The sequence below is a fragment of the Pelodiscus sinensis genome, unplaced genomic scaffold, assembly GCF_049634645.1.
Source record: "Pelodiscus sinensis isolate JC-2024 unplaced genomic scaffold, ASM4963464v1 ctg39, whole genome shotgun sequence".
NCBI classification, from domain to species: domain Eukaryota; kingdom Metazoa; phylum Chordata; order Testudines; family Trionychidae; genus Pelodiscus; species Pelodiscus sinensis.
The window spans coordinates 1,647,907-1,717,535 of record NW_027466048.1 but is presented as its reverse complement, the minus strand read 5'-3'; the positions used below and the strand labels follow the sequence as shown (position 1 = coordinate 1,717,535).

At 55.5% G+C, this 69,629-nt stretch overlaps 2 protein-coding genes across 3 annotated transcripts; both read left to right on the top strand.

Annotated features, from left to right (window-relative positions):
* The first annotated feature begins 26,768 nt into the window (after positions 1-26,768).
* On the top strand, positions 26,769-47,407 carry LOC142826429 (maestro heat-like repeat family member 5). 2 transcript variants are annotated; one of them, XM_075918681.1, is made up of 8 exons: positions 26,769-26,992; positions 27,376-27,498; positions 27,920-28,022; positions 29,326-29,400; positions 30,019-30,169; positions 34,426-34,578; positions 36,456-36,552; positions 47,302-47,407. In XM_075918681.1, the coding sequence occupies exons 1-5, from the start codon at positions 26,882-26,884 to the stop codon at positions 30,123-30,125; spliced, it is 519 nt and encodes a 172-aa protein (XP_075774796.1). In that variant the 5' UTR covers positions 26,769-26,881; the 3' UTR covers positions 30,126-30,169; positions 34,426-34,578; positions 36,456-36,552; positions 47,302-47,407. The 2 variants fall into 2 exon arrangements, with proteins under 2 accessions (XP_075774796.1, XP_075774795.1); XM_075918680.1 differs by lacking the exons at positions 30,019-30,169; positions 34,426-34,578; positions 36,456-36,552; positions 47,302-47,407 and having other exon boundaries at positions 29,326-29,907.
* On the top strand, positions 47,256-52,223 carry LOC102453603 (killer cell lectin-like receptor subfamily B member 1B allele B; the record flags this gene model as incomplete). The annotated part of the gene is made up of 4 exons (XM_075918675.1): positions 47,256-47,436; positions 49,024-49,178; positions 51,109-51,221; positions 51,732-52,223. Coding segments are annotated over 4 exons (573 nt in total), but the record flags the coding sequence as incomplete, so codon positions are not given.
* Positions 52,224-69,629: the final 17,406 nt, after the last annotated feature.

Sequence of the window (69,629 nt, the reverse complement as noted above, 5' to 3'; positions counted from 1 at the left end):
TCTATTCCACCGGCTGGTGCAGTCTGTTTGTGCCATTTCGGGGTGCAGGAGACGGGGGACCCCCAACGCGCCGTCACACATTGTCCTACATTCTGTCACTATAAAGTCCCCATTTCCTGCAAATTTGTCATGAGCTTTGCTTCATTATGTCTCTGCAATGATTTATTTGTAACCCTTGTTCTGGTTTGCAATGAACTCCTTCTGTGGTCTTTCGGCTGATGATTTCACTTGACTACTGCCCCAAATTGTTCTGTATTTGTTAGCTCGCTTGCTAATGATTTCAGTGCCAAATTCATCCCTGAATTGATGTGTGGAAAGTGAGGCAAAGCTGCCCGTTCATTTAGTCCATTCTCTGGAAACCTCTTATGCAGAGGCTTACACAGCAGGGAGATGAAACATAGAACAGGTTCACTGCTGAATGTTCATCGGTTGTGCTTGATTTGGTTCGATTTTTCACACTGTTGCTCCAAGAGACTGTTTTACCGAGATCCTGCCCTCTCATCCTGTGGATCTGAGCCCTTGCTAATTTTACAGCTTCACTTGTTGTTAAAGCTTCACTTCTGCCAGCGTCTGGTCAGTTCTGCTAATTTGCGTGAGACATCATTTAATACAGCTGCAGTGACGTGGCAATTAGTGTCAGAGAGCTTATTCAGGCAGCACTTTGTTAATGGGTCATTATTTTCTCAGATTTCTTGTTCCAAATATTTAAGAAGGGGCTCATAATTACACAGCAAAATGTCTAGCTAGCCACCGTACTTCAGTTAGAGGTTTCAACGATACAGTCTCATTTTCTGTGACATTTGCTCTTTCCTCAAATTGTCCTCCTTGGACTGAGGAGCTGCAAAAGACCCTATAAACGGTCTTAAAAAGGGTCTCTCCTTTCTTCAGCATTGGCACTTGGTTCCACGCATCCGCTAAACCCAGGTCTTCTCGATGTGCCACGCAGGGTTGTGCTGTTAAATATGGGATGCCCTGCTTGAGTTGTGTGGCAACACCATTGTTTTTCCCTAGTATGACTGAAGTGAACATCACTGTTTCATCACATCCCGCTTATTCAGGCTGTCAGAGGCTTAGACAGCAGCTGTAACAGCTTGTGCATTACAAGCAGATCATTGACTAATTCCACCAAACAGTCTTCTGCCCTGCCCATCCTACACCTCTGAACTTGAAGCAAATGATAAGCAAGTTGGTGACAGGAATCGCTGCGCTTTCATCAGTAATAAGCGTATGGTAGGAAGACAGGTGAATAGCTGTCACGATTCTGAATGGACAATGATGTCAATTGACTCCAAAACCTCAAAAGCAGAGTTTTTTCTGTGCCAGCTTGTACATGTTGGTGCGTTCCCATGTGGAGCTGTTCATTTGTATTGGAAGCAGAAAATTATCCATGAGAATTTTTATTTCTTCTGGCTTTAAATGTTTTCTTTCCTTCAGTTCCAGTCTCTTCTGTTTCTCATTCGAGGTTTCTAAGAGCATAATTCACAGGTCAAATCCCAGGGGATGAGAATTTCTGCTCCTAATAATATGTACAGCAGATTCACGACTTTGGCTTGCAAAATTCTCCTCTTGTAGTTCAACGGCCTCTCCATTCCCATTTGTGGCCTGGGGAGAAGAAGCTGGATATTGTAGCCTTAGCACAAGTTTAGAAGGTCAAGTCCACATCAGCACTGTACGGGAACATGTCTCTCCTCTGTACACAGATCTTGCCTTTAGATCATTGAGATTCTGCTTCATCTCTTTCATTCAGCCATTTTCCTTTGAGCGTGGGGCAGCATTTCTTAGGGTTTCCCGCTGTGTTGGTTGATGCTCTTTGCCTTCATTTACAAATGACTGTTATATGCTCCATTATATTTCCTGGCATAGAAGTTAAGCCGAGTGGTCTCCACTTTCTTGGGTTGTTCCTATTTTCCCTTTTATAGATAGACACTGTATTTGCCCATTTCCAGTCTTCTGGTATCTCTCCCAACCTTAATGACCTTTCAAAGACGATAGCTAAAGGCTCAGATACCTCCTCTATCAACTCCTTGAGCATTCTAGGATGCGTTTCATCCATCCCTGGTGACCTGAAGACATTTAATTTTTCTTACTAATTTTTCATTTCTTTTGTTTTTTAGTTTAACTTCTAAACCTTCCCCATTCCCACTAGCATCCACTACCTTAGGCATCTCGTGGTCATCAAACTTGTTGGTGAAAACTGAAACAAAGTGTCAGTAAGCACCTCTGTCATTTCCAGGTTTCCTGTTATTGTTTCTCCTTCCTCACTGAGCAATGGGCCTACCCTGTCCTTTGTCTTCCTCTTGCTTCTCACATATTTGTAAAATCTCTTTTTGTTACCCTTTCTGTCTCTAGCTAGACTGAATTAGTTTTGTGCATTCGCCTTTCTCATGTGGCCCTGCCTAGCTGTGTTGTTTTCTTGTATTCATCCTTTGTTATTTGACCTAGTTTCTTTTACACAACCTTTTACACCTTTTACACAACTCCTTTTTAATTTTTGGATCGTGTAAGAGCTCCTGGTGAAGCCAAGGTGGTCTCTTCCTGTACTTTCCATCTTTCCTGCTCAGTGGAATAGTTTGCTTTTGGGCCCTAATAATGTCCCTTGGACAAACTGCCAGTTGTCTTCCTCTCTTTTTCCTCTTCATCTTGCTTCCCATGCGAAATTTACATACCACCTCTCCGAGATTACTAAAATCTGCCTTCCTAAAATCCACTGTCTCTATTTTGCTTTTCTCTCTTCTACCTTAGAATCGGGACCTCTATGATTTCATGATCTCTATCACCCAAGCTGCCTTCCACTTTCAAATTTCAACCAGTTCCTCTCTATTTGTTGAAATCAAATCTAGAGCAGCTTTCTCAGCCTTCTGAAATAAAAAATTGTCTCCAATGCAGTCCAGGAATGTATTGGCTAATCTGTGCCTTGCTGTGTTAGTCTCCCAACATGTGTATGGATCGTTGAAGTCCCCCATCACCACCAAATCCTGTGCTTTGGGATGTTTTTGTGAATTCTTTTAAAACAGCCTCATCCACTTAGAATCATCGAATCCTAGGGCTGGAAGAGACTTTAGGAGGTTATTGAGTCCAGCCCCCTGCCCAATACAGGAGCAACCCCAACTCAATCATCCCAGCCAGGGCTTTGTCAAACCAGGGCTTACAAAGCTCTAGGGATGGAGATTCCACCCCCTCCCGAGGTAACGGATTCCAGTGCTTCACAACTCACCTAGTAAAATAGTTTTTCCTAATAGCCAACGTAGTCCTGCCCCACTGTAACTTGAGACCATTGCTCCTGTTCAGTCTTCCATCACTACCGAGAACAGCCTCTCTCCATCCACTTTGGAATCTCTCTACAGGAAGTTGCAGGCTGCTACCAAATCCCCCCTCACTCTTCTCTTCTGTAGACTAAATAATCCCAAATCCCTCAGTCTCTCCTCATAGGCCATGTGCTCCAGCCCCCTCATCATTTTGGTTGCCCTTGGCTGGATCCTCTCCAATGTGTCCACATCCTTTCTGTAGTGGGTAGCACAGAACTGGATGCAATACTCCAGATGTGGCCTCACCAGGGTCGAATAAAGAGGAATACAGGCAGTCCCCAAGTTACGCGGATCTGACTTACGTCGGATCCGCACTTACGAATGGGGCTTTCTCGCCCCGGAGCTCGCAGGCGGCGGGACCGCCCAGAGCTCAGCGGTCCCGCCACCTCGACCTCCGGGGCGAGAAAAGCTGCTCCCGGTGCCCCTGGTCTGCTGGGGACCGTCTCCAGCAGACCAGGGGCACTGGGAGCGAAGCCGCAGCCACGGCGGGGTACCGCGCTTCTGAGGCTTGTGGACCCTGGGGCAGAGCAGCTGGGGCGCTGCCGGTTAATCCCGCAGCGCCGCTCTGGGCACTACTGGACCAACCCGGCAGCACCCCAGCTGCTCTGCCTAGGGATTCCTGATTCAGCTGCTGATCAGTTTCAGCAGCAGCTGACTTGGGGACGCTTGGGGTTCTTTAGTTGAATCTGTATGTAAGTCAGAACTGGCGGCTGAATCTGGACGCAAGTTCCGACTTACATACAGATTCAACTTAAGAACAAACCTACAGTCCCTATCTTGTACGTAACCCGGGGACTGCCTGTAATCGCTTCTCTAGATCTGCTGGCAATGCTCCTCCTCATGCTCCCTAAGAGGCCATTAGCCTCTTGGCTCCAAGAGCAAATTGTTAACTCATACGCAGCTTCTCATCCACTGTAATGCCCAGGTCCTTTTCTGCCAAACTGCTACTTAGCCAGTCGGTCCCCAGCCTGTAACAGTGCTCTGGATTCTTCCATCCCAAGTGAAGGACTCTACAGTCGTCCTTGTTGAACCTCATTAGATTTGTTTTGGCCCAATCTTCCAATTTGTGTAGGTCAATCTGGACCCTATCCCTGTCCTCTAGTGTATCTACCTCTCCTCCTAGCTTAGTGTCATCTGCAAACTTGCAATCCATCCCCACATCCAAGTCATTAATAAAGATGTTGAAAAAATCCGGCCCTAGAACCAATGCTTGGGGCTTTCCTCTTGAAATTGATCGCCATCCAGACATCAAGCAATTTATCACTAGCTATTGGGCCCGACAATCTAGCTCACTTTATATCCACATTACAGTCCAGATGTTCAATCCATACTTCCTTAACTGCTGGCAAGAATATTGTGGGAGATCAAATGAAAAGTTTTGGTAAGTCAAGGTATATCACATCCACTGACTTCCCCATATCCACGGAGCCAGTTACCACATCATAGAAGCTAATCAGATTGGTGACGCCACGACTTGCCCTTTGGGAATCCATGTTGACTATTCCTGATCACTTTCCTCTTTTTTAAGTACTTCAAAATGGATTCCTTGAGGATGCCCGCCATGCTTTTTCTGGGGACTGAGATAAGGCAGACTGGTCTGTAGTTCACTGGATTGTCCTTTTCCCCTTTTAAAAGATAGACACTGCATTTGCTTTTTTCCAGTCATCCAGGATCGCTCCAAATCTCTATGGGTATGTCTACACTACCCCGCTAGTTCGAACTAGCGGGGTAATGTATGCATACCGCACTTGCTAATGAAGCCCGGGATTTGAATTTCCCAGGCTTCATTAGCATAAGCGGGGAGCCGCCATTTTTAAATCCCCGCTGCTTCGAACCCCGTGTAGCGCGGCTACACGGGGCTCGAACTAGGTAGTTCGGACTAGGGTCCTATTCCGAACTACCGTTACTCCTCGTGAAACGAGGTGTACCGGTAGTTCGGAATAGGCACCCTAGTCCGAACTACCTAGTTCGAGCCCCGTGTAGCCGCGCTACACGGGGTTCGAAGCAGCGGGGATTTAAAAATGGCGGCTCCCCGCTTATGCTAATGAAGCCCGGGAAATTCAAATCCCGGGCTTCATTAGCAAGTGAGGTATGCATACATTACCCTCCTAGTTCGAACTAGGAGGGTAGTGTAGACATACCCTATGAGTTTTCAAAAATAATGGCCAGTTCTGCAATGACATTTGCCAACTCCCTCAGAATCCTCGGATGTGTTAAATCCAGATCCATCGATTTGTGTATTTTTAGCTTTTCTAAATATTTCTTAACCTGTTCATTTTCCACGGAGGGCTGCCCATCTCCTTCCCATACTGTCTTGCCTAGTGCAATAATCTATGAGCTGACTTTCTTTGGGAAGACAGAGGCAAAGAAAGCATTGAGTACTTCAGCTTTTCCCACATCACCTGTCATTAGGTTACCTCCCTCATGCAGTAAGTGCCCCACGCCATCTCTGAGCACCTTCTAATTGCTAACATGCTGTGACGGACTGGGCCATGTCTGGGCACAGCTGAAGGCATCTGCTCAGGGTGAATTGCTCAAATTCGGTGCTCCTTACAGCCCCCAGACTGGAGACCTTCCCAAACAGTCCACAAACCAGTCCCACAGAGCACTTCAGCAGCCTGCCTGAAGCCTCACGAGCAAAACTCCTCCGACACCCCAGCGATATCCGTGCCCCACATGGCCCCGGGCCTCATACACAGGTGAGGGGTCTTAGAACCCAATCCCACCTACCCTGAACAAGTTCTGTCCAGTTCCAATAAACCAGCCACAGATCCCTGGTCAATTTACCCTCTGGACCTTACCCACAAATCACGCTGGGCCAATCCTTTAGCATCTAACTTCTAAAGGTTTATTGCTACCAGAAAGAAAAGCATGAGAGTGAGGTTGCTAAAGTATCATACGTTCCATGCATCGAATCTCCCAGTTTTCGATGCAGGCTCTAGCAGAGATTAGAAGTCCTTGGTGCACATCCTAGGATCAGGACGGGTCCACAGTTCTTTCTGGCTCTTCAATCCCTGCACTGCTGCCTCTGGGATGAAGTGCTGAGCTGAGTACCAAGATGGAGTGGACCACATGGCATATTTATATACCTCCTTCCTGGGCTCTTCTTGGCTGCAGCAGCTCACCTGGCACAGTATCCCTATGTTCCCTGTTGGCAGCCCTTAGGTGTCAGGCCTCATTCTTGAGGTGTGTCCTTGGCCTATTGAGTGCCATTGTTCCACACAGCCTCACTAATTAGCATGTCCATAGGCCAGGCTCTGCCCAATGCTCAAGCACATTCAGAGAAATAGTCAGTATCCATACAAAGTACAGTAAAACTCCATTGGTCCGGCATCTGATGGTCCAGCACTCCTGATGGTCCGGCACCATCAGGAACCCGGAAGTGCTCCGGGCAACCGGACCATTGGAACTGGTCTGTCCCTGGCTTCCCTGATTCAGACACTGCTGAAACTGACCAGCGGCTGAATCGGGGAAGCTGGGGGCAGAGCAGTTGGAGTGCTGCCCGGTAGGTCCCATAGCGCTGCCCCTTTGGGCTGCGGGGCCAACCGGCAGCACCCCAGCTGCTCTGCCCCAGGCATCCCCCAGAGCAGCTGGGGTGCTGCCGGGTTGGTCTCGCAGCGCCAAGGGGCGGCGCTACCGGACCAACCCGGCAGCACCCCGGCTGCTCTGCTGCAGGCGTCCCAATTCAGCTGCTGCTGAAACTGACCAGCAGCGGCTGAATCGGGGATGCCTGGAGCAGAGCCGGACCATGGGGGGGGGGGGGCTAAGACGGGTGTGGGGTGACATCTCCCCCCATCCGATCCGTCATAGCCCCCCCTTCCAATAGTCCGGTAAGCTGATAATCCGGCATCCCCTGGGTCCTAAAGGTACCAGATTATCAGAAGTTTACTGTACATGCTTATAATTTCACACACAGACATTGTACAATCACATGAATAGCGTACATAGGATTAGCAGACAGTAAACTTCTATTCAACACCTCACATGGCCCCCTTTATACCACTTTTGGGGCAAACACACCCCCATGGGTGCAGCAGTGATCTGGCTGCTCCCCTCAAAATCCAGGAACGTGACACATGCCTGTAGAAACCTTTCTTGTTACCCATCACATCCCTTGCTAGCTACAAATCCAATTGTGCTTTTTCCTTCAGGACGACTCCCTTGCATTCTCAAGTATATTTAGACTCCTCCCAAGTCATCTCTCCAAGTTTCCACTTCTTATGAACTTCCTGTTTCTACTTAAGATCACGAAGGATTTCCCTGCTAAGCCCATCTGGTTGTCCACCATATTTGCTTTTCTTACTGTGCATCGGGATGCTTTGGTCTTGTGCCTTCATTAAGGCTTCTTTAAAATCCTGCCAGCTCTCCTGGATTCCTTTCCCCTTCATGTTAGCACCTCAGGGAATCCTGCCCATCACTTCCCTGAGGGAGCCAAGTCTGCTTTTCTGAAGTCCAGTCCCCTCTTCTGCCTGGGTTGGTGGGCTGGAGTGGACCCCTAGCATGACATCACCCTTCTTTTTACCTAACCCAGACACTCTTAACAAGTCTGTCTTCTACGCTTAGCTTCTCCTCAGCCCCGTGTACATTCTTAATAGATACGGCAACACCTCCTCCCTTTTATCCCTGCCTGTCAGTCCTGGGCAAGCTGTACCCTTCGGTATCAATATTCCAATTGTGTGTATTATCCCACCAAGTCTCTGGGATACCAACTGGGTCATCCTTGTGTTTCTTTATTAGCACTTCAAATGCTTCCTGCCTATTCCCCGTCCTCCTTGCCTTTGTACACCGGCATCTAAGATACCGATTGGATTTTGCCCCCCTCACTTCTGCCTTGTCCCTCCTTTCTCTCTGCTGTTATAGCCCATGCTCCCTCCCATTTCCAACCCATCTCCCAGGTCTCCATGTTTTTCATTTGCCTGTGGGCTTTGGCCACCTGTCCCCATCAAAACTAGTTTAAAGCCCTTCTCACTAGGGGTATGTGTACACTACAATGTTAGTTCGAACTAACGGACGTTAGTTCGAACTAACATTCATAGCCGCTACACTAGCGCCTCCGCTAGTTCGAATTTAAATCGAACTAGCGGAGCGCTTAGTTCGAACTAGGAAAACCTCATTTTACGCGGATTAAGCCTAGTTCGAACTTACTAGTTCGAATTAAGGGCTGTGTAGCCCCTTAATTCAAACTAGTGGGAGGCTAGCCCTCCCCAGGTTTCTCTGGTGGCCACTCTGGCCAACACCAGGGAAACTCGTCTGCCCCCCTCCCGGCCCCGGACCCCTTAAAGGGGCACGGGCTGGCTACGGTGCCCGTGCCAGGTGCAAGCCTGCCAGCACCCAGCCAGCAGACCCTGCACCTGGCACGGATCGAGCCACCCACCCGATAACCCCCAGCCCTCCCCCTCTTCCCGGGACCAGGCTGGCGGCTCCCAGGAGCTTGCCCTGGACCGCAAGAGGCGGGCACCTTCCTGGGCTAGTGCGGACATCGTGGACCTCGTCCACGATCTCCGCACTAGGCACAGGAAAGTGGCCGTCTAGGGCAGGAGAGCTGCCAGCCTGGCCACCCAGGAGCAGATGTGCATGAAAATCAAGGGGGTCCACTGAGACCCCCGACCCTGAGCCCTGAGCTTACAATGGCCGTACTGGGTCAGACCAAAGGTCCATCTAGCCCAGTAGCCTGTCTGCTGACAGCGGCCAACCGTAGGGACCCTGGAGGGGATGGACCGAAGACAGTGACCAAGCCATTTGTCTCGTGCCATCCCTCTCCAGCCTTCTATCCTGTCCCCGCTCCATCTCCTCTTTTGTAAGCTGAACAGTCCCAGTCTCTGTAGCCTGTCTTCATCTGGGACCTGTTCCCAACCCCTGATCATGTTAGTTGCCCTCCCCTCTCCCAGCCTTTCTCTTCCCCTCTCCCACCTCCTTTTCCCAGTCTCCCCCAGTTTTGTTCAATAAAGAGAGATTCTATTTTTGACCACACGTTTTCTTTATTTTGTACATCAGGAAAGGGGGCTAGGGAAGGGTAAGTGGAAGGAGGTGAGGGAGGAATGGGGTACGAGCCCCTGATGGGGAGGACTGGGCTGGCTCTGCGGGCTTCTGGGGATGGAAGCTCTCCTGCAGCCCCCCAATTGCCCCCTCTCCCCAGATGGCAGCCTGCGGCAAGTGCAGCTGGGCTGATGGCCGAGTGGTGTGATGTGCCCAGTGTGGGTACTCCGGGCACTCCAAGCCAGGACTGCTTTGCAAGCGGGGCACCCCTGAGAACTGTCTGTCCGGGGTGGGGGTCGGGACCCTTTAAGCGCAGCCCTCGGCTAGCCTGAGACAGCATCTCCACGCTCTAAGTCCTCCTCTGATGCCCTGCCGGCACTGCTTCCGGCCATCCTTAAGCCCTGTTCAGGGTCCACTCAATGTGGACTTGCTAGTTCGAATTAGCAAAACGCTAATTCGAAGTAGTTTTTAGTTCTAGACGCGTTAGTTCGAATTAGCTTAGTTCGAATTAACTAATTCGAACTAAGTTAGTTCGAATTAACGTTGTAGTGTAGACGTACCCTAGGTTAGCCACTCTGTGACCAAATACTCTCTTCCCCTTCCTCGAAAGGTGAACCCCATCTCTGCTCAGCAGTCCTTCTTCTCGGAGCAGCGTCCCGTGGTCAAGGAGGCCAAAGCCCTCTTGGTGGCACCATCTTTACTGCCAGGCACTCACCTCCAGGATGTACCTGTCTCTGCCTGGGCCCCGAAAATTGACAGGAAGGACTAAGGAGAACACCACCTGTGCGCCAAACTCCTTCCCCTGTGCTCCCACAGCCCCGTAATCACCCTAGCTCCTCTCAAGGTCACACCTTGCAGTATCATTAGGGCCCACATGGATGAGAAGCAGGGGGTAGTAGTCAGGAGGTTGGATATTCCTCAGCAATGCCTCCGTAATATCTGGGATATGGGCCCTGGCAGGCGGCATACCTCCCCAGATGACATGTCAGGGCGACAGATGGGTGCCTCAGGGGTGATTCCTTCTCTCCCTTATTCAAAACAACATAACAGTTCTCTGGAGCGATAGTGGAAGGGTTAGTAGCACAGGATGGAAAACACCAGACTGAAGAGAAGGAAATAGCTCATTGAGTTTTGCCACCAAAGGCAAATCAAGTATAAAACACTCAGGAGGATTTCACAAAAGCATGTTGCAAGTCTGTACAAAGCAAAACTGACTCCAAAGGGATCAGTTTCTGAGGCCCAGTGAGATTCAGAACTGCTTAAGAACAATCTATAATACATCTGATTTCACTGAACAATTACTATTTGCTGTGGTAGCTTCTAAAAGATAGTAACTATCTGGATTCCATCTGCTGAAGCCCAGAAAGGCACTACCCAGTGAATCACAGCTAGAATCCTAAATAATTCCAGTTAGATAGGCCAGTTTCTTCTGCCTCTTTGTCGACTTCCCAAAATAACAAATCCAAATCCTGTACAGTTTAGAGTAGGAATAATGTTAATTTAGTTAACCCACATGGCCCCTCCCTGGGAGCAGCTCAGAAGCCACCATGCCACCCGGGCCCCACAACCAGCACTGGGGACAGCAGAGAGATGCCAGGCTCAGCCTCCTACCCCCACTGAACCCACAACTAGCAACAGCTTCCCTTCCACCAGTAGGACGGCGACTGCAGGCCCAAAGCCGTTAAGAGCAAATGGAGGATGAACTTCAGCCACTTCTATAACTTGAGGGTCATCAGCCCCTAGAGTCCCAGGCTGTAAGACCAGAAGGCACAGCCCTGCTCCCCGAGTCTGAGCTCCTGCACCACACAGGCCCTAGAAATTCCCCATAAGAATTCCTGTCACCCACAGCCCCATGTGTCTTCACCTTTGACTGGGTTCTATGGACCAGCTCTGGCTCTTAGAGAAGCGGATGGTTTCAATAGAGCGCTCTTGTATCTGAATCCTGGCAGATTAATGTCTTGCCTTTCCAGGGCAGAAAAACCCATTGGCTCCTTCTTTTTCTTCCAGGCTGTGTTCCTTCTTTGAAAGACTCACCTCAAGGGAGCACAGACACAGCCTAGTGCTCCGGGTGGTGGTCCGACCTGCAGCAGCCGAGGCATGCGCCGGCCTCAGCCAGCAGGAGCAGGCCTTGCCAGAGGAGCCCAAGAGAACCAGAGGCTCCTGGAAGATCCTGTCGGGCATAAGAAGACTCTGTGCCTGCAACCAGTGTGGCAGCTCCCGGGGGGTATGTCTACACTACCCCGCTAGTTCGAACTAGCGGGGTAATGTATGCATACCGCACTTGCTAATGAAGCCCGGGATTTGAATTTCCCGGGCTTCATTAGCATAAGCGGGGAGCCGCCATTTTTAAATCCCCGCTGCTTCGAACCCCGTGTAGCGCGGCTACACGGGGCTCGAACTAGGTAGTTCGGACTAGGGTGCCTATTCCGAACTACCGGTACACCTCGTTTCACGAGGAGTACCGGTAGTTCGGAATAGGACCCTAGTCCGAACTACCTAGTTCGAGCCCCGTGTAGCCGCGCTACACGGGGTTCGAAGCAGCGGGGATTTAAAAATGGCGGCTCCCCGCTTATGCTAATGAAGCCCGGGAAATTCAAATCCCGGGCTTCATTAGCAAGTGCGGTATGCATACATTACCCCGCTAGTTCGAACTAGCGGGGTAGTGTAGACATACCCTGGCAGAGGCTGAGGAGGAGAGAAGAGCTTCCTCTCCCAGGCGGTGGACACGCTTCTCCCTGAAGAAGAGGAAGAAGAACTCAGCGGAGAAGCAGGAGGAGCAAGAGGAGGAGAAGCCACCGGAGAGCCCAGACAAAGACCAGCTGGATCCCACAGGTGAGGATACAACCCACCCGGTGAGAGGGGAGCATGTGAGGGACACTGACCCCAGTCACTGTACAAGGCTTGAGCATTAGGGCCGTCTCATGGGACAGCGATGGGCTCCTCAGAGGCTGGAATCCATCGAGTGCCAGACGCTCTGGTACAGGGGGGCAGGTTCCTCCCTGAAGTGGGAAGAACAGACAATGGCAGGGCACAGGTCTCTGGGGGTCTGGCATCCCCAACCTAATCCGGCACCTCCCTCCCTTCCAGATACCCTACCCCAGCCGGCTCCTGCACCTTCCCTCCTGTTCAGACCTCACCGCCTCCAGCACCCAAAGTCCCAGGCCACTCCAGCACCCTACCCCCCACCCACACTCCCACCCTTACTCCCTCCTGCGCCACTATCCTTATCCCATGCCCTGGCAGCCACCTCCCGCACACCGAACCCCTCATCTTGGACTCACCCCAAAAGCTAGGGCAGGTCATACAAATCTACTATCACGGGTATGGAAAAGAGGTAATCTGGCCCATAGGAATCCTTGAACTCTGGTCCTTTCTTGTCTCCCTCCGCTCTCCATGGGGCTGGAGCAGCGGAGGGGTGAATCCTAACACCAAATCCCCCCCCCCCCCCCCGGCCCCTTTGCTTAATTATTTTGATTTTGATTAATAATGTTTCCTTTCTTACCAGTTATACACCTCCCAGCCCCGTGTTATAGATCCAGTCATCTTTCTCTGCCTGGATCCTCTATTTTGGGGGCTGGGCCCAGAAGGCTCAAGCAAATCCCCACCCCCCCCCCCTTCGATCTCCCCAGCAGGCCACCCAGCCTCTCCTGGAAATGGCTTGGGGAGCCACAATACAAATTTTGACTCAAGCAAGGGAGGGGGCTGCTCAGCTCCAAAAGTTTGAAACAGGAGCTCGGGCAGGGAGGGGGTAGCTCAGGGTGTAGAAAGAGGAGCAGCGAGGGGCTGTGTGTGAACAGGGGGTAACTACGTGCTGTGCCAGGAGGGCTCCCCTACAGCCCCTGTTCCCAGAGGGCTCTGGTGGCCACGGAGCCAGGTCCCCTCTCACCGGCTGTCAGACAAGGGGGTAGGAGCAGTGTTCCCGCTAAGATTTTCCAACCTTGGGCCGACTGAATTTTCTCATGTGCAACACCAATATCGCGGTGGTGTGTGGTGTGTGGACCCAAACCCGTGGGTATAAATATGTATTTTCAATAGGCCGTGGGTGTGGAAGAAAATATATTGGGTGTGAATTGGGGAGAGCAGGGGCAAAGGAGCAGGCAGAGAATAAACAGAACTAAATGAGCATCAGGGGAGTGTAACGGGAGAAAACAGGATCCCTGCTGGGCCAATTCCCCAGCGGGAGGCAGGGGAGGAGGAGGGTGCGAGGGAGGCTGCTGCCCTGTTCGCAGTTCACCGCGCAGGGAAGACTTGGAGCAAAGTAGAGAAGTTGGCCTGATCTGAAGGTGCCTGTAACCTCCCCAGCTTTCCCATGTGGGCGGTGGCAGCCAATGCAGCACAATTGATCCCTCCTCCCCTTCAGCATGGTCTGGGTCACATGATCCCCCAAGTACGTCCTGGCTCCCTGATTTGCTCCCCCAGCCAGTACAGACCCTGCAGGGGGCTGGGAGGGGTGGGGGGACCGGGTGGAGGCTGGAGGCAGGACACCCTCCTCCACCACAGGAGAGCTAATGCCCCATGTCCTTCCCCAGCCAATCAGGAAAGGGATTCGCACGCAGCTTCCAGGGATCCTTGGATGGGAGCCGAGGGGCAGCTCCAACCCCCTGCGCCAGCAGCAGCTGCTGGAGAGGAGGGAACAGAACCGTTAAAAAGGGACCAGGGGTCACCCCGTCCAAAGGTCACAGCAGCTCTCAACTGGGAACTGGGCTGGGCTGGGCCATCACTTCCTGGGGTGTCACACGGGAAACGAGGCCTGTTCCCATCACTGCAGGAAGGGGGCGAGGGCCGGGGAGAGGAGAACGCACCGTGGGAGAGACTCTGCCCCTAGGGGAGAGAAGCCCAGTGGGGAGAGCCCCCAGCTGAGAGTCATGGGAGCGGCGCTCTCTGCTCGGCCCTGCAAGCACCTTGCTGTGTGACCCTGGGCAAGTCACGTCAGGGCTCTGGGCCCCGTGTCCTGCTGTCGCCCAGGGTAACACATTCAAACCAGCGCGTCTCCTCTGCTCCAGGGGTGGAGAACGAGCTCTCCCAGAAGACACCCAACGGGGCGGAAGGGAGCGAAGAGGAGGAGGAACCAGACCGCCGGCCCACCCCATTAGCACAGAGCAGCGCCCACATGACTATGGTAATGAGGCTTGTGACTGAGCCAATGGGAAGCATCCCCTGCGGGGCACGTGACTATGTGCCGGAGCCGGTGTCTCAGAGGAGAACGCCCCCCCCCCCCCCCCCCCGGCTCAGGGACCAAAGGAAACACTCCTACGTGTGACCAGCTCCCTGGAGCAAAGCCGTGTAATATGGGGGCTTTCTGGGAGCACCACGCCGAGGGTGGAAGCAGGGCACCTTGCTTTGAGACAGGGCTACTCAGAGCCCAGAACGGGGGGGTCCTCCACTGCTAGGATCGGAACCCGTCCCACACAGCACTTCTGTTCCCCACACTGGCTAGTAAGAAGCCCTGCGAGCAACCCCCTTAGACACTCCTGTCCTCTGGGCCACCACCAGCACCACCCTCATACAGGTGAGAGGCTCTGAGTCCCAGTCCCACCAATTCCAAACAGGTTCCTCCCACCCCAGCGAACCAGCCACATGCCCAGGTCAATTTAAGACAGGACCATGCAGAACTTTCAAGACTAATAAGACGGTGGCTCTGGGGCCACTTCAGGCTTCAGTCCATAGCCGAGCTCCTTCATAGATGATTATCAGGGGGGAGGACAGGAGTGACGACAAAACTGGGGGAACCCTCAGGGCCCCTTTATCCCCTTGCCCATGGGGCAGGAATCCCATTGTTCTCCTGTGAAAGTCTGTCCCAAGATGGAGTAGGTCACATGAGCACGTCACTGGCGCAGGCCTGACTCAGTCCTTCTCAGGCAGCAGCCTCCGCTTTTGCGCTGATCTGAACGATCACAGCAAATCTCATCATGTGTGATTGGCACCCCCCGAGGTCAGTGAAGTGCTGCCATTCACTTGCCTAGCGACCCTGTCGAGGCTGTTCCCCACTCCGGCACAACGAATACAGAAGTTGGGGGTCTGCAAGAGCACTCCAGACCCTTGCCTGCACAGGCTCTGGTCCCGAAACACCCCCCCAAATCCTAATACCCATATTTTGGGGATGCTGCTGCCACCATCAAGTGCTTTGAACCCACAAACAGGGCTGGATACTTGAAACCAGCCCCAGGGGTACCCCAAGCTCTTTTTCCCAAAAGATTTTGGAAAAGAAAAGAGAAAAACAAGCTGCAGTCTCTGGTGGCTGACCCCTCAGTCAGAGGCATACAGGTCCACACAGACAGACCATCCTGGAGAGAACAGTCAACCAACACCAGTTAATCAGAGAAAAAGAAACAACTTTTAGCATGAAAATAAAGCTAGTTGCAAGCATAGTTGTCAGGGGTTCACACCCCAGTGTGCCTCAGTGCCCCCTGACTGTCCTCATATAGCCCCTCGCCGGGCAAGTTACAGTCTGTATGGGATGCTCATCATGGCACTGGGGTTGTCTCAACTGCCCTGCTTACCTAGGCTGCCTCAAGGTTCGCCTCCAATCCAGGGCTTTGCCTCCAGCCCCTAGCCAGGGGAGCCTTGCTGGCCCTCCTCCAGCTATCGCTGGCTGTCCCCAGCTTGTCTCCCTTCAAGAAGCTCCTGCCTTTTCTGCAGTCAGCTCTCTACTGCCCCCCCCTTGAGCAACCTGGGCTTCTCTATATATACGTGCCAGCTGGGCTCTCCCACGCCCTAATGGGTTCAGCTGGCTTCTACCAGCCAGTCGTGCTGTCCTAGTTGTTTGCCAGCCGGACTCTCTCTAGTCCCAACTAGCTCCAGCTGGTCTCCTTTCTTCTAGCCCCGGCTCCGGGCCTGAGTCCTGGTGTTAAAGGGCCAGTGCAGGGCAGGCGCCCTGTCGCAATAGTACATCCGAGGGTACTGAGGGAGTTGGCAAATGTCATTGAGGAGCCTTTGGCCATTATCTTTGAAAAGTCGTGGAGGTCGGGAGAAATCCCGGATGATTGGAAAAAGGCAAATGTAGCGCCTATCTTCAAAAAAGGGAAGAAGGACGATCCAGGGAACTATAGGCCAGTCAGTCTTACCTCGGTTCCTGGAAAAATCATGGAAGGGATCCTTAAGGAATCCATTTTGAGGCACTTGGATGAGAGGAAAGAGATTAGGAATAGTCAGAATGGATTCACAAAGGGCAAGTCGTGCCTGACCAATCTGATTATCTTCTATGATGAGGTAACTGGCTCTGTGGACGTGGGAAAGTCAGTGGATGTGATATACCTTGACTTTAGTAAGCCTTTTGATATGGTCTCCCACAATATTCTTGCCAGCAAGTTAAGGGAATGTGGATTGGATAAATGGACAGGAAGATGGATAGAAAGATGGCTAGAAGGCCACGCCCAGCAGGTAGTGATCAATTGCTCGATGTCAGGATGGCGGTCGGTTTCTAGCGGAGTGCCCCAAGGTTCGGTTCTAGGACCGGTTTTGTTCAATATCTTTATTAATGACCTGGATGAGGGGACGGATTGCACCCTCAGCAAGTTTGCGGATGACACTAAGCTAGGGGGAGAGGTAGATACGCTTGAGGGCAGAGATAGGGTCCAGAGTGACTTAGACAAATTGGAGGATTGGGCCACAAGAAATCTGATGAGGTTCAACAAGTAGAAGTGCAGAGTCCTGCACTTGGGACGGAAGAATCCCAAGCATAGTTACAGGCTGGGGACCAATCAGCTAAGTAGTAGTTCTGCAGAAAAGGACCTGGGGGTTACAGTGGATGAGAAGCTGGATATGAGTCAACAGTGTGCCCTTGTAGCCAAGAAGGCTAATGGCATATTAGGTTGCATGAAGAGGAGCATTGCCAGCAGATCCAGAGATGTCCTTATTCCCCTTTATTCAGCTCTGGTGAGGCCACATCTAGAGTATTGTGTCCAGTTCTGGGCCCCCCACTACAAAAAGGATGTAGACGCATTGGAGAGGGTCCAGCAGAGGGCGACCAAAATGATTAGGGAGCTGGAGCATATGACTTATGAGGAGAGGCTGAGGGACTTGGGTCTGTTTAGTCTGCAGGAGCGAAGAGTGAGGGGGGAATTGATAGCAACCTGCAACTTCCTGAAGGGAGGTTCCAAAGAGGCTGGAGAGAGGATGTTCTCAGTAGTGACAGATGACAGAACAAGGAGCAATGGTCTCAAGTTGTGGTGGGAGAGGTCCAGGTTGGATATTAGGAAAACTATTTCACTAGGAGGGCAGTAAAGCACTGGAATGGGTTACCTAAGGAAGTAGTGGAGTCTCCATCCCTAGAGGAGTTTAAGTCTCAGCTTGACAAAGCCCTGGCCGGGTTGATTTAGTTGGGATTGGTCCTGCCTAGAGCAGAGGTCTGGACTTGATGACCTTCTATGGTTCTATGATTCTACATTGGATAGATGGAAAGAGCCACCTTTTGAGACTGGTACCAAGGCAAAGTCCCTGGTCTGAAGACTTAGTTGGAAAAGGAAGGAAGAAAGAAAAAAACCATCTCAAACCCTAAGAAGCTCAGACATTAGTTTGACATCCCTAAAGAAGGAAAACAATAAATCCTGAGAGACGAGCTAAACTTTTCCCTCCTTACATGTTATAAGAAGTCTGTTTTTTGAGGAAGAACGGCTCTTGCACAAGAGGGGATTTTGCAAAACAAGGGCTGCTCGTTAATTATGCAAATGGAGCGCAGCGATATTGCACGCCAAGCTTCATTTGCATAAGCTTTTTCTCAAGAAGGCTACATTGTAGATGTAGCCTCAGTCTCAGCTACTTCCTGTCCTGCCCGTGATTCCTGCCGGTTGGGAGGCAGCGCCACACGCTGCCGGGTGGGGAAGGCAGAGGGCGTTTCCATGAGGGCCCCGCACTGCGTCCTTTCCGCGCGGACACTGTGGGCTACTAGAGCCGCTGGGCCCATCTGCTCAGGCCCAGGATGGAGGATGGAACATGGGGCATGTTCTCCAGTCACCCCTCTGCTGCCCTCCACACGGGATCTGCAGGGCTCTGCCGGTTTATCAGCCAAAGGCAGGTCTCCTGAGTGCAGGGGCCGTGAGTTACAGGGGCCTGTGGTGCCCAGGGGATGGGGGAACCCTTGGCACCGGGCGAGGCTGCTCAATCAAAGGTCTCAGCAGGCTCCTCCATGCTCACTAGGCCCTGCCAGCCCCCAGGGAGCGAGTGTCCCAGGGCAGCTGCCCAGTGGAAATGCTCAGTCCCTACAGGCTCTGCCCCTGTTCATTGCAGACCCTCGGGGAGCCCCCTGCCTCAGCCCAGCCCACAGCCCTGCTGCTGGCAGCCGTGAAGGCTCTGCCGGCCCCCGCCCTGGAGAGCTTTCGGGCGGCGGAGGAGGCGCTGAGAGCCACCGTGTCCCAGCACAGCGCCCGCATGGAGCGAGTAAGAGACGCCCGGCGAGGGGCAGGGGCGTGTGGGGAGAGGGGCTGGGAGAACTGGCTCTGAGGAAACCGGCCCTGGGGCACAGGGTCCCGGTCTGGCAGGTCGGCTCAGCCCCTTTCCATTCGGTGCTGGGGTGGGCAGGTGTTTCCAGAGCTCTGCGCGCTGGAGCTTGGACACGTCCCTGGGGCCAGCCCAGCCCCACGGCAGGTGGGTCACAGCCCCGCCCTGGAGCGCGGCACTGACAGAGTCTGCCGAGGGGCCGCCACGCTGGGCTCCCGGAGCGGACGGGGTTTCCTCACGTGCCCTGCAGGGCCCTCGTGTGACCCACGGGTGCAGCAGGAACCATTTGGCTTTGCACTTTGCCCCGGTGCCTGTGATGTGTGATCCTGCTGCCCAGCCCCACCGGCTCCGGTGCCCCCACCGGGAATTAGACTGGTGCAGGGAGGGCTCTGCCCGAGTCCATTTCTACAGCCCCTTCCTAGGAGGTGTGAGCATCAGTCACTGCCCTGATCAGTTGAGCTCCATCGCCCTCTGGGGAGGCAGGAATTCTACCCGCGTGACACGGGGACCTGGGACCAAGAGCGGCTCAGTGACTTGGTGACGTTCCTGCCCTTCTCCGAGCGCCGTCTGCCAGGAGGGGTGACCTGGCAGGAGGCCGCTCTTGGGCAATCCCCCCCCCTCAGCTTTCTGGCTGCCTCCAGGTGGGAGACGTCGTGGGAGAGATTTTCACCTGGCTGGACGACGTCGAGGACCCCAGAGCCAGAAGAGCCGCGCTGGAAACCATCGCCCTGCTGGCTCGCGCCCACCCCCGGGACGTGGTTCCAGCCTGTGTGGCCCACGCGCCGCCATGGGAGAGGTAGGGAGAGGCTGTTATCACCTCAGCCCCTGATTGCCCCTCCCTCCTCCTCCAGGGCAGAGCGCGGGAAAGGCCTGGCAGGCCACAGCGATGGAGCAAGCTCCCTGCTGGGCACGGGGCTGTCCCTGCCTCCTGAGGGGAGATGCCCAGGCCCAGCCCCTTGGAAACCAGCCCCTCCCTCTTCCCTGCCCAGAGTGCAGACGTGACAGGTCCCTGGAGAGTTCCAGCAGGCTCCTGATTTCTGTGGGTCACCCCCCTTTCCGCCAGCTCCACCAGAGGGGCAGGACCAGGCTATGGGGAGCATCCCTGGGCCGTGACTCCAGCGTAAATGTCACCGAGCAGCCTTTGGTGCAGGCTGGGCTGGGTGGTGTCACGCTGTGCGCAGCCCCAGGGCAGTTACTGGAAGCAGCGGCACAGGCTGCAGGAGCAATGAGGCCTCTGGGGAAGGGAATAAATGAAGAGCTCGCGGAAGGGACTCACCTGCCTCAGCCTTCCAGCCCCCGGGCGTCTCCTCTAAGGCCCCCTTTCCCGCCGGCCTTCCCAGCCTCTCCCTGGGGAGACAAGGGGGGGCAAGCAGGGACCCTCTGATTTCGGTTTCTGACCTTGCAGAGGTGCCAGGGAGCTGTGGAAGGCCTTGGGGGAAGAAGCACAGCTCTCCCGGCACGTGCTGCACCAGCTGCTGGACAAGCTCCGGAAGAGCCACCGGGAGGAGAGGAGCCGCAGCGTGTCTCTGGCCGTAAGTGAGACTGGAGCTGTCACGTAGCGAACTCGCCACCGAACACGGAGGCCCCTCACTTGGAGCTCAACCCCGTGTGCGTCCCAATGCTCCAAATCAACCCTGCAGCTCCCTGCACACAGGGCTTAACTCCCTGTGCTCCACATCAACAGGGCAGCTCCCTTCACACAGGCCTAGCAGCCAGAGGTGTGTTAGAACTCCTGGTGGGATTGGTGTGGAGGGGCAGGGGGACCCAGGCCACCCTCTCCACCGAGTCCCAGTGCACCCTGTCAGCGTTGGAGTGGGGCACCACTAGCTGGGTGGGGAATCCAGCCGAAAGACGCCAAGCACCCGGGGTTCAACTACCCGCCCTGGGCTGCTTCCTGCCAGCTTCTCTCCCATCCTGAGCGCCGTCTCTTTCCTCCAAACCGGGGCTTCTGCTGCGGTTCCCTGCTGACTGGTGACGGCGTCCGGGTGCACATGTGCTTCTCCTCGGGAGCCCCAGCGGCACCTCTGCCCCCGTAGGCCTCTGCCCTGTCTGAGCTGCTCCACCGGCCTTTCTAGCTACCTCCAGCTGGAGCCCGCCCAGCACGCCTGTGGGGGTGCGACCTTCTCTGCTAGGCAGCCAGGCTTCACCTCTGCAGCCCCAGTGCAGGGTCGGGACACCACGTGCCAGGGCTGATCTCCACTCTGAGCACAGAACGTGGGGACCTGCAAGAAAACTTAAAAAAAAAGATTCACACAGAGCAATTCAAACCAGCCAAAAGTAAAGAAAAATACCCACCTGACGACTAGATTCCCTTTCCCCCTTTATTTACTCATGATCTTTTCTTACTTCATTTCATTTCCATACCCAAAGTGCAAAGGGTAACGTCTGAGCGAGTAATTTTCCATAGAAGGTGGGGAGAGTGTTCCACATTCCCATCCACAGTGATTTTTATGAACCCCAGAGAAGTGAGCTGCCCCTGTGTCTGTGCCAGGCATAGAACTCCCCAGAGAGAGAGCCAGAGACCCCAGGGAAAAGACCTGCCCTTGCTGGGAGTTTTAACCCAATAAGAACAGTTGGAGGGTGTGTTTGTAAGAGGCTCGAGTGTGTGTTAAAACTACGGATGCGTTTCTTCTTATTTGACATTTGTAATTCACTTTGCTCTGCCCTTTCTCACTTGCAAACACATAAATCCCACAGCTAGTGCTTAATAAAATCACTTTTGTTCACTATCAAGCGTTGTGTAAACAGTTGTGACCTCAGACCACAATAGACTCAATGTCTGTATAGCTCTGGGGGCGGGGGAGGGTCTCTGCTCTGTGCCTCGGCTGGGGGAGACCAGGAGACCTGGCCCAGCAGGACAGTGTAGCGAGAAGCTCTTGAGTGCCAAGAAGCGAGTGTCAGCGGCTTTGCCAGCGCTCTGGGAAACGCCCCCAAGGAGTCTTCTGTGATCGCGCCCGTGACACGGATCCTGCCGGGGGCAGGCAGGAATGGGCGCAGCGACACCGCCCGGTGCCCTCGCTGAAACTGTCTCCCTGCTTGAGGACTACGTGGCCTCAGAGGAGCCAGGGAAGCCAGACCCCAAGCCGGGGCATCGGGGGGTATGTCTACACTACCCTCCTAGTTCGAACTAGGAGGGTAATGTATGCATACTGCACTTGCTAATGAAGCCCGGGATTTGAATTTCCCGGGCTTCATTAGCATAAGCGGGGAGCCGCCATTTTTAAATCCCCGCTGCTTCGAACCCCGTGTAGCGCGGCTACACGGGGCTCGAACTAGGTAGTTCGGACTAGGGTGCCTATTCCGAACTACCGGTACACCTCGGGATTTAAAAATGGCGGCTCCCCGCTTATGCTAATGAAGCCCGGGAAATTCAAATCCCGGGCTTCATTAGCAAGTGCGGTATGCATACATTACCCCGCTAGTTCGAACTAGCGGGGTAGTGTAGACATACCCTGGGAGAGTCAAAGAAGCAGCACGGTCGGGGTCCCTCTAACTGGGGCAGGAGGATTGGAACCCGACCCGGCAGAAGTTCCCATTGACCCTGGTGAAGTAGTTTGGGATCTTGGGGGGATGTTCTCCAAGAGCAAAGGAGTGACCCAACCCTCCAAGGCCTGGCAGCAAGGGGCAGACACAAGCCAGGGAGATGGTCAACCTCAGTGCTGGCCCCAGGGGTCCTGGTTTGAGATCAGCAAGGAACTTAGATCTGGTGGCACCCTTCTAGAAGAGCAGCACAAGCCATTAGTCTACCCTCCTGCTAGTGGGCTACGCTGTTATGCTTAAACGAAGCACACGAGATCTTTTATGGGGCAAAGGCAGTACGCCGCATTGATTGAGAATACAACAGTTGCTTATGCTTTTCAAACACACACCTACACACAAAACATCATGCATACACAGCTCTGCCAGATGATATAGTTACCAGTCCAGAGTCTGTGTCCATCTAGTGGCCAGGTAGATTGAACACAGGGGGGAGCAGGGCCTTGTCGGTCGATCGATCTGATACTCCTCTCCAGATAGTGTGGCAGACGAACGCAAAGTTCCATAGCAAAGCGCCCTGCTTTATATATTCCTCCTTCTTGTTAAAATCCATGGATCTCGCTCTGTCAGCTTGTGACCGGAATGTTATCTGAATGTTTTGATGTGAGTGTTCCCAGAACATCTCTCGAAGGTTCATCCTGTTGTCAGTCGTCCTTTCGGGGGGCTTGCTCCGCTCTAAGGCTCGTCAATCTGCCAATTATCCCATCTTCTCATGAGTAGGGGTACTCATTGATAGTTATGGATGACTCCTCTGCAGTCAGGTTGTCTCATCCTCTGTATCGAGCTTAAGCAATGGAGGGGAAGAAGCACACTTAGTTTTTACTACAGGCCCAGAACACACAAGCAGCCACGATGGGGGAGTGAAAACGAGGACCTGCAAACCATGAGCTGCTGGAAAGTCAGTCGCCGGGAGCAACGTGGGGTCTGGACTGAAACTGCATCGACCTCCCGGCATCGCCCCGGCTCCCTGCTGCTTGTGGCACTGGAGTTACTCAGGCAACAGAGGGATCGTGGGATGCCCTGTACATGCGCCTAGAAGTTTGGGTCTCCTCATGATGGTGTCACCCCCTCCGGTCAGGCCTGGGAAGGCGAAGGGCGAGGGCTAGGCCATGGAGAGAGATAATGGGGAATAATGTCAGCTGGACTCTTCTGATCTTTCCAAGAGGTTCCCTTCTGCGCCCATTCTAGCAATGGAAGACGGGTCAGGGGCCATCACATCTCCCCTCCCCCTGAGGAACTAACCCTCCTTCCTCATAAGCCACAAGGATGTGAGAAACGGCACCAGCATGACAGCAAAATGCCATGGGAGCGGATGGGAGGTGGGGTCAGCTCAGTGACTTTTCTGTCTCGTTCTGACTCCAGGCTATGGACACGCTCTATGAGATCTTTTTCCTGTGGGGATACCGAGAAGCCATCTTGCAAATGTTTCCCCACTTGCTCCTCCTCTGCGTCAGGCAGGTGCAGCATGTGCTGGACCTGCGCCTGCCAGGGACCTGGACGGCCAGCCAGAAATCCAGCCCTGAGGGATCCAGCCGCCTCAGCCCCTTGAGGTAACGGCAGAAAGGAAGGGGAAGAACAGATTTGATCTGCTGCACCCGCAGGTCACACACGGCCCCTGCGGAGCCCAGGCGCAGTTCTGGGCAGGTCTGTCTGGGGGGAGCGGTGCTGGGCACCCGTGTGCTTGTGAGTCACGCTTACTCCTCTGACCCTGCCTACAGGCCGGCTCCTTCCCAGCACAGGCAGGGACCACGTTGGTACCTCCCCATGCGCCACCTGCCGAAGTGTTAGGGCCTCGGCCCCACAAGGCCCCAGCCCAGGGCAGGGTCGCCAGAGCACATGCAGAGAGAGCAAGGCCGGCAGCACAGGGGCCCGGCCCGGCAGGGGGGCCGTGTCACAGGCAGGCAGGAGCAAGAGGGACCATGAAGCTGATTCCGTGTGGACTCCCCTGGGGGGAGCCGGGGAGCCCGAAGGCACCTCAGCTGCTGCAAACGGGCAGAGTTTTGCTCCCTCGCACCAACTAAGGATCTGGCCCATGTGCCCAGTGACCTGGTGCCGGCCCCAGCAAAGAGTCGGGTGTTGGACCATTGGGAGCGAGGGCACCGAGCATCTGCAGAAGCTGCAGTGTCACTACCTGCCAAAACCTCAGTGAGCCCCGACAGGGTGCTGGGTCCATCCCGGGGGAAACCGGCTACTGCTGACCATGCCTTGTTCCCCAGGCCTTGAGCGGGTTGGGCTGCAGTAGATTTCTGACACCAGGATTTTTTTTTCTTTTTGAGTTTAGCATGTCCCTGGAGGCCGTGAAGACCCTCTTTTCCATGCCCAGATACTGGAAGGAATTTGTCAGTATCCAGTTACAGCAGGGCTGGGAAATGATCGCCTCCCGCCATCACTTCCCCCGAGGGGTGGGCTTGATCGCAAGGTAGGAGTCTCAAGTTTCCTCTTCCTGCGGCCTGTCTGGGCAATGGGAGTTGGGTGGGAGATCCTCCTCTGCCCCAGCTGGCCCTCTCAGCCCCGCAATGGGGGAGGGACTGTCTCTCCCTTTGGTAATCCCGGGGACTTTCCCTTTGCTCTTCCAGAACCATGGTCGAGCACCGGAACCCACAGGTCCCTGTGGTTCTCAGAGAGGCCATCGCCATCGTGCAGAGTCGGGAGGAGGAGGAGGCGCTGAGAGAAATCGCCCTGACTTTCTGCACTGAGGTGAGAGTCCGGAGCGGCCTGGCACACGTGGGCTTGTGCAGAGCAGCTCAGACCCCTCCTGGGCCAATAGGGGCTGGGGCCCATGGCCAGCGGTTCAGCAATCTCACAGCCAGCCAGCTCCTCTGCCCACGCAGATACTAGCGGGACTGGGCAGAGTGGAGGGGGGCAGGGTGAGATTGCTCCTGGCTGCATGCACCTCCCTGGGACCATGTGACAAGAGGAGATGTTTCTCCAGCACCCCAAGCCCGGGCCTCTCTCCTCGCCTTCCCCTGGGGTTTCTTTTTCCTCTGCCACAGCGCTCTGCCCAGGACGCTTAGCGGTGCCCAGAGAGTCCTCTGTCCCTGGAGTTCATTAGGCGCTTGTGGATTAGTTGCCCTTCTAGGAATGGACCATTTCAAACACCAGACACTGGCTCCTTCTCTCCAGAGATTTTGTGCAGCAGAAAGTGGCCAGTTGGCAAAGATGATGGGGCAGGCACAGAGCAAAGGCAGATTTCTGCTCCTTAGCCTGACGCTGATTTTCTCTTTCCAGTTTCTCCAGAGTCCTTCCATCCTCAGCACTGTCACCAAATCAGACCTCCAGGAACACCTGATGGAATGGACCCGAGACAACAACCCTGCGATACGGAGGCTCTGTCTGCGAGGCCTGGCCAGTGTTCTCTTCTGGCCGGGGAAGGTGAGGGCACATCTCAGGGCTTGCTGGGTGACTGCTGGCCAGCCAGTGTGGGGAACAGCAGTGCTCTGTGTGGCTGGTTTGGTGCCTCAGAGGGAGGGCCCCAGTCGTGGGCTGGAAGTCGCCCTGTCTCTGAGGAGTTTGCCTTTGACTTGCCTCTCAGCGGTGCCCTGGGGAGCCCCGATCTGACACCAGGGGACCGAGGATGCCTGTGGTGCTCCCAGCGCCCAGTTCCTGGGGGTGCGTTACTGAGCAAACCAGGCACGAGGGGGTGTCCCTGCTCCCGCGCGTTGGCAGAGCATGGTCAGTGGAGGCAGTGGGGAGGGGAAGGAGACTCAGGTCGTCACTCAGGGCAGTGGGGGGAGGGGAGTCGGGCAACAAAGCCCAGACTTGGCAACGGCAGAGGAGTCGGGGGGCGGGGTCAGAGCTCGGTGGGCGGGGCCTGGAGCGGCTCTCGGCAGGCGACAGGGCAGGCTCTGCTCAAGGGCCAGGGGTGCAAAGCACCTGGCGGAGCGGCAGGAGAAAGACTTTCTCCCCTGCTGGGGGCTGGGGGCTGGGCCGTCTCTGGGGACTGGCCGATGGGGAGGGAGGGTCCAGCCCCTGCCCCAGGCTGCGTCCCAGGACAGTGGGGAGCTGCCTTCTGCATTCCCACAGGGGCAGTTGATATGGGCCCAGCTGCCCGGGACCATCGCCATGTTCTGCGCCACGGACGCAAGGACCGTCCTGGAGGCCATGACGGAGGCGGCAGACGCCATCTACCTGCTCGCCGGGGAGGGGCTTGGCTCCATCTCCCAGGACATGGCAGCCAGCCTGCGCCTGCTCATTGACCACGTAAGGCTGGGAACCCCGGAGAAGCACATTCCCCCTCCCTCCTCTCCCTGCCACCCTGCTATGTCCCTGCCCAGCCCCTTCCCCCCTCAGGCCGGCCACGCAGCACCCAAGGGGGCCCCTGCCAAGGGTGGGGCGTCTCCGACGCAGCCCCCTCCCTGGCAGAGCCCTTCTGGGCCAACCTGAGCACCAAGCTCCCAGCCCTGCTGCAGCCTCCCCCCCGAACCTCCTGTCCCCAGATCCTCCCCCGCCTGCTGCTGCTCCCCAAGGGGGCAGGCATGAGCGCCAGGCCCCAGGGCCCCGGGAGGGGAGCCCAGAGCAGCCTCTGTGGCCAGGGACACGGCCCGGCTCTCACCGGCTTCCCCGCCCCCGCGTGTCCTTGCCAGGAGAGGGGCAGTGTCCGCTCAGCCGCCATTTCCCTGCTGGGCACCATGCTGAGCGGGGTGAAGGACCCAGACAAACTGGCCGTGCAGCAGGAACTCACCAGCTGCCTGCTCCCGCTGCTGCTCCACCTGGCAGACGAGGAGCAGAGCGTGATCCTGGTAAGTGCCGCGCTCGGTATTTCCAGAGAGCAAAGCGCCAGAGTCCCCTGGGCCCCACCCGTCTCCAGAGCCCCTGCCCAGCCAGGGCCACTGGGGACGTGCAGGGGCCACAGGGGAGGGCCCCTGGGCTCAGACCCCTTGGGGTCCCAGAGCGGCCTGGCGCTGCCGTTGCCGTCTCTGCGCAGAAGGGCTGAGCTGTGGAGATCCCGTCCGGCTCTCGCCAGCCAGTTCTCAGCCCCTCCCCTGAGCAGCCTCCCTTTGGGAACAAGGGGCAGGAACCTCCCCTGGCAGCGAGAGCAGGAGCCCAAGGAGCAGGGAGGAGGGGACGTGCCCCAGACGCTCCCTCTCTCAGCGAGGCCCCTCGCTCTCCCCTTGTGCTGCAGAGCTGCAAAGTGACCCTCTTCCGCTGCGCCGTGTTCCTCGGCTGGGCCAATCGGAAGAGTCTCTTCTGCAGCCTGGCCTGGGACGGCTCCTCGCAGCTCTTGCCGTGCGTCGGGAAGTGCCTGGTAGGTGTGTTCTTTGGGCCCGCAGAGCAGTGAGTGGGGAGCTCAGGGAGACCTTTCTAGCCCCACCCCCCGAGCACCCAGGGGGTTCTCCACCCCGCTCGTCACGCAGGGACATCAGAGGCAGCCCCTCCTAGAAGGGCTCCCGTGGGGTCCTGCCCCTTTTGCTTGTGGGGTGGGCACAGCGGCTGTGCACCCTGCTCCTGCCCTCCACTCCCCTGCTGCCCTGCAGGCCCTGTGGGGTTAGGACACTGGGACTGCTGGGCACCCTCTGCATCCGGCCCTTCCGAGAGGGGCAGCTCCATCGTCTGGGCTCCTACTGGCTCTTGCCCTGCCCTCCCTCTGAGCTTCAGCAGCCCTGGCCTGCCCGCTGTGGGCAGATCACGTTGTCTGCACTGAGCATTTCTCCCTGCTCTGTTCCTAGATGGAGAATAACGAGAGGAACATCCCCAGGCTCCTGTTCCAGGCTTTAAAGTATCTGGAAAGCTCCCAGCCGTCCATCCGACATTCTGCAGCCCTGTTCATCGGTAAGCAGAGCAAACCCACGTGAGCTTTTCCCGGGCTTCCTTCAAAGCTCTTTTTCCACTTCCCACTCCGTTCTCTGGGACCAGGGGGAATTTTCACTAGTTTCATTGAACAATCAGTTCAATAGGTTACGATGTTATCACAAACATGCGCTGCCCATCCCGACAGTCTCATCCAATCGCATTAATGGCTCTAGTCTCTCCAGCCTAACCAGCATCTCTTCCTCCTTGTCAGTTCTGGGCTTTCATTGTCTGTCATCCCGCTGAGACACATGGGCACAGACAGACATAGCCCGGATCCGATATGTTTTGTTCTCTGCTTGTGTGGTGGTGAGCCTGGGCCAGGCAGAACTCAGCTTTCCCAAAGGTCCCCCCCGCTATACGTCTTTCAGTGGGCTTACAGCCAAATTAAGTGTCTCCCAAGCACAACTTAGCTTTTTGGGTCACTTGGCTTAAGAGCTGCATCACAATGCCAGTGGGAGGGGGGAAGAGGAGAGCTCCCTGCAGAAGTCGTAAGGACACTGCACATTTAGCATTCTGGGGACACGTCTGTTTGAATTAATAAAAAATGAACATGAACCGAAAGGGGTTTCAGGACAAGCATCAGCCAGCAACTCAGGAGCCTCCTGCAACTGCAAATGTGAAACATGGATATAACATGGAAGTTAGTTGAATAAAATATCAGCCCTATTGTGTTTTTGTGTATGATTTAGTCCTTCCCATCCCTAACATGCTGCTTCAAGGTCTGCAGCTTAACACTGGTGATCATGTGCTATTTCCTAAATTAACAGAAGTCAGGTTATCTACCAGAATGACACACAGGGTGCTCTCTTAGCTGGTGTAAAATGCTACTCCCAGCTATAAATTACGATGTGTCACTGAGGAGATTTGCACTAGTGTTTGAAGAAATTTGAAAAGTAATACCAGTGGGAAACTTGATTTAAATCAACGCACCCTGCCTGACAAGCACCAGAATCCGACAGTGGGGATCTGCGTGTGCCAGAATTCACATTTACTGCAAGCTGGAGGGAGCCACTTTGCCATTTGGTCCCTTCCAACTTCTCCTGCCCACAACTTTTTGGCCACATCTCCAGGAAACCAGCAAGATGTAATTTCAGTCTCCTTTGCAATCGGCCTTTCAGTGACTTCTGGGGTCGGATGCTTTCTCCCATGTGCTTCGTGCCACATCGAAGGGCCGGGTATTGAATTTCCCAAGGGCTGTCTTGTGGGAATGGCTGAATCTTTAGCAATTTTCAGGGATGATGTTGAAAAGTCCTGAGCTCCGGGGTATTCCTTGTCTGTTTAGGAGAGACCATCCACCATTTCGTCTACCTGTTGGCGGAGACAGTGAGTGCAGATGGCATCTTCCGCCTGTGTGAAGGTAAGGAAACAGCTCTGGGCGTTCGGGCATCTGTGGGCAGTATGAGGCCTGAACACAGCTGCCCCAGTGTCTGTCTCTGTCTGGGGACAGTGCTTAAGGGGGAAGAATGGTCTTGCTGGTCAATGTAAGAATGGGAGTCAGGAGATTTGAGCCACCAGGAGCAACTCTGTGCCTCACCTTCCCCACCTGTAAAATGGGGATAAGAACACAAAGGCTCTCAAGGGAGGCCGCCCAGAACTGAAGATGACTAGTCAGTAGGAGGAGGAGAAGGATTCTTACCCTCTGTCACAAAAAGTTCCACCACCTGCTCCCCTCCACTAGAGAGGTTGTAGGCCAGGGACCTTCACCCAGAGTTGGGTTCTTGGCTCCTAGGCCATCCCGTGCGGGCCCCCAGGAAACACCTTTCCCTGCCACCTCTGGAGCACTGAAGGTGGCACAATTGCACAAAGGATTCGGTAGAAGTTAGGAGCCAACGCCCCTTTGCGGCTCTGCACCTAAATGCCAGAGTTACGGTTGCTGTCGTGTTCCCGTGGCAAAGGCCATTCGGAAGCAAAGATTTCCCAGCCACCTGTGACAGCAGCTCTGTGAGTTTTCCAAGCCATTTCCTCTTTCTTTCAGCTTTCCAGGAAGTGCCTTTAAGATCAGACAGGACCACAGCGATCGTCCTGAATGAACATTTTAAATGGCTGCAGAAGCTTGCGAACCTCGTGTGGGGTGCGTTTTGATTAGGGAGCGGCACCGACACAGAAGGACTCTTCATCCTGCCACGGTACGTACAACACACGGGAGCAGCTCTTTGGAGCCGGGGCTGGGCCGTGGGGTGGGTATTCACAAGGGACATCAGCTTCCGTAGCAGAGTCCAGCCCAGAGACACCTGGGAAGACGTTCCGAGACTCTCGCAAAGCCAGGGCCCTGGGCAGCCAATGGGGGTACGTCTACACTACAGCGCTAATTCGAACTAACGCATCCAGACTAAAAAACTAGTTCAAATTCGCGTTTTGCTAATTCGAACTAGCATGTCCACATTAAGTGGACCCTGAACCGCGGTTAAGGCTGGCTGGAAGCAGTGCCGGCAGGGCATCATATGAGGACGTAGAGCATGGAGCTGCTGTCACAGGCTAGCCAAGGGCTGTGCTTAAAGCGACCCGACCCCCACCCCAGACAGACAGTTCTCAGGGGTGCCCCGCTTGCGAAGCAGTCCTGGCTTGGAGTGCCCTGAGTGCCCACACTGGGCACATTACAGCACTCGGCCATCAGACCGGCTGCACTTGCCGCAGGCTGCCATCTGGGGAGAGGGGGCAATTGGGGGGCTGCAGGAGAGCTTCCACCCCCAGAAGCCTGCAGAGCCAGCCCAGTCCTCACCATCGGGGGCTCGTACCCCATTCCTCCCTCACCTCCTTCCACTTACCCTTCCCTAGCCCCCTTTCCTGATGTACAAAATAAAGAAAACGTGTGGTCAAAAATAGAATCTCTCTTTATTGAACAAAACTGGGGGAGACTGGGAAAAGGAGGTGGGAGAGGGAAAGAGAGAGGGTGGGAGAGGGGAGGGCAACTAAAATGATGAGGGGTTTGGAACAGGTCCCATATGAAGAGAGGCTAAAGAGACTGGGACTTCTCAGCTTAGAAAAGAGGAGACTGAGGGGGGATATGATAGAGGTCTATAAAAGCATGAGTGGTGTAGAGAGGGTGCATAAAGAAAAGTTCTGCATTAGTTCCCATAATAGAAGGACTAGAGGACACCAAAGGAAAGGAATGGGTAGCAGGCTTCAAACTAGTAACAGAAAGCTGTTCTTCACAAAGCAAAGAGTCAACCTGTGGAACTCCCTGCTGCAGGAGGCTGTGAAGGCTAGAACTAGAACAGAGTTTAAAGAGAAGTGAGATATAGTGATGGAGGTTGGGTCCATGGAGTGGTGGTATTAGCCAGGGGGTAGGAATGGTGTCCCTGCCCAAAGTTTGTGGAAGGCTGGAGAGGGATGGCATGAGACAAATGGCTTGGTCATTGTCTTCGGTCCATCCCCTCTGGGGTACCTAGTGTTGGCCACTGTCGGCAGACAGGCTACTGGGCTAGATGGACCTTTGGTCTGACCTAGTACGGCCATTGTGAGCTCAGGGCTCAGGGTCGGGAGTCTCAGTGGACCACCTTGATTTTCATGCAAACCTGCTCCTGGGTGGCCAGGCTGGCAGCTCTCCTGACCTAGACGGCCACTTTCCTGTGCCTAGTGCGGAGATCGTGGACAAGGTCCACGATGTCTGCACTAGCCCAGGCGGGTGCCCACCTCTTGCGGTCCAGGGCAAGTTCCCGGGAGCCGCCAGCCTGGTCCCGGGAAGAGGGGGAAGGCTGGGGGCATCGGGTGGGTGGCTCGATCCGTGCCACGTGCTGGGTCTGCTGGCTGGGTGCTGGCAGGCTTGCACCTGGCACGGGCACCGTAGCCAGCCCGTGCCCCTTTAAGGGGTCCGGGGCCGGGATGGGGGCAATAGAGTTTCCCTGGTGTTGTCCAGAGTGGCCACCAAGGAAACCTGGGGAGGGCTAGCCTCCCACTAGTTTGAATTAAGGGTCTACACAGCCCTTAATTCGAACTAGTAAATTCGAACTAGGCTTAATCCTCGTGGAATGAGGATTACCTAGTTCGAACTAAGCGCTCCGTTAGTTCGAATTAAATTCGAACTAACGGAGCGCTAGTGTAGCGCCTATGAAAGTTAGTTCGAACTAACGTTAGTTCGAACTAACTTTGTAGTGTAGACATACCCATAGATAGTTGGGTTTGTGATGACCGGGAGACCCGTATGGTCACTTGCCTGCCTGGTGCGAAGGTTGCAGATCTCTCGAGGCATCTACACAGACTTATGTGTAGTGCTGGGGAGGAGCCGGTGGTTGTGGTACATGTAGGTACCAATGACATAGGAAAGGGTAGGAGAGATGTCCTGGATGCCAAATTTAGGCTGCTAGGAAAGAGACTGAAATCCAGGACCTCTATGGTGGGATTCTCGGAAATGCTTCCAGTTCCACGCGCAGGGCCAGGTAGGCAGGCAGAGCTTCAGAGTCTCAATGCGTGGATGAGACGATGGTGTAGGGAAGAGGGGTTTGGATTTATTAGGAACTGGGGACACTTTTGGGAGAGGGGGAGCCTATACAGGAAGGATGGGCTCCACCTAAACCAGGGTGGAACCAGACTGCTGGCACTAAACCTTAAAAAGGCCGTAGAGCAGTTTTTAAACTAAGAGATGGGGGAAAGCCGATTGGTGCGGAGATGCACGTAAATCGGATGGAGACTTCTCTTAGAGGAGAATCCATCGATAGAGATTCTTTAAGCTATAGTCAGAAAGAGAGGAGGGGAGACGACAAACCATAGGCCAGAGCAGACAAACAACCGCATACAGAGGAATCCAATGCATCAGGGAAGGGCAGACAAATAAGCAGTGGCAAATTTTTAAAGTGCTTCTACACAAATGCTAGGAGTCTGACTAATAAGATGGGTGAACTAGAGTACCTCGTATTAAAGGAGGAGATTGACATAATAGGCATCACTGAAACCTGGTGGAATGAGGAAAATCTGTGGGACACAATCATACCGAGATATAAAATATATCGAAAGGATAGAGCAGGCCGGGTGGGTGGTGGAGTGGCACTGTATGTGAAAGATAATGTAGAATCAAATGAAATAAAAATATTAAATGAATCAACATGTTCCATAGAATCGCTATGGATAGTAATTCCATGCTCCAATAATAAGAAATTAGCAGTTGGGATATATTACCGACCACCTGACCAGGACAGCGATATTGACATTGAAATGCTGAGGGAGATTAGCGAGGCTACCAAAATAGAGAACTCTATAATAATGGGGGATTTTAATTATCCCCATGTTGACTGGATACATGTTACCTTAGGAAGAGAAGCAGAGAGAAAATTTCTCAATGGCTTAAATGACTGCTTCTTGGAGCAGCTGGTGCAGGAACCCACCAGGGGAGAGGCAATACTCGATTTAGATCTGAGTAGAGTGCAGGATCAGGTCCAGGAGATAACTGTTACAGGACCGACTGGGAATAATGACCATAATATAATAACATTTAACATGCCTGTGGTGGGAAGAACACCCCAGCAGTCCAACACCCTGGCACTTAATTTCAAAAAGGGGAATTACACAAAAATGAGGAGGTTAGTTAAACAGAAATTAAAAGGCACAATGACTAGAGCCAAATCCCTGCAAGCTGCATGGAAACTTTTTAAAGACACTATAATAGAGGCCCAACTTAAATGTATACCCCAAATTAAAAAACATAGCAAGAGACCGGTAAGTCTAACTTCAGTACCGGGCAAATTAGTCGAAACAATAGTAAAGAATAAATTTGTGAGGCATGTAGAAGAACATAATTTGTTGGACAAAAGTCAACATGGGTTCTGTAAAGGGAAATCATGTATTACTAATCTATTAGGGTAGATCGACGGAGGCATGTAGATTAGTTTATTCGAAAAAGGGAAATGAAGCCTCGATTAAAATAATCGCGGCTTCATTTAAATTTAAATGGCTGCCGCGCTGAGCCGACAAACAGCTGATCAGCAGCTTGTCGGCAGATCGGGGCAGTCTGGACGCGCCGTGGTCGACAAGGAAGCCTTTGTCGATCAGCGCAGGTAAACCTGGTTTCACAAGGCATACCTGCGCCGATCGACAAAGGCTTCCTTGTCGACCGCGGCACATCCAGACTGCCCCGATCTGCCGACAAACAGCTGATCAGCAGAGCGGGGCAGCCATTTAAATTTAAATGAAGCCGCGATTATTTTAATCGCGGCTTCATTTTCCTATGCCGATCTGTCTAATCTACATGCTTCCGTCGACGGCCATCCCTAGAGAGGGATGGCAAGAGACAAATTGCTTGATCATTGCCTTCGGTCCAGCCTCTTTGGGGCACCTGGTGCTGGTCACTATCGGCAGACAGGCCACTGGGCTAGATGGACCTTTGGTCTGACCTAGTACAGCCATTCTTATGTTCTTACGGCAAACAACCTTTTCACACTCTTTCCCCCAGGTTATCTGGGTAGACACCATCACAAGGCAAACATGGATCCCGTTCAGCAGTAAAGAGCGATGGTCATCACTGCAAACAATTCACAACTTATGTCCAGGGCCTAGCCAGGAGCCGCTAGAGCAAGAAGAACGTGTGGAGGCCATGAACACAGAGGTGAGTGAAACACCTGAGTGGAGATGCTAGCAGCAATCGATTCTTCTGACAGAGAGAAATGCCAGTTCTGGACCCAGGCGACAAGCAGAGACTGGCAGGACTGCAGCTATGGGACAACGACCAGTGGCTGCAAAACTTGTGCATGCATAAGGCGACTTTCATGGAGGTTTCCTTCCCTGAGGTGCAGCAGTGCCAGAATGAGACTGGCTTTGATAGTTGAGAAGCGAGTGGTAATAGCCATGTGGAAGTTAGCAAGGCCAGGCAGCTACCGGTCAGCTGGAAATTAATTCAGAGCGGGGGAATAAGACGGTGGGAGGCTGCTGTGATCCAAGCAGCCAGTGATCCAAGTAGCAACGAAGGACAGTAATTCTGGGAAACATGCAGGCCATAGTGGATGGCTTTGCTGCAATGCAGTTCCCTAATGGTGGTGGGGTGGCAGATGAAACAAACATTCCTATCTTGATTCCTGGCCACTATCCCAAAGAGCTCATAACTGGGAAGTGGTAGTTCTTGCTGGTGCCATGGGCTTTGGTGGATCACAAAGGCCGTTTCACTGGCATCAATATGGGATGGTCAGGAAAGGAGCATGACATGCGCATCTATAGGAACTTTGGTTTAGTCAGAAAGGTACAAGGTGGAATTTTCTTCCCACCTGGAAATCTTGCATCGGAGGCATTGAAATGCCAATTGTGATTCTTAGAAGCCCAGCCTCCCCTTCTTGCTGTGGCCCCTGAAGCAGTACGCAGGCAGCCTGGATATCAGTAGGAAGCAGCTCAGCTATAGGCCGAGCAAATGCAGAATGGTGGTAGAAAGAGCTTTTGGACGTTTAAAGGGAAGGTTTTGCCATCTATTGACTGGGTTAGACCTCAGTATAAGCAGCATTCCCATTGTTGTAGCAGCCTCCCGTGAGCGCCCTAAAATTTTATGTCAGGGTAGGAGCATATTAAATGTGCTGACCTGTATATTTTACACAGCCCTGTCCCCGATCTGCCATGCACCACAAGCAATAACCATACTGTTGCTGAGAAATCCGGCCCCTCCCATGCCTGTACAGGCATGTCAGCCGCTCTGTTTGCTGCCTCAAGATCTGCTCCTGGGTCTTGGTTTCACGTTCCATGCACGTTATCCTCTCCTCATGCTCCGCGCATCTTCTGCAGCATCGTTCTCCTCTGCCCATTTAACCGCACCCTGCCCATACGGGTGGGTTGCATTTGCTCATGGAATGTCATTCCGTTATGTTTTCGCCTTCAGATCTGTTCTAGCTGAACAGTTGGATGAGCCAGGGGAGTGGGCCTCAAGCTCACTGTTGCATCCTCTCCAAGAAAACAAGGGAAGGGCAGACGCTAGAGAAGACACATTGCAGAATGCAGAAGCTAATCTCTGAGCATAAAAGAACATTTGTCCGACACAACAGGCGTGTGTTAGTTACAAGGCAAAAGGCGTCCTTTAAGCAGGCTCCATGCAGCAGATACAGCACAGAGGTCTTAAGGGAGCTGCTGGACTTGATTTGGTGGTAGGCATGGTAGGGAACAGTTTGGGGCTCGCTCTACTAACTCTGCTTTGAAAACACGGTGGTTGAAGCTCCCATAGCTAGGCAAGGGCCTATGTGTGCAAAGGGGCCCAGAGTGGCATGGAGACAGGGAGGGAGTCTCGTGGCCACCACATGTTCAGGCGCAGGAAAGAGTCTGTTCCCCAGAGCTGAGCCCTGTGAAAGCCCCAAAGCTCGGCTCTCTCACCAACAGGTGGAAGATATCACCTCCCCCACCGAGTCTGTCTAGGGAGACCGAGAATTGTCTTGCAGCTTGGGTGGGAAAACGCCCCCTACAAACATAGTCACCGCTCCAAAATAAACCCACTAACTCATTTCTGTTGTACAGGAAAAAACTCCAGGCCCATGTGGCGACTCTGAGGGAAAGGAGAGCGAAGCTGCTGGGGTTAAAGGAGACCAGTGAGCAGAGAAGCCAGCAGTACCTGGTAGGTGTCTGTTGTTTTTCCCTGGCTGGGAGACGTAGTTGAGACTTAGGATTGTTTATTGTTAGATTTCTCTGTGGCCTTGGTGAAGGTGGGTTTATGTGAGTTTCTCCGTTCTCACGGGATAGTGTGTGCGTGTTGCAAATATTCTCTCCCTTGAAAAAATGGAAGCTGCATTTGAATGAATGAATGAATTTCTATTCACTGTGACGTTCATAAACAACTTCTCCCAAAACACAAGGGTTGTTTCCCAGGAGACTAGGACACAGGCCCTTATGGGATATTGGGAGCAAAGTGTAAAAAAGTCCCCCCCTTGTGATGAAAACATACAGTCAAGTATCCGGCTGTGAAGGATTCAAGGTTTTGAACCCCAGTCAGGGGAGCTGACACCCTTGACAACCCCCTAAGCAAGGTGTTCATGTGTGTGTGTGTGGGGGGGGGGGGGGGGGGGGGGAGGCAGCGCCATGTTCCTGGAAGGGGACAGTCCCATATTTAAAAGCTGTTCCCAGTGTTCTGACTTTGTCCCGTATTCCCCCGGAGCGGCCAGCACTCAGCAGGGTTTTGGGGGTTGGAAACCTGCAGCTTGCGGGACACCAGCAGCACACGAGCCAATTTTCTGTGGCCCCTTCCCACCGCAGAGCAGGGAGCTTGTGCTGCAGCTTCCGGCTGGGAAGGGGAAGGGGTGGGAAAGGTGCATGCGAGTCCCTGGGGCTGCCCCTGCCCAGCCTGGGGATGCAATTCCTGGGAGCCAAGGGAAAGCCCCAGCGTGTGCCTCCTCTGTGCATGACTCCCCCCTCTCCCCAGAGGAGGGAAAGCCCTGGTACACGCCTCCTCTGGAGACCCCCCCCTCCCACCACACCATGCCACTCCAGTTCTCAGCACACCACAGACCTGGGGGAGAGGAGCAGCCACTGCACTTCCAGAACCCCCAGAAGTGGCGCGTGGCTGGACTCCCATCCACCTCACGGGAAGCCGCCACTATCTCCATTGTCACTGGAGGTGGGCAGTGGGACTCCTTGGGGTGGGGGAAATCAGAGGGGGGCCTCCCAAACAGCTCATGAACGACTGTTCGCACCCTCGCAATTTGACCAGTTGGTCACGATTGACGGGTTGGTGACCATCACCATAGCGACTGGGGGTCAGGCTGGGCTGGGAGTTTGCACAGGAAGCTGGAGGCTGCAGCCCTGTGGGTGTTCAGGTTGGGGTTGGGGTGTCAGAGCATCCAGCATCAGGGGCTCTCTCCTGCTAAAGGGCTCTGCTCAGCCAGGACAGGGCTCCCAGCCAGCCACAGGCAACTCCCCTTCCACTGCCCTGATGCCAGGGTGAGGGGCACAGCCTGTCTGAAAGGGAAGTGTCGGGCCCTGTCACTTGTGGTGTGGGTCCCTCGCCCACAATCCCCATGAGGCAGGGGAGGAGCCCAGGGTGCACAGTCCTGAAATGCAGAGTTTGTGTCCTCGTCTCCCTGTGGCACCCACGGGTGTTTGTTAGCTGGGCCTTAGCCCCGCCCCTTCACCATGAGGCCACGCCCCCTGCTCCTTCTCATCCCCCCTGGGGCCCAGTCCCTCCAACTGCCCTGACTGGTCTGCCCTGGGCTGGGGACACAGGCTAGGGACTGCTCTTGGGTGCTCCAGCCTCTGCCCAGAGCGGGTGGATGGTCCTGGACAGCCCTTGTCCAGCCTGGCTCTGACGTCCATCCCGGGGGATGTGGGGGGTTCTTTGTGCTTTTCATTTTCACTTTTTCTTCCTGGTTTTAAATGCCTTTTGGGGCGGGGCAGGATCCCTCTTTGTTTTACTTTGGGGGAGACAGTCCAGTTTCCCAGAGTACGATTTCCCCCGTGGGTTTGTTTTTTTCTTCCCTTCCCATCCCACTTCTTTTTTTCCCCATTTCTGTTTCCTGGCCAATCAGTTTCAAAAAGAAAAGAATTTGCAAGGAGAACAGGGGGAGAAATTGTGATTTAAAAGAAAACAAGCCAGATGCTGTGTCTCCGAGGCAGCACTCAAGGCAGCAGGCGTGGGACAGAGCATCTCTAGGCCCAGAGACCGGGGCATGGGTCTGTTCCCAGGCACTTACCCACACGGCTCAGCACGATCACAGCCAAGGCCAGAGAGACGCACCCGGTGCCCAGCGCCACTAGGCAGTGTCGGTACCTGAGGGGAGCAGGCGGGGGAGCTGGAACAGAGGGGTTCAGAGCACAGGGTCAGCAGCTGCCACAGCAGGATCAGAGCTATGTCACCACTAGTACTGGAGGCAGATCCACAGCTGGTGCCAACCCAGCCCACAGAGCTCACAAGCAGCAGGTCAGTGGCACAGAGACTGGTTTTCTGCACTTAAAGGCTCCTCGCCCAATCGCAGGCCGTGTCAGTCAGCTGCAGCCCGACTGCCAACCCTGGGACCAGATCCAGCTGCTGGGAGTTACCTGAAGTGCTGCACTGATGTGAGAGAATTTATCCTGATTCACACCCCTTGGGAAGCCATCCCTGTCAGAGTGCAGGGCACGAGCAAAGTCCGTTCTCATAACAGTGGTGGCCGCACACACCAGCTGGGATCAGGGCCCTGTGATGCCGGGTGCTGCACAGACGCAGCGAGAGACAGTCCCTGCCCCAGCTGGGACACAGAGCCCAAGGTTGGCAGGGGAGGACCTTGCAGCCAGTACCTTGGTTCTCAGCTGCAGACGAGCTACCCCGCTGGGGGCAGGGGTCCAACCCCATGCCCCTGTCCTTGTGCTGCATCGTCCCCAAGCAGAGCGACAGTCGAGCTGTCTAGGACAGAGGGGGTGGGACAGGGCGGTGATCCTGCTACAGCGGAAGCATCTGCCCTCATACTGCAAAGCACTTGGCTGTCGCACAGAGACAATCAGATAACCAGGTAGATGGGTGTACATGGGGATGGAGGGATAATTAGATCCTGTCACACACTGGAGCTGGCTAAAAGGAAGTGGGATTCCAACCTCCCTTCCTCCCTTTCACTTGGCTGGGACGGGGGGGGGGGATGCAGGAGGGGATGCAGGGTGCTGGCTCCTGGAGGCAGTTCAGGGCTAGGGCAGGTGCTTGGGGTTCAGGAGGGGGTTCAGGATACAGGAGGGCAAACTGCTGGTTCAGAGAGGGGATTCAGGGCAGGGGTTCAGGGCGCTGACAAAGTTTTGATCAGAGTAACGAACATTTCAATGTTTGCCCAATTTGGGGCAAAACCAAATGTTGAAATATTGGAATTACCAGTTGATTTGTTTTCTATCAAAGACACACAGCAGTGAGAGAGAGAGGGAGGTGCACCAAGGGAGACCTAGTGAGAGACTCTGTGAAAGAGAGTTTTGTCCTTGAGGCTACGTCTTCACTGCATTCTTATTTTGGAATAAGCTATTCCGGAGGAGATATTCCAAAATATCTTATTTCAAAATAGCGTGTCTACACTACAGGGAAGCCTCACAATTAGTCCAAGGCAGGCTTCTCTAATGTGGATGCACTGTCTCGATTTAGACCCCCCCAGGAGGCACTGGGGAATAATTACTTTGAATGGCCCTGGGGAGGAGTTATTTTGAATTAGCAGCAGTGGAGCATCCACACTACCGCTATTCCGAAATAGCTATTTTGGAATCAACGTTATTCTTTATGGAATGAAGTTTACAGACATCAGAATAAGCTGTCTGTTATGTCAAATGTATTTTGATAACGGAATTGCTATGTAGATGCTATATAGGAAGCCTAATCCGAACTACCTAGTCCGTGCCGCATGTAGCCGCGGGCACGGAGTCCGAACTAGCCGGCATTTAAAAATAGCGGCGCCTGGCAAGATGCAAATGAAGCCCGGGAAATTCAAATCCCGGGCTTCATTTGCAACTTCGGTTGCCTACATTAACCACCCTAGTTCGAACTAGGGTGGTAGTGTAGACATACCCTCTGTACCTGGGAGCAAGTCACAGAATTACACTGAGCCTTGGTTTCCCAAATGTAAAATGGAGTTCATGCCTCCTTTCTCTGTACTGTTTGTAACTTTTTTGGGGTAGGGCTTGTCTCTCTATGGCTGTGTCTACATTGGCACCCTTTTCCAGAAAAGGGATGCTAATGAGACCAGTCGGAATTGCAAATGCCCCGGGGATTTAAATTCCCCCCCACCCCCGGCATTTGCATGAACATCGCTGCCGCTTTTTTCCAGCTTGGGGCTTTGCCGGAGAAAAGCGCCATCTAGACAGGTATTTTCGGAAAATAAACCCTTTTCCGGAAGATCCCTTATTCCTACTTAAAATCAGGAATAAGGGATCTTCCGGAAAAGGATTTATTTTCCGAAAGATACCTGTCTAGACTGCACTATGCAAATTCCATATCTGATTTTGATTGAATTTCAAAATAGGCTGTTTCGAAATTTGGTGCATCGACACAGCACCAGATTTCAAAATAACACGCTATTTTGAGACATCTCTTAACCCTCATGGAATGAGTGTGACTGGGATGCCGAAATAGCACACCTGTTGTCTGAAAAATATTTTGAAATAATGGGCAGCTTGTTATGATGTGTGGTAGCTATTTCAGGATACCTCCAGTGTCCCAAAATAGCTGTACAGTGTAGACCTACTCTTATTCCTCGTGAAATGACGGTCACAGGAGTCGGAGTTGTAAGCAGTCCTCTGGCTGCATGTTATTTCAGCATTATCATATATATTGTAGCCCAGTGTCTGAGAGTCTATAACACTGTAGCATTACAAACTCGCCTCTGGGGGGTGTTACAGACTGGTTATAGTAGCTGTAGCATTACAGACTCGCCTCTGGGGAGTGTTACAGACTGGTTATAGTAGCTGTAGCGTTACAGACTCACCTCTGGGGGGTGTTCCAGACTGGTTATAGTAGCTGTAGCATTACAGACTCGCCTCTGGGGAGTGTTACAGACTGGTTATAGTAGCTGTAGCGTTACAAACTCACTTCTGGGGGATGTTCCAGACTGGTTAGAGTAGCTGTAGCGTTACAAACTCGCCTCTGGGGGGTGTTCCAGACTGGTTATAGTAGCTGTAGCGTTACAGACTCACCTCTGGGGGGTGTTCCAGACTGGTTATAGTAGCTGTAGCATTACAGACTCACCTCTGGGGGGTGTTCCAGACTGGTTATAGTAGCTGTAGCGTTACAGACTCACTTCTGGGGGATGTTCCAGACTGGTTATAGTAGCTGTAGCGTTACAGACTCACCTCTGGGGGGTGTTCCAGACTGGTTATAGTAGCTGTAGCATTACAGACTTGCCTCTGGGGGGTGTTCCAGACTGGTTATAGTAGCTGTAGCGTTACAGACTCACTTCTGGGGGATGTTCCAGACTGGTTATAGTAGCTGTAGCGTTACAGACTCACTTCTGGGGGATGTTCCAGACTGGTTATAGTAGCTGTAGCATTACAGACTTGCCTCTGGGGGGTGTTCCAGACTGGTTATAGTAGCTGTAGCATTACAGACTCGCCTCTGGGGGGTGTTCCAGACTGGTTATAGTAGCTGTAGCGTTACAGACTCACCTCTGGGGGGTGTTCCAGACTGGTTATAGTAGCTGTAGCATTACAGACTCGCCTCTGGGGGGTGTTCCAGACTGGTTATAGTAGCTGTAGCGTTACAGACTTGCCTCTGGGGGGTGTTCCAGACTGGTTATAGTAGCTGTAGCGTTACAGACTCACCTCTGGGGGGTGTTCCAGACTGGTTATAGTAGCTGTAGCGTTACAGACTTGCCTCTGGGGGGTGTTCCAGACTGGTTATAGTAGCTGTAGCGTTACAGACTCACCTCTGGGGGGTGTTCCAGACTGGTTATAGTAGCTGTAGCGTTACAGACTTGCCTCTGGGGGGTGTTCCAGACTGGTTATAGTAGCTGTAGCATTACAGACTCGCCTCTGGGGGGTGTTCCAGACTGGTTATAGTAGCTGTAGCGTTACAGACTTGCCTCTGGGGGCTGTTCCAGACTGGTTATAGTAGCTGTAGCATTACAGACTTGCCTCTGGGGGGTGTTCCTGACTGGTTATAGTAGCTGTAGCGTTACAGACTCACCTCTGGGGGGTGTTCCAGACTGGTTATAGTAGCTGTAGCGTTACAGACTCGCCTCTGGGGGGTGTTCCAGACTGGTTATAGTAGCTGTAGCATTACAGACTTGCCTCTGGGGGGTGTTCCAGACTGGTTATAGTAGCTGTAGCATTACAGACTTGCCTCTGGGGGGTGTTCCAGACTGGTTATAGTAGCTGTAGCATTACAGACTTGCCTCTGGGGGGTGTTCCAGACTGGTTATAGTAGCTGTAGCGTTACAGACTCGCCTCTGGGGGGTGTTCCAGACTGGTTATAGTAGCTGTAGCATTACAGACTCGCCTCTGGGGGTGTTCTTGCCTCCCACCATGGTGCTCGGCTGAGTTCTGTGCCGCTCAGCTGGGCTGCGGTGGGGGAGCAAGCAGTGCAAGCGCGGCGGCCCAGATGAGCGGTACAGAAGGCAGCCGAGCGCCACAGCGGGAGGGGAAGGAGGGCGGGGCGGTGATGTACACGGCCCCACCCCCTGGCTGTGTACGTCACTGGGGTAGGGTGTAAAAAAACCCAGACACCCTTGATCGGGGGCGAGAGGGGGGAGGGACTGGCTGGGAGAGGAGCGGGCTGGCTGGGGGGGAAGCAGATATTGGGGGGAGGGGCAGAGGCAGCAGTAGCTGGCCAGGGGAGAATGGAGCTTGGGTGGCTGGTGGGAAGCAAAGCTGGTGGGGGCTGGGGGTGGGAGTCAGGGGCAGTGAGGCTGGCCATGGGAAATCAGGAGGAGGAACTGGCTGGTGGGAGAGGGAATTGGTTTGCGGGGAGCCAGACTCACCCAGGCGCATGCAGATCCCAGGGTGCTGTCCGCCACACTCATGCATCCCCTACAGAGACAGAGGAGAGCGGAGAGAGAGTGAGAGGCAGGAGGGGGAGAAGAGAAAGAGAGAGACAGAGAGAGGCAGAAGGCGGAGGAGAGCTGGGGGTGGGGGAGGCAGTAGGATGAGGAGAGAGAGAGAGACAGAGCGAGAGACCGGAGGCTCAGAAGAGAAGACCGACATGAAGGAGAGACCTGAAAATCCCGTCTTATGCCGGGCTAATTGGCTAGTCATATCTATAGTAGCCCCATGTCTGTGACTCTGTAACGCTGAAATGCTGACTGTTGCCTCTGGGTGGCGAGTTGCCTCCCTGGCTGTTCCCCAGGAGTGCTGCATGGGGAGTGCTGCATGGGGAGCGCTGGGCCCAAACAGCCACTTGCACTTATTCCCCCACGGCGGCCCGGCTGAGCAGCACAGAAGTCAGCCAAGCGCCAAGACAGGAGAGGAAGGGGGGAGGTGGCGTACACGGCCAGGGGGCGGGGCCTGGCTGTGTGCATCACTGCCCCGCCCCCCTTCGTGCCCCCCTTCACCTCCTGCCATGGGGCTCAGCTGACTTCTGCACCGCTCAGCCGGGCCGCTGAGGGGGAGCAAGTGGCGCAAGCGACCGTTTGGGCTCCGCACACCCCATGCAGCTCAGGGAGCGCGGAGCCCAAACGGCCGCTTGCGCCACTTGCTCCCGCATGGGGAGTGCGGAGCCCAAACGGCCATTTGGGCTCCATGGTCCCCCACGTGAGAGGGAGGAGGGGGAGGAGAAGAGAAAGACAGAGACAGAGAGAGAGGCAGGAGGCGGAGGAGAGCTGAGAGTGGGAGGAGGCAGTAGGAGGAGGAGAGAGAGAGAGGGATGAAGAGGAGAGACCCGAAAATCCCATCTTATGACACGCTATTGGCTAGTATTGAAATAAGGGTCTGAAGTGTAGAAATGACGCTGCTGTGTAAACATGCCCCTAGTGCAGAGTTTCTCAAACTGTGGGTCCCAACCCCCTCCCCCAGCCCGGGGGGCTTGCGAGCAACTTAGAGGGTGGTTTCAGCAACTGAAAGGGGGGTTGAGAGCAACTTACAGGGAGATCGTAGTATCACAAGTTTGAGAACCCCTGCCCTAGTGGGTTGTTTTAAGCCTATTGAAATAAATGGGAATTGGGCCCTTAAGGCCTAGGTTCCCAAATATTTTGCTCTGCCCAGCACCCAAGGGAGTTAGGCACCTGGATACTGTTGAGGAGCTGGGCCGAGGTGCTTTTGAAAACCTCCCTCAGGCATTGCTGCAGTTTTAGGTGCCTAAAATCCTTGAATTATCCCATGATCCTCCCCTGCATCACAGGGAATGTGGGCAAGAGGCAGAGAGGGGAAGTGACAGATGCCAGATAAAGTCCTAAGCAGGCAGGCTGTGCCCCTCACAGGTGGGAGCACTCGAAGGGGAGGGGCACCCATCCCAGCCTGGGAGGAAGTCTGTGAGCAAAGCAATGACTGTAGCAGCAGAGAGACCCAGGCACTCTGACCACCAGCCTGACACCCTCAGGGCTGCAGCCCAGCCCCTCAGCTTCCTGTGCGATCTCACACCCCGCCCATGTCTCCTGGCCTTTCCTCTGAGACCCGACACAGGTGAGGAGAGCTGCATTGTATTGAACCTGCAGCCCCAGAGGGCCAGATCACATGGTCTGTCCCCAGCATGGGATCCAGACTGGTCCTCCCTCTGTGCCTCAGTTTCTCCAGTGGTACAGTGGTGATAACAGCTCTGTGCTGTGTCTCACCTGGGGTGGGGAGGCTAAATCCGGTCAGACTCTGAGGTGCTCTGACACTGTGGAGGAGAGCGGTGAGTAACTGAGGGTACGTCTACACTACAGCGCTAATTCGAACTAACTTAGTTCGAATTAGTTAATTCGAACTAAGCTAATTCGAACTAACGCGTCTAGAACTAAAAACTACTTCGAATTAGCGTTTTGCTAATTCGAACTAGCATGTCCACATTGAGTGGACCCTGAACAGGGCTTAAGGATGGCCGGAAGCAGTGCCGGCAGGGCATCAGAGGATTACTTAGAGCGTGGAGATGCTGTCTCAGGCTAGCTGAGGGCTGTGCTTAAAGGGTCCCGACCCCCACCCCGGACAGACAGTTCTCAGGGGTGCCCCGCTTGAAAACCAGTCCTGGCTTGGAGTTCCCGGACTGCCCACACTGGGCACATCACACCACTCGGCCATCAGCCCGGCTGCACTTGCCGCAGGCTGCCATCTGAGGAGAGGGGGCAATTGGGGGGCTGCAGGAGAGCTTCCAGCCCCAGAAGCCCGCAGAGCCAGCCCAGTCCTTCCCAATCGGGGGCTCGTGCCTCATTCCTCCCTCACCTCCTTCCACTTACCCTTCCCTAGCCCCTTTTCTTGATGTACAAAATAAAGGACAATTGTGTTCAAAAATGGAATCTGTCTTTATTGAACAAACTGGGGGAGACTGGGAAAAGGAGGTGGGAGAGGGGAAGAGAGAGGCTGGGAGAGGGGAGGGCAACTAAAATGATCAGGGATTGGGAATAGGTCCCATATGAAGAGAGGCTAAAGAGACTGGGACTTCTCAGCTTAGAAAAGAGGAGACGGAGGGGGGACAGGATAGAGGTCTCTAAAAGCAGGAGTTGGGTGGAGAGGGTGCATCCAGAAAAGTTCTTCATTAGTTCCCATAAAGAAGGACTAGAGGACACCAAAGGAAAGGAATAGGTAGCAGGCTTCAAACTAGTAACAGAAAGTTGTTCTTCACAAAGCAAAGAGTCAACCTGTGGAACTCCTTGCTGCAGGAGGCTGTGAAGGCTAGAACTAGAACAGAGTTTAAAGGGAAGTGAGATCAAGTCATGGAGGTTGGGTCCATGGAGTAGTCTTAGCCAGGGGGTAGGAGTGGTGTCCCTGCCCAAAGTTTGTGGAAGGCTGGAGAGGGATGGCACGAGACAAATGACTTGGTCACTGTCTCCGGTCCATCCCCTCCAGGGTCCCTAGGGTTGGCCGCTGTCGGCAGACAGGCTACTGGGCTAGATGGACCTTTGGTCTGACCCAGGACGGCCATTGTAAGCTCAGGGCTCAGGGTCGGGGGTCTCAGTGGACCACCTTGATTTTCATGCACTCCTGCTCCTGGGTGGCCAGTCTGGCAGCTCTCCTGCCCTAGACGGCCACCTTCCTGTGCCTAGTGCGGAGATCGTGGATGAGGTCCACGATGTCCGCACTAGCCCAGGCAGGTGCCCACCTCTTGCGGTCCAGGGCAAGCTCCCGGGAGCCGCCAGCCTGGTCCCGGGAAGAGGGGGAGGGCTGAGGGGCATCGGGTGGCTGGCTCGATCCGTGCCAGGTGCAGGGTCTGCTGGCTGGGTGCTGGCAGGCTTGCACCTGGCACGGGCACCGTAGCCAGCCCGTGCCCCTTTAAGGGGTCCGGGGCCGGGAGGGGGGCATAGAGTTTCCCTGGTGTTGGCCAGAGTGGCCACCAGGGAAACCTGGGAAGCCTTAGCCTCCCACTAGTTTGAATTAAGGGTCTACACAGCCCTTAATTCGAACTAGCTAGTTCGAACTAGGCTTAATCCTCGTAAAATGAGGTTTACCTAGTTCGAACTAAGCGCTCCGCTAGTTCGAATTAAATTCGAACTAGCGGAGCGCTAGTGTAGCGCCTATTAAAGTTAGTTCGAACTAACGTCTGTTAGTTCGAACTAACTTTGTAGTGTAGACATACCCTGAGAGAGTTGCAAACACAGGCTGGGTTTGCAGAAAGGCCCAAGGGATTTAGGTATCTCTCAAGCTGATTTTTCAGTCCCAGCCACTTTTTCAGACCCAGTAGCCCAGGGGAGTCAGAAGTGATGAGGCTGAACAGACTTAGTTCTGTCTCCACAGGGCTCTGTCAGTTCTCCTGTCTAACACCCTCCTGTAACACTGACCAGTCACCATTCTCCCCAACGCTGCTTTGCAGTTTCCCACCTGGCGTCAGAGAAGGGACAGACCCCGGCAGCCCCTGGGAGTGGGGACCCCAGCACAGCAGCCTGCAGCGCCTGCCTGGAGCGTGTCCGATCCCAGCTGTGCCCCCCGGCCCAGCCCGGCCCAGCAGGTAACCCCAGCTCATGTGTGTCTGAGCCGCCCACCCCCAGGCACTGCCAGAGGGAACCCAGCTGCGGGGCCAGGCCATGGGGCTCCTGCAGGGCAGGGACACGCCGCCCCCTGCTGGCTGCACTGATCTAGTCCCCATCCCCACTCAGAGCCAGGCTGGGAATGTACCTGCCTCAGCAGGGCCTGGCTGTGGGGCAGTGACACCTAGTGTCCGTTTTCTGGTATTACATGGGAAGATTGAAATAGCTGTAATACAAAGTGATCCAGGGTTTTTTTCGGTGGGAGGTGGGGTCAAAACTCATTATTAGAGACACTGTCTCATGGTTCCACACACACACACACACACACACACACACACACACACACACACACCATTCCCTGGCATCTGGGCCCATGTCCCCCCCATTTCACATCACCCCTTGGTTCCAGCCTTCCCTGCTAGTCTGAGTTTATCCCACAGTTACTCCAAGACCTTCTAGGCCACTCTGGCTGTGAAAAGGGATCTTAATGTGGGTACTTACCTGGTCCCAGATAGACCAGTCCTGCTGGCGTGGAGCTGCTGGAAGGGTCCCTCGCCAATGTTCCCTCTAATGCAGGCATGTCCAAAGTCCGGCCCGCGGGCCAATTGCGGCCCGTGTTCCGGTTTAATACGGCCCCACAGGTAATTTGGCAATATCTATCTTTTATGGCCCCCAACGAATCCATATGTATTGAGATGAATACATTGTAAAATCTCAGTTAATGTCAGTTGGTCTAAATCAGTTATAAATATATTTGGACACAACATGTATACTTGGTGTTATGTTCCTGTTCATATTTTTTGAACTTAAAAGTTGACAGACAACCTTTATTACCAATAATATGTAATGTACTTTACAATGTTCCTGACATATATTTCAGCTTCTTGGATTTTTTTTTAATCTGGCCTTCAGATATGAAAGGCAGAGTGATTTAACACCTGTTTAGATTTGTCATCCATGTGACGAAATGAAAAGTATTCTCTTTGCATAAAATATTTAATTTGCATTTAATTTTAATGGTTCAAAGAATGTCAGGCAAAATGGTCGGCCCTCACGCATGTTCACTTCATCAAATCTGGCCCTCTTTGAAAAAAGTTTGGACACCCCTGCTCTAATGTTTTCCAGCCGTGTGCAGAATGCCCTGTGCACTGAGGCATGTGTGGATGTGCACCACCAATAGACACACATGCTGCTGGTCCAGGAGCTCAGATTCCTGCCATGCCCCCAACCCCTGGACAGGGGCTGCTGCTGTCCCAAGAGGAGAGCTGGTTTTTAAACGGGTTCCCCTTGCAGACCTGCTCCCGCCTGGCACCTCTGCTGCTGCCTCTGATACAGAGGCAGCAGGGTGGGTGGGCAAGGGGCTCCTCGGGAGTGGGGCTGGAGCGCACTGGCGGCTGACTATAGAATAATCGAGTAAGGGATACGAATTCATGCAGTTACTCGACTGTTCAGTTAACCGCTATTGAACATCTCTAATTCAAACCCATTTATCCCCATCCCTGCCCATCACAGGAAGGGGGTAGCTGGGAATGAGCCTCAGAGCACTAATGGTGCCCGTGTCTTTGCAGGGGGCGCCGGGTGCAAACTCTGCCCCTCGGACTGGCGGCTGCGCGGGGACAAGTGCTACTGGGTCTCCACAGAAAATAAAACCGGGAACAAGAGCCGCAGCGACTGCGCCGCGAGGGGCTCCCAGCTGCTGGTGATCCGGGACCGGGAGGAGCTGGTAAAGGGGCTGGTAACCCCCTGCTGGGGCTGCCTCTGCCGGGCTGGGCCTGGGTACAGAGCCTGGTTAGACACACTTGAGGACTGGGAGTTTCACAGCTGCCAGCGGTTCGGTTTGGACGTCCCTGTTCCCATTACTGGTTACTAAGGGGGGTCCAAACTCCTGAGGCAGCTTTGACAGGCCCAGCAGAAATCACTAGTCTCAGCGACAGGGTAGGTGACAGAGGCAGCTCTAAGCCATTGTTAGCCTCCCCTGTGTGCGTGTGCTGAACCCCGCTCAGCTGGGAGTGCGAGTGTGGCTCTGTCTAGACTGCAGGCTTCTTTCAGAAGAAACTTTTCCGGAAGAGATCCTCCGGATAACGTCTTCCGAAAGAGAGCGTCTGCACAGCACAGAGAGCTGTGTGGTCAGTGTAAAGATACTGTCCGCACTGAACGGACGCTCTCTCCCGTGTAAGCTGGGATTGCTATGGATGGAGTGGTCACCAGGACACCTGGGCTTCTTCCTCTTTCCTCTTGTGAAAAAACTCCCTCTTCCCCGCCCACACACGCCTTTATGCAATAGAGCTCTTTCGAAAAAGGGCTTCTTCCTCGTAGAAAGAGGATTTCCAATGTCAGAAAAACCTCTTTGTTTCGATGATTTAAAAAAAAAAAACACAGCTGCAATGTAGATGTAAATGAAGATTTTTTCAGAAAAATGGCCATTAAAAAAAACACCCTCTGCAGTGTAGACACCCTGAGAGAGACAGAGCCATCCCTTCCAGTGCCTCCCGACCTGCACCTCCCCTCATTTGGGGCAGGGGCTGTGCTCAACAGCTGTGGGGGCCAGAGTGTGGGGGGGGGGCAGTCCCAGGGCTGAAGGGGAGGCAGATAGCAGGGGCCCCAGTCTGCTCTGCTCGCCAGGCTCCTAGAAGCATGACTTGGGGAAAGGGCGGAGTCACCCCCTCACACACACACCCCCTGGTCGCTGGTACCAAGAAGCAGTTGGGAACTGGTGGAGCCATGTGGTCTGGGGAGGGGTCGCTTCGCTGCTGGTTACTAAGGGGGCAGGCTTGACTCCTGCTGCTGTTCTGGTGCTACTAAGCCCCCAGGCCATTTCAATTGGGGGAAAGTGGTGGAATGGGGGCAGGAAGGGTGGAGAAATGGGGCCAAGATGCTGGGGAGCTCAGCATCCCCCAGTAACGGCCCTGCTGGGTGCAGCTTGTAAGAGGTCAGCTGGAGCTGGGGCTACCATTTACGTGCCATGTGGCTGCCTAGAGCACCATGAAATCAGGGGCAATTTGGTGCCACAGGTTTCGTGGTGCCCCACATGGCTGTGTAGCTTGCGTATTGGTAGGGGTGGCCCAGGAGAGAGGGAGGGGGAAAGAGAGATGCAGATCAGGGCTACACGTCCTGTAGGCCACATGTGGCCCGCAGCCTGTTTGTTTGTGGCCCGCAGTGTAGTTTGTGTTTACGCAGAGCTCAACGTGTGGCCCACAGGAGGAAGCCAGAACAAAGAAGTAATCGATGTCATGCTGTTCTGCAGCTGCGCATTTTCGGAGTTAAATTCCTGGACTGTCATTGCTCAGTGAAAGTGCTGCCATAGGGGTGGAAATCGGGGAATTGTTGCATTTTGTTCATATCAGCAGAACTGACTGAAATGGGGCCTGCGTGTTGTGTAGTCTTTGTGTTCATGCCTGTCGGTGTGAAAAAAGGGATTTGCATGTCTATGAACCACGCTTAAGTTGTGGCCCTCAGCATGTGCTCGGAGCATCACTGTGGCCCCCAGGGCTTCCAAAGTTGAGTAGCCCTGATGTAGGGGGACGGATGGAGGGAGGGAGGGTCTACATGGGGATTGCCAGGCTCACAGCCCCATAATTCTGGTGCTGGACTTGATGATGACTTGGACACGAGAGAACATTCTGGTCACCAGGTGCCTGTCACACTCCCTGCAGGAGGCCCTCCAGGACCTGACGCAAGGCCCCTCTCAGCTCTGGGTGGGACTGTCCCACCCCTCCCCGGAGAAGGCCTGGACCTGGCTGGATGGATCCCGGCTGGATCAGACCCGGTGAGAGATTCCTTGAGTCACTTTCCCTGTGTGGGCAGAAGGGGACAGGGACGGGGAGGGCAGAGGAGGAGCAGGGATGTTCAGGGTGAGGTGACGCTGAGGTTGTCCATTGACAGTCTGTGGAGGGAGCAGAGCAAAGGGGTGAGGCCGGAGCCTTGGGGATCCCCAGAGAGGGGGGCAGGAGAGGGGCAGACATGGACCAGCCAGAGGCAGGAGGGGACCAGGAGGGGCAGCGTCGGCACAGCCCGGCAAGGAGGAGCCGTGGGGCAGGAGAGAGATGGGCAGGGCCTAGCGCAGCAGGGAGGAGGGAGCTGGAGCTGGGCTTGGGCCAGGGAGAGGCCGTTAGAGCCCCTGGGCTGGCCCTGGCAGTGGTGGGGAGGGGCAGCCCCAGGGCAGAGCTGGACGGGAGAACAGGGCAGCTGCGGATCCTGTTAGCACAGGGAAGAGCCGCTGTCGAGTGAGTGTGATGGGCCCACAGGTGCTGACAGGGGCCTTTCCTGTGTGTCGCAGGCTCCCGGTGTCAGGCCCAGCTGAGGGGAACAGCTGTGGGATGATGAAGGGGAATCAGATTCATTCACAAGGCTGCAGCTCTGCACATCAGTGGATTTGCCAGCGAGACGCCGTCCCCCTCTGAGCAGGGTATGGAGGAAACCTCAGAGCACGGCTCCATTATCCCCGTGTCACACCTGGGGAAACCGAGTCACAGACACTCACCTGCCCAAGATCACACCGAGAATTGGTGACAAAATGGAAAATGGAACCCAGGAGTCCTGGCTCCCAGCCCTCCCTCAGTCTGTAGAAGCGAGTCCAAGCTCCGGTTTTGTTGTTCCAACAGGGCTAGGCTGAGGGGTGTCACGCTGTGCTGAGCCTTGGGGACGGTTATCTCTAGTCCTCTCCCCTAGTACTGGGGAGAGAAGAGTCTGCCCCAGATCCCCAGCTCACGTAAATCAGCCCAGATCCAGAGTGTCCCAGCTGGGCATCTGGCCAGTGACTCCAGGGGAGCTTCGGCTCCATTGGCACCACCTGGGGATCTGGCTTTTCCCCTCTATTTCACCCCTTTTCATTTCCTGGCACCTCTGTCAGGTCCCACTCTCAGCTCTGTTCCCCGGCCCCTCCATTGCTGCCATCAACCCTGTGACCTGGCACCCCTCTGCCCATCCTGCCCTAACCGATCGTTAACTCCTGTTACTAGGCTGCTGGATAGGATGCTAAACACCTGCTGGGTGACTAAGACACTTTCCCTCTCAGTGCCTCAATTTCCCCATCTGTGAAATGGGGATAATCAAACTGACCTGGCTGCAGCATTTCAAGATCTCCTGCAGCAGCCCCTCAGTCAGCAAGAAGCCATGAGGGGCAGGGTGTTTTCACGGGCAGGCCAGCTTTGGGACTCTGCAGTCCAACGGCCCAGCCCCACCCTTTCAACACACCCAGCTCAGAGCTGGAGGGAACATTTTTAGGTTTAAACTTTGTGAAACTTCAGAGCCAGAAGGGAAAGTAACAACCCAACCTATCCCCCACCCCATTCCAGCAGCCACAGGGTGCATCTACATGGCAGGGTTTTTATGCAAAAACAACACTTACGTCCACACTGCAATTGCGTTCTTGTGACAGGTAGAACAGAGGGTTTTTTCTGACAGTAGTAAACCTCATTCCAGAAGGAAGACGCCTTTTTCAGAAAAAGACGTGTGCGGACAAGGAAGAGGGAGTTTTTTTGAAAGAAGAGGTCTCCAGGAAAAAGCATAGGTGCCCTGGTGGCCACCCCGTCCACAGTAATCACAATGCGAGAGTGTCCAATCAGTGTGGATGCTCTCTGTTGAAAAATCAGATGGTTGTTTTGATGCACTTTGGCCATGTGGACCCACTCTTTTGAAGAACACATTTGCGCCGTAGGTCTAAATCAGTGTTTCTGAAACTTTTTAAGACCGAGAAACATCAATCATTTTTTTTTATGAGGAACACCAAGATCTGCAGGAAAATATGCAAATGAGATTGTGGCTCATGCAAATGAGTCCCTTATTAGTATATTTTTTGCAGAGAAAACTCGTAGTGTAGACATGGCCACAGTGTGTGTGTCTGGCTTTATAAAGCAGATGCTCACTGCTTCTCTAGTTATTCTCAATTAACACAGTGTGTTGCCTTCTCCTCTGAAAAAGATCCCATGTGCTTCTTATAAGCATAACTAGCTTCATCCGCTGACACCCCTGCTCCCTCTGTGCTGTTGGTTTGTATTGTGGGAACAGGTCAATCCCACTTCTGTAGCCACGTGTTTCTGCACCTTTCGTTCTTTGCTAGACGCCCCTCAGATCCCTTGGTAGCTGCCTCGTCCCTAAGCTGGACAGCCTGATGCTCTTAGTTGCTCCTCCTATGGACCCATTGCCTGGGCTTTGTCATCCCTGGTCCCTGGCTCTGAATGTTTTCCTGTTCCTCCGGGGCCCTTTATTATAAGTCACCAGCCTCTAGATGCTGAAGAACCCATGCTCAGAGGGACACTAATATGGTACTTCCTGATCGAGGGGTACATGTCCAGCCCTGGATTGGGATTCAACAGACCTGGGTCTACCACTTTCCAGTGGGGTGACTTTGGGCAAGACACTGTCCCTTTCTGTGACTCAGTTTCCCCATCTGCCGAATGGGGATAATGAACCTTCTTTCCTTTGGAAAGTAGGTTGAGCACTGCAGATGAGACAAGCTAGAGGCGCTTTGCCAATATATCAACTGTCGTTAATGTGGGGGAAGGAAAAAACTACCAGGGAGTCGGTCCCACCCGTGTGAAAGAGTTTCTAGCAGGAGCTGATTCCAGCTCAGGACCAACATTAAAGTCTAGGAAGAGAAGGGTCCTTTATAGTGTCCATGCTAGTGCTTACACCAGTCCTGTTAACAATTCCCCCCTCCCCCAGTTACAGTGGCCTAATGTCTGAGGTGCTGAGGGAGGGGCAACCTTTACTGACCCACAAATGGGCTTGTCTGGCCTTACACTCTGCTAAGGACCGACAAGCTGGGTGGGGCCGAGGGAGCAGCCCCTGGGGCATTAGTGGCCAGCCCGCTCGGCCCCAGACCCAGCTGCCATTCAGTGGGGCTCCAGGGGAACCCCTCAAACACACAGAGGGGCCGGCCAGGGCCAGGTCATCAGCCTTGCAGGGGAGGGGAAGGTGGAGCAAAGGCCTGTGGCAGGACCTCAGCCTATCGGGGACAGGGATGACCTCACAGAGAGACTCTGACAACAGCCACTCAGGACAGAGGCGCAAGGCCGGGGCAAGCTCAGAGATTCCCGCGGTTTGGCAGCAGCGCGGCCCCTTCCCAGGGTCTCTGCGGGGGCCAGATGGAGAATTGGGACTGAGGGGCGGGGGCAAGAGGAGCCTCATCGGCGTTTTCTACTTCCCTGCGGCCGGCAGTGCCGGACCCGGAGAGACAGTGGGAGCCTCAGAGAGGTTTGGAGCCTGCTCAGTTTGGTTCCCCTTTGCCCCCTCCCCTCCCTCTGTCTCGCCTTCTTCGGGCTTTTTCCCCCTTTCCCTGCCCCACCAAGCACGGTGGGTGGGTGTTGGGGCGGTCGGAGGCCTCACTCAGAGCTGAGCTGGCAGAGCGCTGGGAGCCAGAGGTGACCTGGCCTGTCCTTTTGAACATCTGTTGAGCCCTCTCCCCTCCCCCTGCTGCCTCGGAGCTCCAAGTCTTGCTGCGGATTGGTCGAGTGGGTGGTTACTGACAGGGGAGACTCGCGGCCTTTTATTCTCTTTAAAACTGTTCTCGGTGAGTCGTTATTAATAGTTCCCAGCCATGCTGGAAGGGCCTAACACGTGGGGCTCTGCAGGGGTCTGTTCTGGGATGGCTCTGTTCAATCTTCATCAGTGATTTAGATATTGGCATGGAGAGGGCGCTTATTAAGTTTGCAGATGATACGAAGCTGGGAGGGGTGGCAAGTGCTTTGGAGGAAGGGTCAGAATTCAAAGTGATCTGGACAAACTGGAAAAATGGTCTGAGGTAAATAGGATGAAGTTTAATAAAGACAAATGCAAAGTGCTCCACTTCGGAAGGGACAATCCACGTCACACACACAGAACAGGAAGTGACTCTCTAGGAAGGAGTCCTGCAGAAAGGGATCTAGGGCTCAGAGTGGACCACAAGCTAAATAGGAGTCAAAAGTGTGACACTTGCAAAAAAAAGCAACCACGATTCTGGGAGGCACTAACAGGAGTGTGGTGAGCAAGACAGGAGAAGTCAGAATTCTGCTCTGCTCTGCGCGGATTAGGCCTCACTTGGAGTCGTGTCTCCAGTTCTGGGCACCATGTTTCAGGAATGAATTGGAGAAATTGGAGAAGGCCTGGAGAAGAGCAACAAAAATGTGGAACAGTTTAGAAAACATGAGAGTGAAAGAACTGGGCTTGTTTAGTCTGGAAAGGAGAAGACTGAGAGGGGACATGAGAGCGGTTTTCACGTACCTAAAAGGGTGTCCCAAGGAGGAGGGAGACAAACTGTTCCCCTTGGCCTCTGAGGACAGGACAAGGAGCAATGGGCTGAAACTGCAGCAAGGGAGGTTTAGGTTGGACATTTGGAAAATGTTTCTGCCTGTTGGGAAAACTTCCTGTCAGTGTTGTGAAGCACTGGAACAAATTGCCTGGGGAGGTTGCGGAATCTCCATCACTGGGGATATTTCAGAGCAGGTTGCACAGACACCTGTCAGGGATGATCTAGACGGAGCTGGGTCCTGCCGTGAGGGCAGGGAACTGGACTTGATGGCTTCTCAATGTCCCTTCCCATTCTACTGTTCTGTGATTCCCAGACCAGACGGATCAGTCCCAGACCAGCAGGGCTTGCGGGGGAGGTGTGTGTGTGTCGGCAGGAGGTGGTGATCAAGCTGTTTCTCTCCCTACCTATCTCTGGGCAGTTCCCGAGTCTCTCTAAGGGGCAGGGCTGCTCACACACTTGCTGGCGGTGCCCATGAGCAGTGGTTGGGCTGTGGCTGGTTGTACAGCTCTGGGCTCTGATTGTCCAAGTGTCCCAAGGTGCTGGCTGGGGGCAGGACACCAGCCGTGTGGGGGGAGGGGAGGTTTCCCAGCGGTGACCCCGTCTCCTCTTCCTTTGCAGGCTCCGCACGGCGGGGTCTGGCCTCGGGCCGGCCCTGCGGGGGGACCTGCGGGCAGAGCCCCACACGGACGCTCAGACAGCGGGGAGGTGAGCATGGGCGAGCAGGGGGAGGCTGTTTTCCTTTAGCACTGGGGGTGGGGGGTGGGAAAGGGGAGACTGGGGACCCTTGGGCAGGGCTGTGTTGGGCCCTTCCCCCTCCAGGGTCAGGGCTGGGAGTGGAAGTTGATCTCAGGGCCTGGCTGGTTCTGGGAACAAGAACCTCAGATCCCATCCCCTCCCCCTCACAACTCCCCCCTCCCCCACTATGGGATCCATCGACATTGACCTAGCCTGGAGAGACAAGGCCCTTCCCAAGAGCCAGGCCCATGGATCCGACTCGCTCCCCTGAGCACCAGGGCCCAGCCCCGGGGATGGGGATGGGGGCTCGTTGGCACAGCCTGGGCTCGGGTCTATTGACCTGCCCCCCCTCTCTCCCCCCAGCGTGTCAGCTCCTGCATCGCACCCAGAGTGTCCCAAGGGAGCCAAGGCCCCAGAGAGCAGCAGAGCCCGGTTGTAATTGCCCCCCCGCACCCGGCATGGGAGGTGAGTGACCTCTGAGCCTCTCTGGCCCCGGGGTGAGCAGGCGGCTCCCACAGGCTGCAGGGCGGCAGCGGCAGGGCTGTGGGCTGGGAGTGACCCCTGGGGAGGACAGAGTCAGAGCCGGGCCTGAGCCAGACTTGGGTCCAGCTCATCTTCTCCTGGCTCAGGGGAGACCCGGGGACGATAAGGACCCATGATCCGGCCTGGGCTCCAGCCAGGTTCCTTTCTGGCCATGGGCCCCTCCTTGTCCCCTGGTAGGGTTACCAGATGGGTTTGAAAAACCTCCCAGACACACGTGATCTCAGAACGGGAAGGGGGGACTGGCTGGGAGGGGAGTGAGGCTGGGATGGGGCTGGGGGAATGGGGCTGGTGCAGGGAGATCGGGGGTGGGGGAGACCGGCCAGCGGGAAGCAGGGCTGGCTGGGAGGAGGTCGGGAGGAGCAGGGCTGATGGGGGGGGGAGAACTGGGAGCGGGGAGGGGAGGAAGGGACCAGCCGGCGGGAAGCAGGGGCCTAGCCGGGATGGAGTTGGGGGGAGCGGGTCTAGCAAAGGGAGGAGCGGCCAGTGGGGAGGGGGCTGGCCTGGGCGCATGCAGATCCCAGGGCGCTGCCTGTCCCACACACAGTCCCGGCGAAAGAAGAGCGAGTCCGGCCCCAGGATTCCCTCTCTCCCCGGACCCCCCCCCCCCCCCCGCAGTGTAGCTACGTGCTGCCTGGCTGGTACTGCCCAGTCCAAACCCTGCAAAACCAGCTGGGGGTGCAAGTCCCCATGGAGGGCCCTGCCCACCGCCCTTCGCCCCAGGAGCTGGGGGGCCCATTAGCTCCTCTCCCCAGTGGCTCCAGCAGGGGGGACGTGGGGAGGGGGGCTCCTGAACCAGGGGGGTTGGGAGCAGGACACTGATGGGCCCCGTCTCCTCCCTTCCATCCCAGCTCAGCACAGCCCCCCTTAGGGAGCCCGGGGCCCAGCTGGGACGGTCCCTCGGGGGCCCAGCCGAGGACACCGGCCGGCCGGCCAGGGAGGGGGCTGACCCCTCTGCCCACTGCTGCTGTGCCAGAGGTGAGGGACCCCGCTAGGCAATGGGCCGCTAGAGCAGACACCGGCAGATGCCAGGCCGGGGGCCCTGTGGAAATGACCCGCCCAGGCTCCCACCTGCAATGGGAGTAGGGTTACCAGGTGAGTAAAAAAAATATTGGACACACTTGATCTCAGATGAGGGTGGGGGGACGGGACAGGAGGGAGGCAGGGCTGGCCGGGGGAGGGAGGGGGGTTGGGGCGGCCAGTGGGAAGCAGACCTGACGGGGGGGGAGAGGGGAACAGGTGAGGGACAGCGGGACTGGACGGGGGCCCAGCCGGAAAACCAGAAAGTCCCGACATTGCTCATGCCCGGTGAGTTCTGACTGTTCTCACTGGGCAGAGGGCACAAAAACTGGACTGTCTGGTCGAACACCGGACACCTGGGACCCTGAATGGGAGCCCTGGGGCAGCCGGATGCTGTGGGGGAACAGCTGGCATGGGGGGGGGAGGCGGTAGCAGCTCCTGCAGTGATAGGCCAGAGGGGTCTGGCCCTGGGGGCCCTAGAGAGGCGCCGCCCAGGGCCAAGCCCCCACTGCCCCCTGGGTCCCGGGCCCCGCATATGACAGGCCCTTGCTGTCTTGGGACAGGAGGACCCCGGCCACGGGGATGCACCAGCTCCCCCACCCCCAGCTTGGCTCCAGGGCCGGTGTTGCCTGCAGGGAAGGAGCTGCCAGCGGGAGTAGGAGCATCAGTCGGAGCTTTTCCTCCTCACGCCGGGACTGGAGCCATGGACACGATCTGGCCCTGGACGGGGCACCAGGGGAGAAGGAGGAGCTGCCCCTCCCCCCCGCGGGGGATAGAACCTCCCCTCCCCCATCTCCTGTCCCTGGACAGGGACCTGCACAGCCCAGTGAGTCAGGGCCAGCTTATGGACTGTAGCCATTGGGCTGCACAGCCCTGACTAAAGGGGCAAGGTACCGACACTGGCCATTGGGCCACACTGCCCTTAGAAAAGGGGTAAGGTACCGACACTGGCCATTGGGCTGCACAGCCCTGACTAAAGGGGCAAGGTACCGACACTGGCCATTGGGCCACACTGGTTGGACTAAAGGGGCAAGAAACTGACCGCCATTGGGCCAAACTTCCCTTAGAAAAGGGGCAATTACTGACACTGGCCATTGGGCCACACTGCCCTTAGAAAAGGGGCAATTACTGACTCTGGCCATTGGGCCACACTGCCCTTAGAAAAGGGGCAAGGTACTGACTCTGGCCATTGGGCCACACTGCCCTTAGAAAAGGGGCAAGGTACTGACACTGGCCATTGGGCCACACTGCCCTTAGAAAAGGGGCAAAGTACTGACACTGGCCATTGGGCCACACTGCCCTTAGAAAAGGGGCAAAGTACTGACACTGGCCATTGGGCCACACTGCCCTTAGAAAAGGGGCAATTACTGACTCTGGCCATTGGGCCACACTGCCCTTAGAAAAGGGGCAATTACTGACTCTGGCCATTGGGCCACACTGCCCTTAGAAAAGGGGCAAGGTACTGACTCTGGCCATTGGGCCACACTGCCCTTAGAAAAGGGGCAAGGTACTGACACTGGCCATTGGGCCACACTGCCCTTAGAAAAGGGGCAAAGTACTGACACTGCCATTGGGCCACACTGCCCTTGGAAAAGGTGCAAAGTGCTGACTCTGGCCATTGGGCCAAACTGCCCTGAGAAAAGGGGCCAGTTACAGACTCCAGCCACTAGGCCGCCCTGCCCTACGGGAAGCTCTTCCAGAGGGGAGTTTGGAGGCCACAGGCTTTGAGGCGGGAGAAGTTGCCGTCACCTCAGAACCAGGCGCGGGCTGGACCCAGCGACCCAACAGAGAAGATTCCAGCCCAGAGACGGGGAGTGTCATGGTGCAGACTGAAGACTGAACAACCCGCCCAGCAGCCAGGACCAGGCGAGGTCACACACGGGACCAGGGCAGCAAAGGAGGAAACCGGCCGGCCAGGGCAGAGAGGGACCTGCTGAACCTCGGGGACCTGCTGTAGCTGGATCAGACCAAGGGGCCTCCCTGTCGCACCGCTTCCCCCAGAGCCTGAACTCGGGCTGCCGGTGCCCTTCAGCCAGGGAGCCGGGCAGAGAAGCCACAGAAACCACAGCGCCTCGCAGCCCTGCCCTGGGCTCTCGTGGCCTGGCCAGGCCCTTCCCAGGGAGACTCCCATCCAGTGCAGATCCCTATGGAGGGGGTGGGGAGCCTCAGGCGCAGGGGCCAGATGCAGCCCCGGCTGGCGGGGATCCGGCCCCTGAAGGTCAGGGCTCCCCCCTGCATTGGGGGCCCACGCTGGGGAGGGGAGGGGGGCTGTTTCTCACTTGTGTGCAGCCCCCCATAGATTTCTCTGTGGGTCAGTAGCCCCGACCCAGCAAAGGTTCCCCACCCCTGCTCTGTGGGGGGTAAAGGTCCCTGGGAACCTGACTAGGGCCCCACCCATTTCACAGCCAGGAGACGTGCAACGGGGGGAGAGGAGGGGATGGGGGGATGGCGAGGGGAGTCTGAGCTCCCCATGTGACGAGGGGCCTGGGGCGTCAGCTGCTCCCTGACCTGGCTGGGATGGGACAGGAGTTGTCCTGCCCCAACACGGGCACTCGCGGAGGGAGCAGATCAGAGCCACCCTGAGGGGCAGGGAGAAGTGAGGGTGGAACGGCTCAAGCTCTGCCCCACAGGCTGCTGGGAAGTGAAATTGGCACTCTTGGGACGCCCCCACCCGCATTGCACACTATCCTAGTTTGGGCCAGGACCCAGCCGGTCAGAGAGCCGGGAAATTTCCCAGGGAAGCCCCCAGGAGTGTGCCAGGGAGCAGTGTGGACACGGTCTGGCTGTGAAATGGGCGAGGTTGCAGGGGGACGCAATGGGGCCCTAGTTCCGGCGTATTCCCTGGAAGTTGTGGGAAAGGGTCTGCCAGAAACTCCTGGCCCTGTTGGTCTCCAGGGTCATTGGGGAATCCCCTAGTGCAGCCTTTCTCCAGCTGGGGCTCCCCACCCAAAAGGGGGTCCCAGGGCCAGGGGAGGGGGCTCGCGAGCAGGGTCACTGGCCGCCTGGGTTTTCCCAGCCATGACCTCGTCTTCAGGCCCCAAATCTTCCTCTGGGCAGATGTTTGGAAATATTAAAAACTGTCGGATTTCTCCCGGCTTTCCCAGCTGAGTGGCTGGAGAGCAGCGGCTACTGTCTGGCCATCCGGTTTGGGGGCAGCCCCATTGACAGCAGCAGCACAGGAGGAAGGGAGGCCAGGTCCGGTGTTGCCACCCTTCCTTCTGCACTGCTGCTGGCGGGGGGGCTGCCTTTCCATCTGGGTGGCTGCAGAGCAGCGGCCCCTGGCAGGTCACCCAGCTCAGAATTCAGCGCCAGCACCAGCTGCAGCGCAGAGGGAAGGGGGCATGATAAGGTCTTGCCTCCTCCCCTTCTGCACTGCTGCAGGGTGTGGGGCTGCCTTCTGACCCGGGTGGCTGGAGAGCAGTGGCTGCTGGCCAGGGGCCCAGCTTAGACGACGGCGTCCCTGCCAGCAGCAGCACAGAAGCAGGGTGGCTCCGTGTTGTGTCACTCCTACTTCTGCACCACTGCTGGCGGGGGCCCTGTCCTCCGAGCTGGGCGCCCCAGGAGCAGCCACGACTCTCTGGTCACCCGCTCGGCCGTCAGTGCTGCCCCAAGAGCGGTGCAGCAGGAAGTGCAGGAGGGGCGGGATTGCAGCACTTCCTTCAGCACCGCGGCGGGTGTCAGCCCTGCCTCCCAAACCGGGTGACCAGAGAGCGGGTGCCACTGGCCAGGGGCTACCTCAGAGGGCAGCGCCGATACCAGCAGCAGCACAAACTAGGGGTGTCAACGTGTGTAGCTGGCTACACGATTAACCGATACGTCTGGGCTTATTGGTTAATCCTGTCGCCTCCACACACCCCTCCCCCGGCTGCCTCAGGAACAGAAGCAGCAAGAGGGGGGGAAGGTGGGAGCTGGTGTCTGCGGGGATCCAGGTATTAAGCTGCCTCCCCATGAGCACCAGATCCCATGGAGCTGCCTGGCCCGCACCATGGGCTGCTGCCTCTCATAGAGATGCAGCAACACGGAGGGTGAGGGAGTCAGGCAGGAGCTGGTGCACACGGGAAGCAGCTTTTAAGACAGCTCCCCATGTGTATCAGCTCCTGTGGAACCACGTCTCACCCATCCCCCTCCACTGCTGCCTCCCTATCAGCGTGGGGGCAGGGCAGACATGAGATGAGATGTTCGGGGAACTATCTTCTAAGCCGGCTCTCCACACAGGCCAGCTCCATGGAGCCCCCTTTCCTCCCTCGCTGTCTCACATAGAGGCGAGGGGGATGGGGGGTTGCTCGAGGGGAGCTGACTTAAAATCTAGTTCTCCGTGAGCACCAGTTCTGCGGAGCTGCCTGCTCCTGCCTCTCTCATTCCAGAGGAGGCTGCTGCAGAGCAGCCTCTGTCCGGGGCTGGCAAAAGATCCCGTCGCACAGAGGCTGCTGTGTGGGATGCCGGTGCAGCCTCCGTCTGCTGTGTGGGATGCCGGTGCAGCCTCTGTCTGCTGTGTGGGATGCCGGTGCAGCCCCTCATTGCTGACTCAGGCACCAGGGACTATCGAATAATCATGGAATTGCTACAGTTTGATGCAGTGACATGATTGTTCAGTGACTCCCTGTCTGACATCCCCAGCAAACAGGGAGGGGGCCCTGGACGGTGCTCCCCTCGTCCTTCTCTGCCATCGCTGGCAACAGCGCCGCCACTCCCGCCGGGCAGCTGGACAGTCCGTGCTGTCTCCGGTAACAGTGCAGAAGGCAGGTGGGCTGCTGCAGCTTTGCCTCCCTGCCTTCCGCACCGCTGCTGCTGGGTAAGGATGTTAAATAACGATTCATGGACAAGTTGAGGAGTCGATGGAATTTCCATTGGCTACTCGACTAGTCGATGGGCACTTTCTGCACTTTGAACTGGACAAGGGCCCCAGCAGGGCCTCCTGTGCACTTCAAAACGGGAACTCCGTGTGCAGCCCGGGGCCAGCAGGAAGTCCCACTGACTCGGCTTTACGAGGGTCCTTCTGCTTTGAAAGGCTCAGGATCCTGGAGGCTCTTGTGCATTTCTGAGTGGAAGCACCTGCATGGAGCCTGGAGTCAGCAGCGGACTCAGACCCCTGGCATCCCCGAGGTCCATGTGGCGCTGCTCCTTTGGAGAACCCCCTTTTCACACCTTTTCCCATGAGCAGGCAGTGCCAGCACCACCAGCAACGCAGGAGGGAGGGGAGCTGGTCTGGTATCGCCACCCTCCCTGCTGTGCCGCTGCTGGCCGTGCCTCTCCCTTCTCAGCTGGGCAGCTAGAGAGCGCAGGCACCATGTGCACAAGGCCGCCTGACCCAGCAGAGCCACCCTCCCTTCCGTGCCACTGCTGGGGGCAGCCCTGCCTGCCACACTGACGCTACGTCTAGACGACAGGCTTTTGTCCACAGAAGTTTTGTCGACAGATACTGTGGACAAAGCTTCTGTCAACAAAGAGCATCTAGACTACGTCCAGTTCTGTAGACAGAGCAAGCCGCTTTGTCAACATGACAGTGTAGACGCAAAGGGCAGTGGAGATGCAATAGCGCCTTCTGGCGACAGAACTCTCTCGACAAAAGGCGTTATTCCTCGTAGAATGAGGTTTACAGCTGTCGACAAAACAGCGGAGTCAACAGAACTAAGCAGCAGTGTAGACGCAGGTATAATTGTGTCGACAAAAGTCCACTTTTGTCGACAAAACCCTGTAGTCTAGACACACCCTGAGTGGCCTGTGAGTGGCCCATGCTGGCAGGACACCCAGCTGCAAAGTCAGCGCCAGCAGCAGCGCAGGAGGAAGGGAGGCCTGGTCTGGTATCTCAGCCCTTCCTTCTGTGCCGCTGCAGGCGGTGGCGCTGCCTTTGGACCTGGGCGGCGGCAGAGCAGCGGCTGCTGTTGTGGGGCCCAGTTCGGAGGGGGCCCCACTAGCAGCGAGTGAGGGGTGGTCACTGACGGGTCCCCCAGCTCAGAAGTCAACGCCGCCCCAGCAGCAGCGCAGAGGCAGGGTGGCCTGGCATGTTGTTGCCACCGTTCCTTCCGCACTGCTGCTGGCAGGGCTGCCTTCTCCGCTGGGGACCACAGAGCAGGGGCCACAGGGGAGGTGCCCAGCTCGGAGGGCAGCTCCGCTCCCAGCAGCAGCGCAGAAGGAAGGGGGAGTGGCTGCCATTGCATCCTTCCCTCTGCCCCCTGCTGGGGGCATCGCTCCCTTCCAAGCTGGGTGGCCAGAGCGAGCGGGATCCCAGTGGGGTCAGTGCCAGCAGCAGCAGCAGCGCAGGAGAAGTGGAGGCAGCGATGCCGTTGCCACCCGTCCGTCTGCGCCGCTGCTGGCCAGGTTGGGGGCAGAGAGCAGCTGCCCCTCCAGCCGCCCAGCTGGGGAGGCCAGGAGAGATCAGGGACATTTCTTCTTATTTCCAAACTCCGCCGGGATGGGGACCTGGGGACTGAACACGAGGCCACGGCTGGGAAAGCCCAAACGTCCGGTGCCCCCGTGAGCGACCCTCCTGCCCTCGCCTTGCCGCCCCCTTCTGGGCAGGGACCCCCAGGGGGAGAAACGCTGCACTAGGGGATTCCTCTACGACCCCGAGGGCCACCACGGCCAGGAGTTCCCGGCAGCCCCTTTCCCACCACTTCCACGGAGGAGGCGGCAGGTTCTCAGGGGAGGTTTCCCCAACTCAGAGATCTGCCTGGATGGAGAGTGGAGGAGCAAAGGGAGGGCCTGGCCAGGAACGCCCAGGGCCAGGGCAGGGCTCACACGGCAGCACCCGCAGCAGGGAACCTGTTGCTCAGCCAGGCCCAGAACTCTGTGTCTCCCGGCCACTGGGGCCAGCCCAGATGTATCCAGCCTCCTGATGACTTGAGAGTCCCAGCTGCCTCTTCCTGTGTAGCCTGGAAGAAGAAAAGCGACTCGAGACCTCCAAGAGATGCTCCCTCGATGCCAAAATCTCCACCCAGCTCAGGGGTAGCATCAGCAGGAGCCAAATAAAAAATTGTGAGATTGGTTTCAAATAAATACATTACAGAGAAATACACAAATTATGTTTTTATGAGCTTTGCTTTCTGGGCCCTAAGCGCACGCTTGGGTCCGTCTCAGCCATTCCCTGCAAACCGGAGGACTTGAAACACTTTTCCCATGACAGCCGAGGGGGCGGCTACACCCCAGGGCCTGTGGGGACAGAGCGGTGCCAGCAGAGCCCCCTCACTGGGATGCAGCCCACAGGCACAGCAGGGGTGTTTCCGTTGCCACGACAACAGCCCCTCCCCAGGCAAAGCCCTCCCAAACCTCTGGCTGGAGCAGTCATGCCTAGCAGTCAGAGCAGGGGCTGTGGGTCACAGCTGGGGTCAGGAGTCCCTCAGCAGCTGAAAGGCCGGTCTCCCGGGCTCAGACTTGAAGGGCCGAAGGGACCATCATGAGCACCTGGTCTGACCCCCTGCACCTTGCAGACCCCAGAACCTCACCCACCCCTCCGGTCCAGCCCCAGTCTCCCTGGCTGTGTTACTGATGCCCTCACGTCACGGTTCAGCGGTGGCAAGGGACGGAAAATCCCCCATTGACACAACTTGATCCCAGCCTGGGACCCTGCCCCACACTGCAGAGGGAGGCAGCCTCGTCCACCCTGCCCCCACGGGCTCTGCACATCTCCCCCTTGACAGTCCCTTCCCACCCCCAGACACGGGATCAGTCGGCGCAGGCGTGTTCTGGCCGGAGCCCCCAGCCACACGGCGGGGAAAGAATTGTCTGGAGCCGCTCAGCACGGGGAGCCCACGTTTCCCTCTGCGGAGCGTGGGGCAGCCGGTCCAATTCCTCCCACTCACGTGAGTTCAAGGGTCGCGGATGGGAGCTGGGCAGCACAAACGCTCACACTGACTCCCAGTTGCCTGAGCCCCCGTGTCGGGGGCACAGCCGGGGGGTGGCTACCCCTCGAGATGAGCCCTTCCAAGGGCGTTGTGCTGCCTTTACTGCAAGGCCGTGCCCTTTCCCCACACTCAGTGTTAACCTGGCTGGTCAGCCATGTCTGGAGGGGTGTCTGCTAACACCTATGTGACTCCGCGGCCTGGCACCCAGAGGGGTCCCCTCGGTTAGAGGCTCCCAGGCCCAGAGGCCTCGTTGAGAAGTGAGTCTCCTCTCCCTCCTGAGACATATGGCCAAGAGGTCCAGTCCATAGGTCAGTCCCTTCTATCAGGAGCAATAGGGCCTAGCTCAGAGGTGAGTGCAAACTTCCAGAGAACTCCCTTGCTACGGGTAGTGGGGTTAGCTGGACCCGGGCCCTCCCGCTACCCTGGGTCCAAGCCCCGGGCTCTGTTGGCCGTGGAGCAGGGACTCCGACCGCCACACGCTGAGCTTGCGAGGAGCAATCCCCGCCTTGGGCACCTTCCGACCAGCTCTGGCACATCTCTCCTGTCGTGCAGCCTCTGGGCAACGTCCGGCTGCTGCTGGAGTCTCCCGCCGCCCCGTTACACCGAAATCCTGCCTTGCTGCAGATGAGCACTCATAGTTTCCCCCTCCTGAAATAGCATTTTCCAAGGGCCGGGACCCTTTGTGGAAGCCTCCCCATCCCCAGGCTGAAATCCTATTTCAAGTGTGTTCCAGCACCAGCTGGCAGGGTCCCATGTCTCTGTGGGTCCGACTGTAACTTGGGCTTCAAGGGAAAACACAAAGCCATTTCCAGATTAGTGCTCTGAGCACTGGGCCGGCAAGGTCCTTACTCACCATGAATGGCTGTGTCTATAAGACCCAGATTAAAAACACAGGTATTGGGGGAGTGGGAGCCGTGTCAGTCTGTGTCTATAAAAACAATGAGGGCTCCAGTGGCACCTCAGACTAATGGATTTATCTGGGCGTCAACTTTTATGGGCAAACCCCACGTCCTTGTTACTTTCCTACGTGCCTCCAGCGTCCATCCAGGACCCATCACATGCTCCATGTCCAACGCCAAGCCCTGAGACACACCCACACGGGCTCCAGTCTGTCAGAGACAGACACCCCCAGGGTCTGGGCCAGCCATTCTGCAAACTGCACCATGCGCCTGGGGAGGGGAGGACACAGACTGACAGGACCAGACATGCACCCAGAAGTCACCTCCTGCAGGACAGACCCAAGAAGGAAACTCACAGAACACCCCAGAACACTCATGTACAGCCCCCCACTCACACCCCTCCAGACAGGCCCTGAGACAGCTCCAGCAGCCCCTCAGCCTGGTCTGTGTCGCCTGGTGACCCCCTCAGCCTCGCACCCACCACCTAACAGCTGCTCAGGACCCACAGAAACGGCATCCCGCTCCCATCACCTCCCCAGCTGGGCCCGTAACCGGGGAGTCCAGGGACGAGGGTCTCTGGGCAGGGTCTTCAGGCAGCGCTGGAAGAAGGACACGTGCCGCCCCTTCTGGGAATCCAGCCGCTCCTCATCCCCAGAGCCCAGATCCTTCCCCGTCATCTGAGCACCCCCCTTGGGCACTAACCTGCCCCCCTCAGCCATTACCCACCCCCCCACCTCCAGCTGCTAAACCCCCAACCTCCACCATAACCTGCCTAGCCTCTAACCACCCCTACATCAGCCATTAACCCTTCCCCCCAGCCATTGACCCCTCCAGCCACTAACCCCGCCTACCTCAACCATGAACCATCCCAGTCACTCACCCCCTCCCACCTCTACCATGGACCTCCTTGCTGCTAACCCTCCCCCCGACTCAGCCACTAACCCCACCATCTCAGGCATTAACTTCCCTAGCTACTAACACCCCCAACTCAGCCACTGACCCCCCCGGCCACTAACCTCCTCCAACTCAGCCATTGGCCACTAACCCCCTCTAACTCAGCCACTGACCCCCCAGCCACTAACCCCCTCCAACTCAGCCATTGGCCACTAACCCCCTCCAACTCAGCCACTGACCCCCCGGCCACTAACCTCCTCCAACTCAGCCATTGGCCACTAACCCCCTCCAACTCAGCCATTGGCCACTAACCCCCTCCAACTCAGCCATTGATCCTTCTGGCCTCAAAACCCCAAAATCAGACATTAACCCCTCTGATCTCTAGCTCTCCCCAGTAGCCAATAAATGCCCCAGACACTTACCCCCCCACCTCAGCCACTTTCCCTCCTGGCCTGTAACATCCCTCCACACACAAAGCACAGCTGCTAACCACTGCTAACAGCGCACCTCAGCTATTAGTAGCTCCCCACACTGCTCATTCCCCCCATTCTGTCATGACCCCCCCCCCCAGCCACTCACCCCCCATCTCAGCCACTAACCTTCCTGGCCTGTAACCGCTCCCCCCACCCCACCTCAGCCATTAACTCCCCTGGCCACTAACCCCACCCAGGCATTATAGAATCATAGAACCATAGAGCCGGAAGAGACCTCAGAAGGTCGTCAAGTCCAGCCCCCTGCTCTAGGCAGGACCAATCCCAACTAAATCAACCCAGCCAGGGCCTTGTCAAGCCGGGACTTAAACTCCTCTAGGGATGGAGACTCCACTACTTCCCTAGGGAACCCATCCCAGTGCTTCACCACCCTCCTAGTGAAATAGTTTTTCCTAATATCCAACCTGAACCTCTCCCACCACAACTTGAGACCATTGCTCCTTGTTCCACCATCTGTCACTACTGAGAACAGCCTCTCTCCATCCTCTTCGGAACCTCCCTTCAGGAAGTTGAAGGCTGCTCTCAAATCCCCCCTCACTCTTCTCTTCTGCAGACTAAATAGACCCAACTCCCTCAGCCGCTCCTCATAAGTCATATGCTCCAGCCCCCTAATCATTTTGGTTGCCCTCCGCTGGACCCTCTCCAGTGAGTCTGCATCCTTTTTGTAGTGGGGGGCCCAGAACTGGACACAATACTCCAGATGTGGCCTCACCAAAGCTGAATACAGGGGAATAATGACATCTCTGGATCTGCTGGCAATGCTCCTCTTAATGCAACCTAATATGCCATTAGCCTTCTTGGCTACAAGGGCACACTGTTGACTCATATCCAGCTTCTCATCCACTGAAACCCCCAGGTCCCTTTCTGCAGAACTACTACTTAACCGGTTGGTCCCCAGCTTGTAACTATGCTTGGGATTCTTCCATCTCAAGTGCAGGACTCTGCACTTCTACTTGTTGAACCTCATCAGATTTCTTGTGGCCCAATCCTCCAATTTGTCTAAGTCACTCTGGACCCTATCTCTGCCCTCAAGCATATCTACCTCTCCCCCCAGCTTAGTGTCATCCGCAAACTTGTTGAGGGTGCAATTCATCCCCTCATCCAGGTCATTAATAAAGGTATTGAACAAAACTGGTCCTAGAACCGAACCTTGGGGCACTCCGCTAGAAACTGACCGCCATCCTGACATCGAGCTGTTGATCACTACTCGCTGGGCCCGACCTTCTAGCCATCTTTCTATCCATCTTACCGTCCATTTATCCAATCCACATTCCCTTAACTTGCTGGCAAGAATATTGTGGGAGACTGTATCAAAAGCCTTGCTAAAGTCAAGGTATATCACATCCGCTGACTTTCCCATGTCCACCGAGCCAGTTACCTAATCATAGAAGCTAATCAGATTGGTCAGGCAGGACTTGCTCTTTGTGAATCCATGCTGACTATTCCTAATCACTTTCCTCTCATCCAAGTGCCTCAAAATGGATTCCTTAAGGATCCCTTCCATGATTTTTCCAGGAACCGAGGTAA

Coding starts and splice junctions, on each gene's coding strand:
- LOC142826429 (XM_075918680.1), top strand. CDS start 26,882: ATGCTGAGCGGGGTGAAGGACCCAGACAAACTGGCCGTGCAGCAGGAA. Junction 26,993..27,375: donor AGGAGCAGAGCGTGATCCTG/GTAAGTGCCGCG, acceptor CTTGTGCTGCAG/AGCTGCAAAGTGACCCTCTT. Junction 27,499..27,919: donor CGTGCGTCGGGAAGTGCCTG/GTAGGTGTGTTC, acceptor CTCTGTTCCTAG/ATGGAGAATAACGAGAGGAA.